Source organism: Syngnathoides biaculeatus, chromosome 23, assembly GCF_019802595.1.
Source record: "Syngnathoides biaculeatus isolate LvHL_M chromosome 23, ASM1980259v1, whole genome shotgun sequence".
NCBI lineage: Eukaryota > Metazoa > Chordata > Actinopteri > Syngnathiformes > Syngnathidae > Syngnathoides > Syngnathoides biaculeatus.
In genome coordinates this window covers 2,051,312-2,123,400 of record NC_084662.1, presented here as the reverse complement: position 1 = coordinate 2,123,400, position 72,089 = coordinate 2,051,312, and the positions used below count along the sequence as shown (strand labels likewise).

At 43.2% G+C, this 72,089-nt stretch overlaps 1 protein-coding gene and 2 long non-coding RNA genes across 7 annotated transcripts in view; 2 read left to right on the top strand and 1 right to left on the bottom strand.

Moving 5' to 3' along the window:
- Nucleotides 1-204, top strand: part of rad51 (RAD51 recombinase) — a 70,502-nt gene extending 70,298 nt beyond the window's left edge. For 4 of the 5 annotated variants that reach the window (XM_061811470.1, XM_061811471.1, XM_061811468.1 and 1 more), the window contains one exon: nucleotides 1-204. This exon is cut by the window's left edge and continues 381 nt beyond it. The gene's annotated coding sequence lies outside the window, so the exon portion shown is untranslated. The other variant, XM_061811467.1, reaches the window with a different exon arrangement.
- A 33,040-nt stretch (nucleotides 205-33,244) lies between these two features.
- Nucleotides 33,245-43,007, bottom strand: LOC133497000 (uncharacterized). The gene is made up of 3 exons (XR_009793911.1): nucleotides 42,025-43,007; nucleotides 37,193-40,263; nucleotides 33,245-36,175 (listed from the first exon to the last, which is right to left on the bottom strand). It is a non-coding gene; the product is annotated as an uncharacterized LOC133497000 (long non-coding RNA).
- Nucleotides 43,008-45,466: 2,459 nt separating this feature from the next.
- LOC133496504 (uncharacterized) lies at nucleotides 45,467-56,846 on the top strand. Its single transcript, XR_009793802.1, has 3 exons — nucleotides 45,467-45,972; nucleotides 47,736-47,878; nucleotides 56,708-56,846. It is a non-coding gene; the product is annotated as an uncharacterized LOC133496504 (long non-coding RNA).
- Nucleotides 56,847-72,089: the final 15,243 nt, after the last annotated feature.

Genomic DNA, 72,089 nt, shown 5'->3' with positions numbered 1-72,089 from the left:
TTTAAGTTGTTATATGAAACAATTGAAATATAAGCATTACTGTCAGTGTTTCAGAAGTATCTTGGGTGTTATGTTTTTGTTGTGATATCAGTGTCAAACTCTACTTTTGATTATTAAATACAGGTAAACATTTTTGTTACCAAGGACCTTGAAAGTAATATGTTTTTCTTGTGAGGAGAATTTCATGAACGCTATAAAAAGGCTACAAAATTCCTTCTCTCCATTTGGTCACTGTGTTATTGGAACCGTATGTGATTTCTTAAAAGTGAGACTTGCCTTTTCGTTTCGGCTTGTCTCGTTTGGAGTCGCTACAGCGCGTCATCTTTTTCACTCTAAGCCTATCTCCTGCATCTTCCTCTCTAACACCAACTGCCCTCATGCCTTCCCTCACAGCGTCCATCAACCCTCTCTTTGGTCTTCCTCTCTGCTCTTTTTCCTGGCAGCTCCATCCTCAGCACCCTGAACATAATGTGGGGCAGTGTGAACTGTGCACTCTTAACTGTTTTAAATGGAAAAATTAACATCTGTGACTCTTTTAAGGAATAGTTCCTATTAATTGAGTGCATCTTGTTCTTTTTTCTTGTTAGTTTGTTTGTTCTCTGTTCTGAATCACGTACCAGGGCTACACTGACTCCCGGAGACAAATTCCTTGTGTGTTTTCACATACTTGGCCATTAAAGATGCAGTCCCACGTCCAGGAAGATGCGCAGAGCTGATTCCTGATGCAGTGCCACCTCTGCCTTAAATTCTTCTGTCACACCTACAGTACACCTCACCACTGTTCTGCATTTGTAACAATTGTAACATGTGTCTCAGCCACAACAGCCTAACGCATGCAGTACCACAGTTCCTCTGTTGGTACTCTGTCATAGGCTTTCTCTAGATCCACAAAGACACAATGTACCTTCCTCTGACCGCCGTACTTTTCCACTCAAGGCAAATGCATCTCTGGTACGCTTCCGAGGCATGAAACCATAATGTTGCTCGCAGATACTTCTGTCCTAAGTCTAGCCTCCACTACCCTATCCCATAACTTCATTGTGTGGCTAATCAACTTTATTCCTCGATAATTCCTACACCACTGCACATTGCCTTTGTTCTTAAAAATGGAAATCAGCACTCTTTTCCACCATTCTTCAGGCATCTTCTTTCCACATGTATGTCATCAGGACCAACTGCTTTTCCATTTTTCATCCCCTTGAGTGCCTTTCTAATTTCCCTCTTAGTAATCATTGCCACTACATGGTCCATCACACTTACCTCTTCTACTCTTCCTTCTCTAATTTTCTTCATTCATCAACTTCTCAAAGTATTCTTTCCATCTATTTAGAACACTACTGGCACCAGTCAACATGTTTCCATCTCTATCCTGAAACACCTCTACATGCTGCTTATCCTTCCCATCTCTATCCCTCTGTATGGCCAACCTGTAGAGATCCTTTTCTCCAGCTTTCGTGTCCAACCTGGTATACACGTCATATGCCTCTTGTTGAGTCTTCCCCACCTCTACCTGAGCCCTACATCGGATCTCAATGTCTTTCTTTCGGCTCTCCTCAGTCCTTTCAGTGTCCCACGTTTTCTCAGCTAACCTCTTTCCTTTTACGACTTCCTATATTTTGGGGTTCCACCACCAAGTCTCCTTCCCTCTTTTCTGACAAGAAGACAAGTAATCTCCTTCCTGTCTCTCTGATCACCTTGGCTGTAGTAATTCAATCTTCCAGGAGCTCCTCCTGTCCATTAAGAGCCTGTCTCCATCTTTCTGAAAACGCAGCACAATATTCCTCTTTTCTCAGCTCCCACCACATGGTTCTCTGCTCTGCCTTTGTCTTCTTAATCTTCCTCCCCACCACCAGAGTCATCTTACTCACCACCATCCTATGCTGTCGAGCTACACTCTCCCCTACCACTACCTTACAGTCAGTTACGTTAGTCGAATTTCAGGAAGACCTCAGCGTCAACAGTACACTAATTTTAGCTGATATATATATATATATATATATATATATATATATATATATATATATATATATATATATATATATATATGTATATTTGGCTTATCACGGAGCCGAGCCGGGCTGCTTCAGGGGGTTGTTCATAGCCGCCGCAGTACGTGATGAACAACACTGTAGAGCGGGGGCGCTTTACTGCATTGTCGTCGCAGGCGACTGAGTGAGGCATTGTCGGCTGCGTTCTTCAGAGCTGCCACCATCTGCGAGCCCGACGTGCAGCCTTCGCTGGCAAAGCGACACAGCAGCCCGACGCCGTCTGACGCGCACATCGACACATTTAGCACGCCAGTCATATGTACGCAGATCTTTTGTTACGTTATGAGAGACCGATGACGTGGTCCGCCCCAAACTATTATTTTTTTAGTAGCTGTATACACACCTAGCTGTCATTTGGAACCCACGAAGCTCTCGTCCTGTGCAGCCGTGCAATCCATTTTTCACGATGAACCGGATCTCTTGCAAACCTATGAAGGGTAAATCCATCCTCCCGAGTGTTCAAGAAATGCAATGAGCCGACATTTTGGCTAACACGAAGGAACAACGAGCTACCTTCCCGGAGGTAAAACTAATGGAAACAAACACTTGAGGGCGGTCCTGTCCTGTACGTCACTTTCTGCTTCTTCTCGAAAACAAAGCCTTCGTGAGGATTTTCATGGCAGGAGTGACAAAAAGCTATATATGTCAAAATCATGTTTTGTGGTTAAAAAAAACGCATGGGTCTATGTCGGCTGCCGTTTTTTCATTAATAACATACTAAAAATCATTTCATGACAGTGGCCCTTTAAGTTTGCCAATGACCATTTGGATGATACAGAGGAGTCATGGGAGAAAGTTTTCTGGTCAGATGCGACCAAAATGGAACTTTTTGGTCATAATTCCACTAACTGTGTTTGGATGAAGACGACTGATACATTCTATCCCAAGAACACCATCCCGACTGTGAAGCATGGGGGTGGTGGCATTATGCTTTGTGGGTGTTTTTCTGGGTCGTTCTACATGACAATGACTTGAAGCACACAGCCAAGAAAACCAGGGAGTGGCTCCGTAAGAAGCATATCAAGGTTCTGGCATGTCCGAGCCAGTCTCCAAACCTCAACCCAATAGAAAATCTTTGGAGGGAGCTGAAATTCCGTGTTTCTCAGCAACACCCCAGAAACATGTCTGATCTAGAGATCTCTGTGGAGGAGTGGGCCAAAATCCCTCCTGCAGTGTGTGCAAACCTGGTGAATAATTACAACAAAAGTTTGACCTCTGTAACTGCAAACAAAGGCTACTGTACCAAATATTAACATTGGTTTTCTCAGGTGTTCAAATACTTATTTGCCGCTTTATCCATCCATCCATTATCTACCGCTTTTCCGGGTCAGGTTGCGGCGGAAGTAGCTCCAGCAGGGATACCCAGACTTCGCTTTCCCCAGCCACTTCTTCCAGCTCTTCCGGAGGGATCCCGAGGCGTTCCCCATCCAGCCGAGAGACATAGTCTCTCCAGCACGTCCTGTTTCACCGAACGGAGAACGTCAACTCTCTTTCTGGTGGGACATGCACGGAACACCTCACCAGCGAAGCATCCAAATCAGATGCCCCAGCCACCTCATCTGGTTCCTCTCAATAGGGAGGATTAGTGGCTCGGCACTGAGTCCCTCCTGGATGACCGAGCTTCTCACCCTATCTCTAAGGGAGAGCCGGGACATGCTGGGGAGGAAACTCGTATCGGCCGCTTGTATCCGGGATCTTGTTCTTTCGGTCATGACCCAAAGCTCGTGCCCATAGGGGAGGATAGGAAAGTAGATAGACACTGGTAAATTGAGCGCTTCGCCTTTCGACTTAGCTCCCTCTTTACCACAATGGACCAATACAAAATCCGGATCACTACAGACGCTGCACTGATCCTTCTGTCGATCTCCCGCTCCGTTCTTCCCTCACTCGTGAACAAGACCCCAAAATACTTGAACTCCTCCACTTGGGGAAGGATCTTATTCCTGATCTGGAGAGGGCACGCCAGCCTTTTCTGACTGAGGACCATAGTCTCGGATTTGGAGGCGGTGATTCTCATCCCAGCCACTTCACACTCTGCTGTGAACCCCTTCAGCGAGAGTTGGAGATCATGGGCTTATGAAGCCAAGAGAACCACATCATCTGCAAAGAGCAGAGATGCGATGCTGAGGCCACCAAAGCGGACACCCTCTACGCCTCGGCTGCACCTAGAAATTCTGTCCATAAAAGTTATGAACAAAACCGGTGATAAAGGGCATCCTTGGCGTAGTCCAACTCTCACCAGAAACGAGTACGACTTATTGCCAACAATGCGGACAAAACTCTTGACAGCTGTCATACAGGGACCGAACTTCTCGTATCAGGGGGTTCGGTACCCCATACTCCTGAAGAGCCCCCCACAGGACTTCCCGAGGGACACGGTTGAATGCATTCTCCAAGTCCACTAAACACATGTAGAATGGTTGGGCAAACTCCCATGCACTCTCAAGGATGCTTCCGAGGGTGTCGAGCTGGTCCACTGTTCCACGGCCAGGACGAAACCACATTTCTCCTCCTGAATTTGAGACTCGACTTCCTTACAGACCCTTCTCTCCAGTACCCATGAGTAGACCTTACCAGGCAGGCTGAGGAGTTTGATCGCTCTATAGTTTGAAGACACCCTCTGGTCAGCCTTCTTGAAAAGGGGGACCACCACCCCAGTCTACCAATCCAGAGGCACTGTCGCCAATGTCCACGCAATGTTGCAGAGGCGTATCAACCAGGCTCGCCCCACAACATCCATAGCCTTTATGAATTTCAGACAAATCTCATCCAGCCCCGGGGCCCGTTTTTTAACCACCTCGGTGACCTCAACCCCAGTGATAGAAGAGCCCGCCTCAGAGCACCCAGACTCAGCTTCATTGTGGAAAGGCGTGTTGGTGGAATTGAGGATGTCTTCGAAGTATTCTCCCCACCGACTCACAAGATTGCGAGTTGAGGTCAGCAGCACCCCGTCTCCACTATACATAGTGTTAACAGTGCACTGCTCCCCCTCCCCCCGAGACTCCTCGAAGCCATCCTGAAGTCGTTCTCCATGGTCTCACTAAACTTCCGGGTTTTTGCCTCAGCGACCACCGAAGCTGCATTCCGCTTGGCCAGCCAGTACTTATCAGCTGCCTAGGGAGTCCCACAGGCCACAAATGCCCAATAGGACTGGAATCTTCCCCCACCATCAGAGCCAACTCACCACCAAGTGGTGATCAGTTGACATCTCTTCCCCTCTCTTCACCCGAGTGTCCAAGACATGCGGTCGCAAGTCCGATAACACAACCACAAAGTCGATCATCGAATGGCAACGTAGGTTGTCCAGGTGCCAGGTGGACATGTGAACACCCTCATGCCTGAACATTGTGTTTATGGAGACTCCATGATGAGCACAGAAGTCCAGTAACAGAACACCACTTGAGTTTTGATTGGGGGGGGGTTCTTCCCAATCATGCCCTTCCAGGTCTCACTGTCATTGCCCACGTGGGCATTGAAGTCCCCCATCAGAATGATGGAGTCGCCAGAGGGGTCGCCTTCCAGGATTCCCTCTCAGGACTCCAAAATGAGTGGGTACTCTGCGCTGCTGTTTTGGCGTACAAACAACAATCAGAACCGTCCCCTACCTGCAGCCAGAGGGAGGCTACCCTGTCCTCCACTGGGGTAAACCCAAACGTACAGGCCCAGAGCCGGGGGGGCAATAAGTCTTCCCCCACACCTGCTTGGCGCCTCTCCCCGTGGGCAACTCCTGAGTGGAGCATAGTCCACCCCCTCTCAAGAGGAGTGGTATTTGAGCCCAAGCGGTGCGTAGAAGCGAGTCTGACTATATCTAGTTGAAACCTCTCGACCTCACGCACCAACTCGGGCTCCTTCCCTGCCAAAAAGGTGAAATTCCATGTCCCAGGAGCTGGTCTCTGTAGCCAGGGATCAGATTGCAAAGGTCCCCACCTTTCGCCACCCCCCAGCTCACATTGCACCCAACCCCTATGGTCCCTCTCACAGTTGGTGAGCCCATGGGAAGGCGGCCCCATGTTACCCTTTCAGGCTGTGCTCGGTCGAGCCCCATGGGTACAGCCCTGGCCACCAGGCGCTCGTCCGTCGAGCTTTACTTCCAGGCCAGGCTCCAGAGGCGGGCCCTGGTGACCCGCATCCGGGCAAGGGAAACCGAGATCCAATTTTTGTAGTCAACATAGGGGTTTTGGAGTCGTACTTTGTCTGGTCCCTCACGTAGGACCTTTTTGCCATGGGTGACCCAACTAGGGGCATGAAGCCTCAGACAATTTAGCTACTCGGATCATCATGACACACAAACCCCATCCACCATGATAAGGTGACGGCAGCTGTATCACACACATAAACCATTAAAAAAAATCATACATTGTGATTTCTGGGTTTTTCTTTTGAGATTTTCTCTCTCACAGTAGACATGCACCTACGATGAACATTTCAGACCCCTCCATGATTTCTAAGTTGGAGAACTTGCAATATAGCAGGGTGTTCAAATACTTATTTTATTCACTTTATATCTGTCATATCTCCATGTCATGTTTTATTTTCAATGAGGCCATCTATTTTATGAAGAGCTCCAGTTCCTGCTGCTGCAAAAAAGTCCCACAACATGATTCTGCCACCTCCATGCTCAACAGTTGGTATGGTGTTCAGGTCAAGAAGTGTCCCCCTTATTCCTCCAGATTTCGCGTCATTTTGGCCGAACAGCTCCACTTTTGTTTTATCAGACCTCAGGACGTGTTCCAGAAGTTGAAGTCTTGTCTTGGTGTCTTTTTGGTGTGGTGTGAGGTGTGGCCTTAAATGCATACCCAGGTACGCTGTCATTTAACTTATGTTGTCAGTTAATCTATCAGGAGCTTCCAAAGCCATGACCTCATTGTCTGGGCTTCCCCATGTTCTTAAGAACTTACTTACTTACTTACTTACTTACTTACTCTTTGTGTATGTAAACTTTTGACCTCAAACAAAATAATATAAAATTCCATCCATCCATTTTCTGACATGCTTATCCTCACACAGGTCAATGAGATTCATGCGATATGCAAAGAGCAAATGAAAAAGCAGCAGTCCTTGCAGGTAACCTGCTCAGGCCCTAATAATGATAATAAATACAATTCTGCAAATACAGTAGGGACCTCGCAGTTCACACACTCTGGCCCTAATTTTGGTGGGATGTTTAAGTCCTGTTAATGTTACATTTAAATGACCGTACGTAGAAGATTTTGTGTTGTGTTTAGGATATGGGTTGAAATCAACTTTGGCGTCATACAGCACTGTATTGGTTGTTAGTGTTTCTGGTCGAATGTGCTGTGAAAAACTGTCGAAGGTTATACTGAGAAAAAGCTGGCCAGACAAAAATTGGGAATGGCCGACAAAAGGCAACAATAACGTTGGTTGAGATCCTGGCAAGTTTGGGTATTGGCATGATGAAGTACGGGCCGTAAATGTACCCTAGGTGGTAGTTTAGACACCATGCTATTTGACAAATGCAAACGTATGGACCATGTTGAGTAAATGTGGGCCACACAAATTTGAAGGATGACCTGCAAATGGCCCCCGGGCACTAGTTTGGACCAATATTCCCTCAAATTTTTTAATTCTGAGCAAACTCACTAAGAACTCTATGAACATCAGACGTGTCATCCATTGACGTCACATGGCATATAAAAAGAATCAAGGATGTGCTGCAAGTAAAGGTGATTAAGGATAGCGATGGAAGTTTGTTGACTGTTGCCAGTAGTGTGCTAAGTAGATGGAAAGAGAACTGTAAGAAGCTAATGAATGGAGAAAATGGGAGAGAAGGTAGAGTAGAAGAGGCAAGCGTTAAATGACCGAGAAGTGGCATTGATAAGTAAGGGAGAAGTTAGAAAGGCATTGAACAGAATGAAAAATAGAAAGACAGTTGGTCCTGATGACATGCCAGTGGAGGTATGGAAGCAATTTGGAAAGATAGCTGTGGAGTTTTTGACCAACTTATTCAATAGAATACTAGCGGAAGAGAGGATGCCTGAAGAATGGAGGAAAAGTGTGCTTGTCCCTATTTTTAAGAACAGAGGCGATTTTCAGAACCGCGGAAACTACAGAGGAATAAAGATGATGACCCACACAATGAAGTTATGGGAAAGAGTAGTGGAGGCTAGACCCAGGACACAAGTAAGTATCTGCGAGCAACAGTGTGGTTTCATGCCGAGAAAGACTACCACAGATGCATTATTTCCCTTGAGGATGCTCGTGGAAAAGTACAGAGAAGGTCAGAAGGAGCTACATTGTGTTTTTGTAGACCTAAAGAAAGTGACAGGGTACCAAGAGACGAACTGTGGTACTGCATGCGCAAGTCTGGTTTGGTGGAGAAATATGTTAGAATAGTACAGAACATGTATGAGGGCACCAGAACAGCGGTGAGATGTGCCGTATGTGTGTCAGAAGAATTTAAGGTGGAGGTGGGACTGCATCAAGGATCTGCGCTGAGCCCCTTCCTATTTGTGGTTGAAATGGATAGGCTAACAGATGAGGTTAGACTGGAATCCCCTTGGAGGTGCAGGTGGAGGAACAATAAGAAAGATGGAGGTATGCACTGGAAAGGAGAGGAATGAAGATTAGCCGAAGTAAAACAGAATATATATGTGTTAATGAGAGGAGCGGAGGAGGAAGAGTGAAACTCCAGAGAGAAGAGATAGCAAGGGTGGATGACTTCAAATATTTGGGGTCAACAATACAGAACATTGGTGAGTGTGGTAAGGAAGTGAAGAAACTGGTCCAAGCGGGATGGAACAGTTGGGGGAAGGTGTCTGGTGTTCTATGTCCCAGAAAATCTCTGCTAGCATGAAGGGCAAAGTTTATTAAACAGTCGTGAGGCTGGCCATGATGTACGGATTAGAGACGGTGGCACTAAAGAAATAACAGGAAACAGAACTAGAGGTAGCAGAAATGAAGATGTTGAGGTTCTTGGTCGGAGTGAGCAGGTTGGATAGGATTAGAAATGAGCTCATTAGAGGGACAGCCAAAGTTTGATGTTTTGGAGACAAGATTCGAGAGTAGACTTAGATGGTTTAGACATGTTCAGAGGCGAGAGAGTGAGTATATTGGTATAAGGGTGTTGAGGATGGAGCTGCAAGGCAAAAGAGCAAGATGAAGACCAAAGAAAAGGTTGATGGATGTTGTGAGGGAGGACATGAGGACAGTGCGTGTCAGAGAAGAGGATGCACGAGATAGGCTTCGATGGAAAAATATGACACGCTGTGGCAGCCCCTAATGGTCGAAAGAAGAATGAAAATCTCAAACTTTTGTTCTTTAAACAACACAAAACAAACATCGCTAACCAAACAAAGACAACAATAAATTTGAAAGCCTGCTTCCAAATTAATTTAATCTATTTCTTTTGATTCACAATCATATCCTTGTCTGTTTTTCTTGGTTTAAAACTGAATTATTGCTTGCACAATATTCTTTTGCAGTTCATGCTGACAGATAAATGATGCTCCCAAACAGTTTGAGTGTGAATGTTATTTTGCTCCCTGTATTTAAAATACAAGAACTAGCTGTTTGTGCACTGTATTCTGTGCTTTCAGCCATTATGAAGGTGTGCGAAGGTGGAACATTAAAAATACGTATCTGAATCAGATGCAGCAACTCACCCCTCATTAAAACACATTGCAAAATGGCACAAACTAAATAGCTGTATCTTATATTGGAATTTCAAGTTGGGTTGTAATTTTATTTATCTAATGTGCAATGCAGAATTTGAGCAGAGACCACATCAGCAGTGCGTAATTGTGGAGTTTAGAGGGAGTAAAGAAAAGCAAATGTATGTGTATAGCGCAATTCATACACAAGGTAACTCAAGTCTTAGCTGCTTATCCTCACAAGGGGAGTGCTGGAGCCTATCCCAGCTGTCAACGGCCAGGAGGCGGGGTACACCCTGAATTGGTTGCCAGCCAATCCCAGGACACCTGAATTTTTTGGGGGGGGTCAAATTTGGGGGTGTGCATTTGTGTTAGGGTTACCTATGTACACATTATACACGAACATGTCACGTGCAGGGGGTGCTTGTGGACCACCCTTGGTTCGTTGTTGTGGAAAGTGTTCTGTCCAATGGAAAAGTAAGTAACAACACAAGGTATTTGTCTCTGGCACTTGGTGCCACCTTGGTAAGACATTTAGTACTGAGACACAAACAATAACAAAGAACAAGACATTCAGTTAATAGGAACTATTCCTTATAAGAGTCATAGTTGTGCAAGATGCAGAATCTTTAAGCATTTAGAGCAATTTAGAGTACGTCAATGCCCCATATTGTTAAGCTTATACAGAGTGCCCTTACCCATTTGTGGTTCACCGTTATAGACCAGTGCAATGACATTTGTACAGTGATGAAAGTCCTCCGGATTCTCCCGGAATTCCGAAATTTCAAGAAAATTCCTCTGGAAAATTGCCTAGAATTAGTTGACGACATTGAACAACACGCATTTGAGTTCATTGTTTTGCTTTCAATTGCGTAGCCATGTTGAGGCACTAACACTAGTAACAGTAACGCCCCTGCCCTCGCATTCGCATGACCTTGCAATATCTTGGACATTTTGAAATTTCGGCGAGAAAGGAAGCCACAAAGGGTGCATGTGTGCACACAAAAGGCAGATTAATCATTGAATGTCGAGTATTTGAATAGCGTTGTGTAAATTAATTAATGCGTGATCGGCGAGGTACGGCCCCAGCACAATGTTCAAACACGTAGACAGCCAAGCTGACATACGTGCAATAGACGCGAATGTTAGGAACACATTCAAGTGGTCATGGCTTGAGGAAAAGAACTTGAATGGAAATTTTTTGTCCGACTACAATAGAAAGGTCGACAAACCTTTTCAGTCAGTTAAAATCATATATATATCAAAATATTAAAGGCAAATCATTATCCTATTAGTATTACTACATCTATATCTAAGATGCGCGTAACAAGTTTGAGACTTAAACCTTAATAGTAATTACTACAGATCAACGTCTTTAACATGTTTTGCTGTACAGTGTAGAAATTCGAGGATATATTTTCGTGTATATTCTATATCTATACTGTAATATGTATAATGTGGAAGAAAGGACAATTTTAGATGTCTTTTTACTGAATAGTTCACTTAATTCATTTGTCTTGAGATAAGATGGCATATTTTAATGACAAATGTGATTTTGTGCTATCCAGTGAAAGGGGAAGGGGGGGCAAAGAAATCTGGGCTTGTCCTTTAGGGAATTTCTCCCCAATTTTTTTTTGGGTCAGGACTTAGAAATTTTACTTTCAATTTTTGCATGAATTTTGTTCTCAGGTAGCGCCAGAATGCACCACGGCCATCCATTTTTTCAAAAATTTTCCAGAGGGGCATGCCCCTAGACCTCTCGAGCAGGACTTTGCACCTTTGGTGCACGCATTTGTATTTTCAGGAATTTTCTGGAAAGTCCACTTTAATCTCTGGTTGTACAAAGGGAGCAGTTTAAAGTGATGAATCGTGCAATCGTCTACAGCATATATTACAGATACAGTTTGGACCAGCAGGATGTGTCCCAACAATGGCGCAAGGCAAAAACTGGTAGATTCGCTGATCAAGAATTTAATCACTTAGTTGCTAGAGGGAAAAAACGGTTTAAATGCCTGCTAGATTCGATTTACATTGATCAGTAGTTCGTAGCCGACGGAAGGAGCTGAGAGAGCTGGTGGCCAGGATAAGGAGAGTCTGAAAGGATCCTGCCCGCTCTGGTCCTATTTCGAGAGGCGTGAAGTCTTCAAGGGTGTGTAGGGTGGTGCCGCCAATCCATTCACCGGTTTTTATTGTTCTCACATAACATCTATATTTAATGTTTCTTTGTTGTTGATATGGATTGGTTTACTTTTCTTATTTTGTATACAATTAGCACTTTGGTCTTTTTTTCTCTCTCTCATCTCTCTAGAAATTCTGTTCTATTCCACTGATTGGCTGATCTTCAGTAAAACTTCAATTAAAATACGAAGAAATCACAAGGGAAGATCTAAACTTGAACTGTAGCAAAGCAGTAGCACTGTTCCAGCATAAAGGGGATGCAGATTGTCCATTCTCCTTGATCTAACAGCCGAACAGGACACGATAAATAAATTAGGGGGTAGAAAAATAGATTGCTGGCTGCCCCCTCCCCTTTGTGGCTGACATTTACTCCTCTCAGTGCCTTGGCAGAGCTGTAAACATTAAGGACACTACACACTGCGGTTCTCATCTGTTTGAGCTCCTGCCATCTGGAAGGTGGTACAGATCTGCTAAAGCAAGGACCAACAGACTGAGGAAGAGTCACCCCCCCCACCCCACCCCGAGAGCCATCGCCACCAGGGTTTGTACGGGTCAAGGAATTTCTGGAATATCATGGGAAGAAACATTGCCTTTCCAGGTCTTGGAAAGTCCATCCATCCATCCATCGATCCATTTTTTTACGCCGCTTATCCTCACGAGGGTCGCGGGGAATGCTGGAGCCTATCCCAGCTGTCAACGGGCAGGAGGCGGGGTACACAATGAACTGGTTGCCATTACATGCAAGGCCAATGCCCTTCTTATCAACAAAACTTTTATACACTTGTAATTCTAGTTTATATTTTTAATAACCATAAATTTCACAGTCATTATGATGCGCCTATTACATTGTTAAGCTTTGTCACTTATTATTTAAGTGTCATCATATAGCTGAAATATTGCTGTCTGCCACAACCAGTCAATCCAATATTAGTCATGGAATTTTGTAGAGTAGCTGGAAAGTAAAGGAAAATTCATGGTATTTTGATTCTCTGCAAGTGTATGAACCCTGTTTTTAGAACGGATTGCTTTGAAGGAAACCTGCCGTTGGAGTAGGAATGAGAGTTGTTGGTAGAAGCATGGAAGATCCAGGAAGCGGCGTGGCTTGGACAGATATCAAGGTAGGTTGCATGGAAGGAACACTAGAGGAGAAGAAAACAAACACCAAAAGGATTAGGAAATTACAATCAACTCCTTCACAGAAGTTTGATATAACAGTGTGTGTACCTTGTAAACCAAGAGTTGATATATTGCTAATTAGAAGTCCACCAGATGATCATATGTTCTCGTCAATTCCTCTTTACTCTCTCTCATTCCATCCACATGTGTCACCTGAAATGGAAGGTAACACATAAGATTTGAAAAATAAATAATTGCAATAATAACACCATTGACCATTAAAGTATATATGCTTATAAATATACAGTAAACATGCAAATAGTAAAGTCAATGGATATACATTTTACCTCTGTTGTTGTAGCAACCTAAACCTACAATAAGCATCAGCTTCACCACATGTCAGGACATCACCAGTGCATTGCTCCAACATTACAGATAAAATCTAAAAGCATCCTGGTTTTGGTAGTAATTTATCCAAAGAAACTTGTGGTCAAATGTTATTAAAGTCAAAGACTCCAGACAAAATACAGATTTTCTTATTTTAAGAAGTAATGCAACAAACGTAACACATTATAATGCATCAAGTAGCAATAATTCAGGGAATTTGGCTGGACAATGTTCTAAATGTATTGATTTGAATTTAAAACATCAGACTATAAATGCCACCTGTTTTGTTTAAATAATGTAAGGCCGTAAAAAAGTGGTTTAAATGCAATCATAGTCATTCATGCCTTTGCTGTAAATTGTGTAACAAATAATTGAAACTCACAAAGTCCCCAAAACACGTTAGCTAATGCAGCCAGTTTCATTTCAATTCACAAAATAAAATACTGTAAATCACAGTCCTCTTCTCTTTCCCTCTAATGGTGGCAGTAGACACAAATGAATAGGCCACAATTGCACATAAGTGTAATAAAAAGGTCTGCAATTAAAACGCAACCTGCTTAAATAATAAACAACAATAAAAGCAGACTTAAGCAACAAAACAGAATACATTATCCCTTTGTGTAACATATACTGACAAAAGAAACCACTTTATAAACAGGCGCTATGTTGCTAAAATACGTGCCTGTGACCGAATTGTATTCTTACATGGTGAATGTCTTCGGATATCAGTGGACAGTGTTGCGACATAAATTTTGAAACTTGACTGCAAGGTCTCATCTGTGTGTTGATTGTGGTATTTGGGTATAATGTACCAGTATTTGATGTTTGAGGATACCTGATTGCACACGTATGTTGATCCAAATTTAGCTAATATAGTACTCCAAATGCATATTTCTTCATGTACCTATAACTGTCAGGAAGAGCGTTCCATGTTTTGAACAAGTTTTCTGGATGTTGCAAGACTTTCAATGTCGCTCTATTCGTGGCTTTGGGCAAGCTGTGCTTTCTGGGGAGTAACTTTTTCACTCCCAACATTGCTACAGATGTAGCATACCTTCCCTGGAAATATCTTTCCACATTATTCTTTTCATGATTGAACAACTTCTCATCACAAAGCAGACATGTAGCTGATCCTTCCATGTTGGCAGTGAAAGCAAATGATTTGGTCTGATAACTTCTGAACTCTGTTCTCCTCAGCCATCTTTCTCTTTTTCCCGTTGCAATCCATAACCCATCACACACCCACTGGTTTACTTGTGACAGGCACCTGCCACGCCAAACTCAAAGAAGCACGTGTCGTAGGCTATGACGCAAATCTTCACGGACTGAAATATTGAATTTTAATATTTGTTCCAGATATTTTTACAGCAATGGAAAACATTAAGAATGTTTGTGTCATGTTTCTCCTTATATGAAAACCTTCTTAAAAACAAAAATATAATGATCTCCTCCATCTTTTTCCATTTTCATACATTTTTGAAAAAGCTCCAGGAAGTCACGAGTGATATCTTCAGAGCTGCATGCGGCTCCGTAGCCGAGGGTTGCCAACCCTTAACGTTTTTAGGGAGATTTGCAGTGCCATTTCTCCTCCAAATGCGGTGTGCATTATGGCATCCAAAAAGTTAGACTTTGGTCTTATCGGACCAGAATAGTTTCTTCTCCCTGTATTTAACTGGCTTGTCTTGTTCAGTAAACTTTGACATGCTTTTCTTTTTCAACAATGGGGTGTTGCTTTATGAGCAGACATACAGGCCATGGCGGGGCTTCCTCAAATCTAAGTTTCAGATTCAAGCCATTGATTGTATTGCAGAAAGTAGAGCTCCACAACATATGGTTGGCTAAATGAGTGTCAAACTCTTTAAAGATCTAATCCAGACGACCTATATTTTATTTTTGTATCACACAAACGTAGCTAATTTTTAATAAAAAATATATTTTTTAGATTCTCAACTCAAGAGCTAAGAAATAAATTAGTGCCAAAGTGCACATTTTTTTTGTAATCCAAATGCCTCCGATGACTGTTTAAAACCGAGGCTCTGTGTAGAAGCTTCTTCCGTGTGACGTCACATCTAGACAACCTCAGTAAAGACAATGGCTTCCTATACAGAAAGTCATACACTCTGTGAGTGGGATCTAGAGGGGATAGACAGCAGTGATTACATTTTTATGGAATGCTCTGTGGAAGAGATAGGAACTAGGACTATTTCCTTCCATCTGCTGCTGGATTAAAGACTTCCTCACAAACCGCCCACAGGCTGTCAGACTTGCCCCACACCTCTTCCTCAATCACCCTCAGTACCGGGTCCCACCAAGGCTGTGTCCTGAGCCCTCTGCTATACTGTCCGTACACATATGACTGCATACCGGCCCATCCCAGCAACTCCATTCTCAAGTTTGCTGATGACACCACCGTGATCGGGCTCATCTCAGAAAGAGATGAGTCTGCCTACACAGACGAGATTAGTATAAATTGTCAAAGTGGTATTCTGCAAACAACCTTACACTGAACACCACAAAGATGAAGGAAATCATCCTGGACTTCCGGAAGTGCGGTGGTGAGCTGGTCCCTTTGTTCATCAATGGGGAGTATGTTGCGAGGGTACACTCCTTCAAATTTCTGGGAGTCTACATCACGGAGAAACTCATTTGGACTGTAAATACCACTGGCGTGGTGGAAAAGGCCCAGCAGCAACTCCACTTCCTGAGAGTGCCCTTGAAGAACAACTTGGGAGCCAAGCTGCTGCAGGCCTTCTACAGAACCACAGTGGAGCGCATCCTCACATACTGCATCACAGTGTGGTATGCTGGATGCACAGCAGCGGACAGGAAAGCTCTGCAAAGAGTGGTCAACAGTGCCTGGGCTGTTCTCTGCCCTCCCAAGAGGACATTGCCAACTCCCGCTATCACACCAGAGCCACTAATATTGTAATGGACTCTTCACAACCTGGTAATCACCTGTTTAGCCTGTTGCCCGCTAACAGGTGGTACAGGTTCCACAAAACACGAAGAACCAGATTCAAGGACAGCTTTTTACCCAGAGCATCAACTCCTTGAACTCAAACCACTGAAATCACAGTACTGTAAAGGAATGTTATGCAACGTCACTTTTGTGCATTTATTTATTCATTTATTTTCGCTGTAAGTGTGCCTTGTTTTATCTGTTTTTTTTACCTAAGATGTTCTTCGATTTTTATTCTATTTTATTGCAGCTTGTGGAGAAGCACTCATTTCGTTGTATGCACAGCATATAATGACATTAAAGGCTTTTGATTTGATGTGTTTTAATTGAACTAAAAAGGAGGAATTTTCTAATTCTTCCCATGTTCGAAAAACATCCCATGCAGGTGTAATTAAACCATATATTTTCGAACCTAAGTTGACGAATGCAACACAAGGACAGGATTCGGCAAGACCTGACGAAGTTGACATGGAACTTCGCACCCAAAACACAGACTGTGAGGTGCCTCAAGAACTCTACGTACACCTTGTTGACGAAATAATCTAATTCAAACACATTCAAACGTCTGATGCTGCTTCCACACAAAAGTGAATCATTTGTTGTTGTACGAGAGACTGAGTAGGCGAGGCGTAAAACAAAAATCAAAACCTTCGATATCGTTCTGGGTTTAAAGATCACGTTTATAGCCCATTCTTTGCGTTATTTACATGCATTTAGCGCGTATTTTACTTAATTTACCTAACACTTAACCGCACACACTGCCGTAGTCGAATTTCACGAAGACCTTAGTGTCAACAGGACACTAACTTTATAATGTCCAAATTTCGTCACCTCGTAAACATCACATGGATATATGGTCCACATTACGCCGTCTTGTGTGTCATGGAGGTCAAAGAACACAGGTGATAGGTGAAATGTGAATTTTTTTTCTATCGTTAATTTATCCCTTGAGGATGCTCGTGGAAAAGTACAGAGAAGGTCAGAACGAGCTACATTGTGTCTTTGTGGATCTAGAGAAAGCCTATGACAGAGTACCAAGAGAGGAACTGTGGTACTGCATGCGTAAGTCTGGTGTGGCAGAGAAGTATGTTAAAATAGTACAGGAATTGTATGATGGCAGCAGAACAATGGTGAGGTGTGCCTTAGGTGTGACAGAGGAATTTAAGGTGGAGGTGGGACTGCATCAGGGATCAGCTCTGAGCCCCTTCCTGTTTGCAGTGGTAATGGATAGGCTGACAGATGAGGTTAGACTGGAATCCCCTTGGACCATGATGTTCGCAGATGATATTGTGATATGCAGTGAAAGCAGGGAGCATGCAGAGGAACAATTAGAAAGATGGAGACATGCACTGGAAAGGAGAGGAATGAAGATTAGGCGAAGTAAAACAGAATATATGTGCGTGAATGAGAAAAGTGGAGGGGGAAGAGTGAGGCTACAGGGAGACGAGATAGCGAGGGTGGACGACTTCAAATACTTGGGGTCAACAATACAGAGCAATGGAGAGTGTGGTCAGGAAGTGAAGAAACGGGTCCAAGCAGGTTGGAACAGCTGGCGAAAGGTGTCTGGTGTGTTATGTGACAGAAGAGTGTCTGCTAGGATGAAGGGCAAAGTTTACAAAACAGTGGTGAGGCCGGCCATGATGTACGGATTAGAGACGGTGGCACTGAAGAAACAACAGGAAGCTGAACTGGAGGTGGCAGAAATGAAGATTTTGAGGTTTTCGCTCGGAGTGACCAGGTTGGATAGGATTAGAAATGAGCTCATTAGAGGGACAGCCAAAGCTGGATGTTTTGGAGACAAGATTCGAGAGAGCAGACTTCGATGGTTTGGACATGTTCAGAGGCGAGAGAGTGAGTATATTGGTAGAAGGATGCTGAGGATGGAGCTCCCAGGCAAAAGAGCGAGAGGAAGACCAAAGAGAAGGTTTATGGATGTGGTGAGGGAAGACATGAGGGCAGTTGGGGTTAGAGAGGAAGATGCAGGAGATAGGCTAAGATGGCAAAAGATGACACGCTGTGGCGACCCCTAACGGGACAAGCCGAAAGGAAAAGAAGAAGAAGAAGGTCTAACTGTGGCGGTGATGTTATTGGAAACCTATCCATTGGGCAAACAAAAATAGTAGCTGACCTGTCTCTAACTCAGTGTTTTTCCACCATTTTTGAGTCAAGGCACACTTTTTTTTATTAAAAAAAAAAAATAATCCCACAACACGCCACTAGCAGAAAACGTAAAAATGAATCTGTCACCTATATGAACAATATACGGTCATTCTCACCAAAGCATAGTGAATAGATATCAAGCACAAACAAAATACATTTACTAATTATCAGAGCTCAGCGACACGGGATGGGGGGACCCAAATGCAGGACTTCCACCCAATGACATAGTAACCAGAGGGCTTTTCAAAAAAGGTCAATACCAGGTAGAGCAGTCCGACAAGGCAGAGGCACAAAATCGCAAGGCTATATTCAGGATCTAAAAACATGAAACAAGGTCCGATGACTAGGGAACAAACTAAGAACTTGACAAGACATGGACAAACTAAAAGGCTACAGACTCACTGTGACAAGAATAGTACTAGATTATAGTTATGCACAATAGTGGAGAATCCAACATGCAGTAAATGCAACGCAACGAACTGCTAAATGCCAGGGACAAAACTTCAACTTAAATGACTGGTCTAATTACAGTCAAATGAACAGCAGCTCTGTGACAGCTGTCAGAGGTGCCGCCCAGAGCTGTGGCCCAGCCACGCAACTCACGGCAGTGGCCAGGACATGCCCATGACACTAATCATATTTTATTCAGTCAATGTGACACCTGGGCCCGTTTTGATGAACATAGATCTGATATTCTGGCAGGATTCGATGAAAGACAAACACAAAGCTCTTCTTCAACAGCTCTCAGACTCTGATTTTACTTTTTATAGTCGGCAGGCTTGTAAAGCTCACCTCATAGAGATATGTTGTGGAAAATGGGAGCCATGTCAAAATAGCTTTGTTTGGCAGAATGGGGTCCTCCTTGGCAGGAAATAGATTCTTCTCCAAGTGTTTTTAAATGTTGTCATTACTTGGTATGACTATTTCAATATTTCCATTTTCCACGTGGTTTCCAGTGTTGCAGCTTTGAGTGGAATCTGTCATGTACGCAACCGATGACAAGAGGAACTTTTGCTTGCGAGGAGAACGTGGGATGTGTCTCTTTCATCATCTCAAACCCTGTTCTTTTCACATCTCCACAACTCCTTTTTATTTATTTTGGCCAGTCGGAAACATGAACAGCAAATATGATAAACAACATAATTGTAAGCAGCTGCGTGACAAACAATACTAACACGAGTCAATGAACAAAGTAACTGAGGAAAATAAAGAGAACGCAAGTCCAGGCACGTCCTCCATTGATGCGCCCAGCACATGGGTCACATTTCAGTAACGTCCACTCTCCGTCTCGGTCTTGTGACGTCATCTTCATCCTGTTCGTGGCGCCTCCGTCTCTACAGTCGAGCGAGCGCTTTCTTGCACATAATGTTTGTAAAGCGTCTTTCTCTGTTGCATCATATTCTTCAAGCTTTCAAGCAAAAAACAAAAGGAAAATGAGAGCTAACTGTACTATTAAGAAAAAGAGCATTAAAAGCACCCGAGAGTAAATATGACAAATTTAATCCATTTCCTTGTTTATGTAATATTTGCTCAAATTCTCATATCACCTAAAATAGTAACTTTGCAAGATTTTCGACTCTCTGATCATCTTTATGCTAAACATTATTGCACTCAGAGGAAAAATGTTTGGTTTATACATCATCATAACAGTCAAGACATGGAAACAGATCAGACAAGTCAGATGGAATACTCTGATCTTCATTGTCATGATTAGTCCCTAGCAAATGATACATCTGCGCCATTTTGTTCTCCATGGGTGAGATTGCTGTAGTAATTATTTTGTTTAGGAGAGACTGCAGACAACAGAATACACAAACATCCACACAAAGTCAAAATTGCTGCAAAAACTGCGAATGATAGCAAAATTGAGGACAACAGGGTTTTGTGTTTTCCGAAGGCATTCATCCAAGAGTCCCACATGGAAGTGTTCCTTCATTTTAACATTAAGGGTTCAGAGTCCCTCTATGGTTTTGGTGAGACTGCCATCCAAAGCTGTGTTTTTGGGAATGAATGTGCAACATTGTTCTCTGAATAAAGCATAGACACCTCCTCTCTCAGCCGACATCATGTCCACAGCTATCCTATTTTGGAATACCATATGTGATCTGGCTGATTACTGTTCATGCACAGCTTCAAACCCGCTCTGTGTCAAATTGCCCAATTTTTGTTGCAATGGATGTAGTTTATTCTGTCTATGCTCTTGCTGATTGTACACTACCAACATAGGAAGGATGAGAATCCAACTTCCAGATGGTCAGCCAATTTATACTCACTTGAAACACCACGGAGAACACCAATTGTGTCGATGTATGTTGGATTGCTTTGTCCTTGCCATTCAGCTGCTCTCTTTTGTCGATGCCAGTGTTCAGGTAAAACTGCCTGTTCAGGTGATGTTAATTCATAAATAGACATACGATGAATATGCAATGGCATTGATAAGGTTATCAAAATTACATGTAACATTTTTGGACAAGGGCGGCATGGTGGCCCAGCTGAAAGTGTTGGCCTCACAGTTATGAGGACCCGTGTTCCATCCCAGCCCTCTATGTGTGGAGTTTGCCTGTTCTCTCATGCCTGCGTTGGTTTTCTCTGGGCACTCCGGTTTCCTCCCACATCCCAAAAACATGCAACATTAATTGGACACTCTAAATTGCCCCTAGGTGTGATTGTGAGTGTGGCTGTTTGTCACAATGTGCCCTGCAATCGACCCCTCCCTACAGGGCACTTAACCACGCCTCCTGAAGTGACGTCACGCCACGTGCGCTGACGTAAGACAAACAGTAAAAATGGCAAATACAATACAATACATTCTGAACTGAGACAGACTCCATGCTTCTGATTTCATTAAAATCAACGATATATTATAGATTCTAAATACAATACATTCTTAACTGAGAGAGACACCATGCTTCTGAGTTAATTCACTCATTCACACGTAGCAATGTTATGCTAGCGGAGAACGTCTCATTCATTTATACGAGACGTGTATTAAAAATCAAATTTAGGGCATATCTTCGTGCAAACACAGTCTGGTTAACTTTCGGCCACGAGCCAGCAAGAAATCAATACGTTTGTGGAGTCCGATCATCGCTAAATATCGCTAAACAAAGAAGTGTGTCAATCGTTCACACGTAGCAATGTTATGCTAGCGGAGAACGTCTCATTCATTTATACGAGACGTGTATTAAAAATCAAATTTAGGGCATATCTTCGTGCAAACACAGTCTGGTTAAGTTTCTGGCCGCGAGCCAGCAAGAAATCAATACGTTTGTGCAGTCCGATCATTGCTAAATATTGCTCAACAAAGAATAAGTGTGTCAATCGTTCACACGTAGCAATGTTATGCTAGCGGAGAACATCTCATTCATTTATACGAGACCTGTATTAAAAATCAAATTTAGGGCATATCTTCGTGCAAACACAGTCTGGTTAACTTTCGGCCGCGAGCCAGCAAGAAATCGATACGTTTGTGCAGTCCGATCATCGCTAAATATCGCTCAACAAAGAATTAAGTGTGTCAATTGTTCACACATAACAATGTTATGCTAGCGGAGAACGTCTCATTCATTTATACAAGACGTGTATTTAAAATCAAATTTAAGGCATATCTTCGTGCAAACACAGTCTGGTTAAGCTTCTGGCCGCGAGCCAGCAAGAAATCAATACGTTTGTGCAGTCCGATCATCGCTAAATATCGCGCAACAAAGAATAAGTGTGTCAATTTTTCACACGCAGCAGTGTTATACTAGCGAAGAACTTCAAATTCATTTATACGAGACATGTATTGAAAATCAAATATAGGGCATACCTTCGTGCAAACATGTGTTCCGGTTGATATTAGATGGATTTAGTTGATGATGCGGTCTTCCACAAAGTTTGACCCATCGAAGGCATTTTTCGTACTGGGTCTTCGGTTTTGGAAAGGGTACGAATCGAACTCCACCAACTAGCCTTTCAGGATACCTGTCGTCACTATTACAAAGTCAGTGACTACACCTCTTAACCATATTTTTTGTTAAATAACCCAAATACGCGATAAAACGCTAACTAAACCTATACTGGACCAAAATGGCAAATACAATACAATACATTCTGAACTGAGACAGACTCCATGCTTCTGATTTCATTCAAATCAACGATATATTATAGATTCTAAATACAATACATTCTTAACTGAGGGAGACACCATGCTTCTGATTTCATTCAATCATTCACACGTAGCAATGTTATGCTAGCGGAGAACGTCTCATTCATTTATACGAGACGTGTATTAAAAATCAAATTCAAAAATCAATACGTTTGTGCAGTCCGATCATCGCTAAATATCGCTCAACAAAGAATAAGTGTGTCAATTGTTCACACGCAGCAGTGTTATGCTAGCGAAGAACTTCGAATTCATTTATACGAGACATGTATTGAAAATCAAATATAGGGCATACCTTCGTGCAAACATGTGTTCCGGTTGATATTAGATGGATTTAGTTGATGATGCGGTCTTCCACAAAGTTTGACCCATCGAAGGCATTTTTCGTACTGGGTCTTCGGTTTTGGAAAGGGTACGAATCGAACTCCACCAACTAGCCTTTCAGGATACCTGTCGTCACTATTACAAAGTCAGTGACTACACCTCTTAACCATATTTTTTGTTAAATAACCCAAATACGCGATAAAACGCTAACTAAACCTATACTGGACCATTCAATGTTGTCAGAGAAAATGGCGGGAGCAAAAACGGGCTTTGGTCTATGCAGTTCTCTGGCCTCTGATTGGTCAGTGACGCGGATTGCGCAATAGCCACAGAGGGGTCAATTAGCTGGCAACCAGTTCAGTTCATTCCTGCAACCCTCATGAGGATAAGCACCTAAGAAAATGGATTGATGGATTCTTGGGCAATTTGTCAAAAGCCGGTTATCCGCACCACCACCTGATGTCACTACGTAACCATGCCTTAAATGAATTGTCTGACAAAATGGTTTTACGCATCATTGCTGATAAATTTGCCAATTTGTTTCAGTTTCCTGTCAAATGGACGCTTGTAAAATTACTCTGTGCTACATCATTAGAAAGCAATGTTTTTTCTTTTTCAAAAAAAGTCAATGGATATGCAGAGTCCCATTTTTTGCATTCATTATCAGATACCATTTTACTCATTACATCCAAGGTGCAATTATCTGGTAATAGTGCTGGTGTAATCTGTAAAAGTGGTCTGGGACACATGCAAACCATGCAATCTTTTGATGAAGCTTTTGGTGCTTGTTCCACCATAAGAAGCCAGTTATTATTCTGTCCTGAAATGCCTGTTGTCACGTGTAGGAATAATTGTGAATGTAATTATCATACATCTGCTTCCAGTAAAGAAATGCTTTGCTCAGCTCTAGATAACGTGGCAGCCGCCTAGCAGGAGATAGCAAGAACAAAAACATCTAATCATCAAAACTGTTAGAACTGCTGCCTGTTAAAGAAATGATGACCACACATGTAATCAGCAATCTTACACACATTTTCACACACACATTAACAAACCAATACACTTAGTTTCCAACTGTTTTGCTTGCCGTCTCCTTTTTTTAACATCCATGTAAACAAGGGGCGTCTTAAAACTAAATAAATAGAGGTGCTGAGGAGAGGATAATCAGAGAGTGCAGTGGTGAATTGTACGAGACAGTTCCTCTCCTCGCGAGACTTGAACTGGTGTCTTTGCTTCCTTTTTGTTCAGTTTAATGAATGTCTAATTGGCAAACCTGACATTTACTTGGTCCTTCGAGCCGGGTCTCAAAATACCTGAGATTTCCAGGGGCTGAGTAGATGTCCAGGCAAACACCGTGGCCACAGCACTTAAGATCCTTTCCGGGACTGGGCTTTGATTTCGCATCTGGAGGCTGAGGGTTGATGAGAAGCCGAAAGAGGTAAAGAGATCTCTGGTGAGTAGGAAACTCACACACTCATGAGGAATGAGTGAATGCGCGTCTGGGTGACTGCGGCAGAACCAAACCTCGAAAATACTAGTCCCTATCAAGTAGATTAATTAGTTTATAAAACTGAGAAAAGGGCAACGTGTGTTCTGTACGTATTTGAGCTCTGTTAAACTTGTGCATGTGTAAAAGTGTGAGTGGAGGTTCGCTACCTCATTTGAACAGGAAATTGAGTGACGACTGTTTGAGGATGCAGAGGTAAGAATTCTCCCCCACTTGTGGTAGAAGCTCGAGAATTACCTCAAACAGAAAGTAATTGTCACCCTAGGTGAACCACTGACTCCAACAGGGGAAAAACAAATCGCAAAATAATTGATTAATACCAAAATAGTTGATACAGAACATCTGAGGAAAAAATGTAATGTGTAAGGACTAGAGGTTTGTAGAAAGCCAATGTCCTAGTAAAATAAAACATAAAATGGCTTTGCTGGCCAGCTCAACACACACGCAAAAAAAATATATATACTTAACCTGCAGGATAAAATAAGAGAGAAACACACACAAAAAAAAAAAAAAAATGGACTCAAGATGATGTGAAAACGGCCATAAAAGGTATCGCATCGCATGAAGTTGATGTAACATAATTCGTCCAGGGAACGGAAGTCTTGAGAAAATCTTACGACTTGAATGGTGTGGAAGAACAACAAATTTGGATGACAGCAAAGTACTTTCTCACAGCAGCAGGAGTTCACGGGTTAATATAGTGCACTTCTGCTAGATTTAGACAAAAAGTATTTTTTTTCTGCCTTTGGAAGAATATAGAATTGGAATGACTGCATAATTTAAAGCAAACAGTGGCATTCCTGAAGCTCACACTCCAGGGAGTGTCTATCAAGAGCAATTAAAAATGCTTTTTATGCGAATTCAAATAATCCTACAAAACAATGGATCGAAAAACATTGGGTTGACAAACCAACTGGGAGCCTGTAACAATACGTTAACCAAGCACTACACGCAGAATGAGTGCTACAAAATAAGAGAAACAAAGTTGATACCTTTCTGTCAGAGGAAGGAGAAATTTATGGAGCTTTATGCGAAACATTTAATAATCGTGGCCGCAGATGTAAAAGATGCAGGGGAAGAGTAATGGGAGGGGATGCAAATTTGATCAAAAAAATTATTTGCTGGTGTTGTGGAGAAAAAGGTCACATTTCACGTGACTGCCCTAAAAATAAAAACACCCACTACCGCATAACTAGAGTAGCCATCTACCCATCAAAAATGTCACAACTAATTCTCCCAAAATTAAACTTTTTAATTTGCCCTATATGTTTGTTGGGAAGAAATGGCTTGCTGAAACTAGGGCTGGGCTTAATTCCCTCTCTGACAGGAAATATCGAAGTAAAAAGACAAAAAAAAAGGAATTACTGGGAGGACAGTTGAATATCTTACAAAATAGGAACCCAGCACTCTATTATTACATCTTAGATATTTCAAACAAACCTCCCACATGAACAGATATCTTGCTGCAAAGAGCTCTAGACATGATTGAACAACCACAAAATGACATAGGAAGTAACTCATTGCATTTGACTATGTAGTATAAGATACTGTAAATTTAAAACAGCCCACACCAGCCAAAATCATGATTGATTATCTTTACTCAGATGGTATATCAGTCGTGGTGGCAGGAACAAGACTGACTGACAAACTAAATGCATTACACAAGGAATGGACACCACCACACACGTCATTGCACAAACAAACTTAACAGGAGTGGAAGAGTTTGGGACAATTTATATTAGTAGCACGAAATGTTCCTGATTGGACAGAAAAAGAACCAGATTTGGATTAGGACGACTGAACTGTTCAGACAATACCTTATTGGACAGTATTAAACAATCTGAGACCAGATGCTGCTGTATTCACAGTGGTATCAAAACTGCGGCACATGCAGAGCTAATACAAAATTTGCTCATAGCAGTTCAATTACCAAAACCAATAGCTATGTAAATGTGCAGTACACACATCAAATCCAGACAAAGTACCATTAGGGTTGGGAAGACTCAGGTTTCAACAGGGGGAATGGTAGCCCTGTGGTACAAAGGCATTACACGACCCATGGATTTAACTTTTATGCAAAAAAAAATTTTGTAGGGCTTGTTTGACCTGTGCTCGACATAATCCACAAGGGAATCTGCATCCAAAACGTGGTCAGTTTCCTCAGACTACAAATCCATCCATCCCTCCATCCATTTTCTTAGCCACTTATTCTCACAAGGGTCATGGGCTGTGCTGTAACCTATCCCAGCTATTAACGGGAAGGAGGCAGGGTATACCCTGAACTGGTTGCCAGCCAATCGCAGGGCACATGGAGACAAACAGCCACACCCACAATCACACCTGCAATTTAGAGTGTCCAATTAATTTTGCATGTTTTTGGGATGTGGGAGGAAATCGGAGTGTCCGGAAAAAATCCACGCAGGCACGGGGACAGCATGCAAACTCCACACAGATGGGGCCGGGATCGAACCCAGGTCCTCAGAACTGTGAGGCCAACGCTTTACCAGTTGATCCACCGTGCCGTCAAGGCTTCACATCAATTTCAGAAAATACGCATGGATTTCATTTAACTAAAGAAAAGTAAGTGAAAACAATAGTTGAGTCATCATCTATGCTCTTTCAAAATGGGTAGAAATATTCCGATGTAAACAACCTGATGCACTAACTGTAGCTGAAACATTATGCGAAGACATCATACGAATGGAACACACTCTGTAAACAAAGTGGTCGGCAAAATGGACTCATGTTCCACATTAACTTGAAACACCACTCTTCTTACCATCCACAAAGTGAGTGAATGAATAATACAATTAAGAATATACTGAAGAAATGCAAGGAAGATACACAATGGATAGTTTTAGTCAAACTATACATACATTACAAGCACGACAGGTCTCATTCCATTCGAAACACTGTTTAGCAGACCATACAGATTTCCAATATTTTCCACACAATGGGAGAGAAACGAATGCAAAAAAAAAAAAAAAAAAAGGTGGGGGATTGTGTGTCTTTTTTATTTTTATTTTTCATGCCGGATGCCTTTCCTGACGCAACGCTTCTGCATTTATTCGGAGAGTGAGCTGGAGCCTATCCCACCTAACTTCAGGGGAAGGCAGACTACACTCCGGGCTGGTCGGCGGCCAATTGCGGTGCAGATGTCGACACTATCACTGAGTGGGAATAGATCCCACGTTGCCTGCACTCAAAACAGCCCTCTGAGGGAAACCTGAACTACAACGTGGCCCGCAAGAGAAATGAGTTTGACACCCCTGCACTACACCATCAAATGGGAAAAAAAAGTAAGTTACTGTGCTTTAATAACTTTATTATTGCCATTTGTCTATTCATCCCATGTCTTTTTATGAATTAACATCTACTGTACGTGGAGTTTTAACCAAACACTGGCATAAACCGAGGAAGAGCTGAATGACGGGCAAAATAGCAGAAAGAAACACGTGGATACACCTTACACACTTTAAAAGGTCATCTCAGCTGAGTCACCCAAATGGAAAGGAGAGCAAAGTCCAGCATAAGGTGGGTCCAGATTTATTATATCTGAAAATACTTGAAGGCTGGTGAAGATTTAAAAGACACCTGACTCATTTAGGGTGACTTGGTCGACATGACTTCAAAATAGTTGAATAATATGAGAGCAAATTGGGCTGCAACATTGACAGCCGTAATGAGATTTTTGTTCATAAGGTACTTTTGGGCACCTGTAAAGCTGACAAAAACACATTACAACAGAACCAATGATTATACTGTCAACTATGCCTACCACAATAAGATAAAGAGGCAAAACCTCATTTCAAATAAGATTGAAAAACGACTATGCGCAAGTCACTGAGGCATGAGGGGAGGATTCCATGTGTAACTCCCAATGAATCAGCTAAGCACTATTTTAATTCCTTGGCCAAGTGTAATTGCTGGGGATTCCATCCATGTGCTTATGCTAAAGGAAACCCCCATTTTCTTCTCACCATTTGCCAATTTACTACTACCTTAAACCTGAAAGCCATACCAAAGAATACATATACTATAGAGGGAGTTGAAGTATTTTAACTGGAAAAGTGTGGGAACATTTTTTTTCATTAACATTTTTTTTTTATAGGAAACAACTGGCTGTTATTGATGTAGGGAAAAAAAAAAGCTATGAAGAAGCAATGAAAAATGCTTAGCTCTGCCTGCAATGAAGAATGCTTTGCTCTGCTCTAGAAAGTAGTAGCAAATGTAGGATAAACAGGGGGGATATGTAGGAATAATTGTGAATATAATTATCATACATCTGCTTCCAGTAAAGAAATGCTTTGCTTTCCTCTAGGTAACGTGGCAGCCGCCTAGCAGGAGATAGCAAGAGCAAAAACATCTAATCATCAGAACTGTTAGAACAGCTGCCTGTTAAAGAAATGATGACCACACATATACTCAGCAATCTTCCACACATATGCACACACACATTAACAAACAAATACACTTCGTTTCCAACTGTTTTGCTTGCCGTCTCCTTTTTTTAACATCCATGTAAACAAGGGGCGTCTTAAAACTAAATAAATAGAGGTGCTGAGGAGAGGATAATCAGAGAGTGCAGTGGTGAATTGTACGAGACAGTTCCTCTCCTCGCGAGACTTGAACTGGTGTCTTTGCTTCCTTTTTCTCCAGTTTAATGAATGTCTATTTGGTAAACCTGACATCACGCGAAACTACTCTTCAACATTTAGCTTTTGGATCACTCTTAGCTTTTTTTTTTCTCTTGCTTCTCATACAGTGTAGACACTTTTTTTTTCTTTGCTCTTGCTCTGCTTGTTTTGCCTCTGAGACTTTTTTTTTCTTGCCGATAAGCTCGTTTTCTTCTAAAATATTTTTTTAGAAGCAGTGACTCCTGGATACTTTTAAATCATCGTTACGTGAACGTGGCCTCCTAATTAGCACAAGCTTGGTGTTAGCAACAAGACCCGACATCAAGATGCCTCCCTTCTCTACTGAGAACTATCATGGACTATGCAGAGGGTGTCAATTCTAGAATCGAAAATCTGCCGTCTTGAAGTTTATGTGGATGTAAATGGAGTCGTGAAAGGAAACCACTCTACAGATGTCTCAAAATGGTGAGCAGAGGTGTGCTAACAGACAGCCACCAAGCTCAACAATAAGGATTGACGTTAACTGTGGAAAGAATAACGGACACCCCAGCAGCTCTTCCTGGAATTTAAAGCCCAAACATATGGGACGTTTCCAAAGGAAGACACAACAGCACCAGGAGATTACCGAAGAATCTGGCTGGCCTGCATTGTGGGCCACCTCAACACCAAGTGAGCCACCATGGACGGTCGTTACAGCGAAGAGCAACAAAAAAGAATGTGAGTCAGTGCGTAATATTGATGTCAGACTTACAAATAGATTTGAGGCACTCTTACAAGACCCAGGCCAAGAATGCTCATCCTTTATTATTATACACACAGAGGCCCTGGATATTCTCAAGCAGCAATCAGAGGTACTGAAGTGAGATTTCTTAGATCTCCTAACAAAAGTGCATGAGATGGATGCTGAAGTTTTTATAAGCGGACCTCTCCCACTTGTACGATTTGGTTTCGTTTCTCGAGGCTCCGTCAATTGAAGAGGTCAGGGTTTGCACCCGGCCCTAAAAGTCCCTAAAAAACCCTAAATTTTCAAAGGTGCATTTAGGGGCTCTAAAAGTCCTTAAAATCCGCGAAAACCGGTCAAGCCCCTAAAAAGGCCTTAAATTAAAAAAAGTCAAAGGGAGGACTTCTACCGCAAAATTCTCTCTAAAAAATTAATTAATCTTTTATTTAAAAAAAATAGCAATCCGTCTGGCGTCCAAATTAGCCGGAAATTGTCAACGGAAGTCACAGTGTTGACAACTAGTGGCCATCTTGTCGATATTCCATTGTTTGTTTCCGTGAGTAGGCATTCACTTCGTCTCCGTTATGACGTAGCGTAGTTCTTTAATCGATCCAACTTGTATCACGGGGAAGTGCATTTTTCAAGAAGCTTGAGTTGAAAGTAAGGAGTTTGGGAACTGGTTTTGTCGAGATCCAAAAGATCAGCACATGTTTTACTGCCATCTGTGCAAGCAGAGTTACCAGCTTGAAAAGATGGGCGTCAAAGCGCTGGAGTCGCACCGGAAAAACAGGAGATAAGCTGATTTGGCGAAGACTCTCTCATCTTCTGTTGGTATGAATCTGTTTCTAAAATATCAAGATAGCGAAGCATCAACTTCACACTAGGGATCGCAAAAAAACGCTTACTTTCATAACCGATTTTAACGGCACAGCTGTAGCAAAAAAAACGGTACCATAGTGGTGTTTACATAATTCACCCGCGGGACCTCGAGTTGGGGTGTGGGGTTCCGCACGGACTGTTTTTGTTGTTGCTCTTCCGGAGTGACGAGTTCCCCCCGTTATGCGAGTAGTGTTTCTGCCAATAAAACAAGTTTACTCCCATACTTTGGAGCGTTTCCTCGATGCCGTGTTTGATGTTTCTTTGATTTAACTGAATGTTCTTTTGAGTCCAACTTTACTCTAACAGCGAAACTTGAAAAAGGTGGAAATGATGTTGAAAAAATAGCGCAATGTGGAGTACCGGAACCGGAAGAAATGATTGGAAATTTTAACCGATTTCGAAAGTCCGATTACGGTTTCGGTTTAAAAAAAAAAAACCGAAAAACGGTTATAACCGGTTATTTGTAACCGGTTGCGATCCCTAATGCACACCTACAGTTGTCCAGCCAGAAGTCAGGCTTTATGAACATAATTCAATACACAAAGACGGACTCGTTAAAGGCAGAGATCACGTGGACTTTAAAAGTGATCTGCAGCCATTACCGTTACAAATCTTGTGAAAATAATTGGAAAGTGATTGCAGTCATGTTCCCAGACAGTGACATTGCTAAAAACTACCACTGTGGGGAAAGGAAGACTTCGTACCTGGCTACATTTGGCATCGCTGCCCACTTTTCATCTCTACTTCCTCAAAGCCAAAAAAGCCAGAATAGAGACTCACATATCAACGCTTATTGAGAAGGCTGACAGGCTGTGTGAGGAGGCAGAAGAAAAGAGGAATCTGAGGTTTATCACCGAGGCCAATGCACTCAGAGGCAAAGCAAAGGACAAGAGAGCCACTTTGGCACCTCTGCAGCAACAAATAGAGGAGGCACTGGGTAGGCTCAAGGAGTTAGAGTAGGGGTGCTGAAACAGACATCAGTAGAAGACATTTGTGTATATAGTTGCAATTGTAGTTAGAATCTGTTTTTCTGTATACTGTTATGTGAAGACGTTGACAATGGTCATATCAATGAGAACTACCACAAGGGGCGACAGGTGATCACTGTCACAGGTACTGAGATACCGGAATATTTGATGAACCAAGAACGGTTGATGGCACCATTGGGTGAGTCTTTTTTCCTTACTCTTGATTTCCCACGATGGCCCTAAAATTTTCCCGTGTCAGCCCTAAATTTTTCGTGTCAGCCCCGAAAAATGCCCCTAAAAAGCCCTTAAATTTTTTTGGTCAGACTGAGTATGAACCCTGGAGGTGGTTAGGCAAGGTGTGCATTGCCTGTGAGTTTCATTGACAATTTCTGCCTTTTTTGGGAGCATAAAAATCTTTATAAAGCAGATGGTTTCTGTCTAAATAGACAAGGGGTTATTAGCTGCCAAAATGTTCTACTGCATGCGTCATTCACCACCCTGTTAAGAAAATGTTTACAAAGACCTAGGACAAAAGGCTCCAGTGACCAAACAATCAGAGGAACAAGAGATAAGGTGAGACAAGGTGCACACAGATGCATTTGCATCATCCAAACAATCTGATGAGCAAATGACAAATGGAATGTGTCAGCACTTTAAATCTCCCACACCTCTTCCTGCCCCATTGAAGCCATCTATACCTCAGAATCTTCCCTCTGACTACAACAGCCACACAATCCACAGGAGATGTGGGCTCCCCCTCTCCCAGCATGAATGCAATGTTGGGTCTGATGGATAGGATTAAGACTATTGTCAATGATGGAGTCCAGCCCATACCACGCCAAGATCTTCCCCCTCCTGAAACCAATGTCCACTTAGCGAAGGGCCCCTCCTCCACCCATGAAGACTGTCTGTAAATCTAACTGATATTTACTGTGTCTATTCCAGAATGACTCAGACCCCTATGGAGATCAGGCGATTTCATCCCTGTAATTACAAGGGATAGAAAGTTGGTCAAAAAGATACAGCACCAAAAAAGTAGAACTTCAAACTTAGTGAAGATAAAATATGAGTCTATCGAACCATTCTCTCCAGCTATCTCTACAAGATTAAGAGTAAGTAAGTTTCTTTCGGAATGTCCCTTTCGGGGTCGCCACACCATGTCATCTCAGATGAACGCGCATATATGTTTGGCACAATTTTTACGCCGGATGCCCTTCCTGACGCAACCCTTCTCAGAGAGTGGAGGCCCCAGTGGGATACGAACCCACAACCCCTGGTTTACCAAACCAGTGCTCTAACCACCCCTGGTTTACCAAACCAGTGCTCTAACCACTGAGCTACGGGGCCTCTTCATCTCTACAAGACTAGCTCTTTTTAATATCAGGTCAAATCAGTGTTGATCAATGACATTATTACAACGTATGGACTGGACTTTTTGTTATTAAATGAAACATGGTTAACAGAAAGTAGCTGTAATGCCATTTTAAATGAGGCAAAACCAGCAGAATTAAATTTTACGAACAAGTGTCGAACAGGGGAAAAAAGGTTGTGGTATTGCTATTATTTTTAAATCATTATTTTCATGTAAAGAAATTATACTGCAGCTCATTCAGAATACTGTAGTTCGCGTTCTGACCAAAACAAAGGGGTCAGAGCATATAACTCCAATCCTAAAGTCCTTGCACTGTCTTACAGTCAGCTATAGAATAGATTTTAAAGTAATGCTACTGGTCAATAAATCTCTAAATGATTTAGGTCCTGAATACATGAAAGAAATATTTACGGAATACAAACCAAGTAGAGCTCTGAGATGGACCGACTCAGGTCAAATAGTGGAGCGCAGAGTCCAAAACAAACATGGTGAAGCAGCATTTAGCTGTTATGATGCATAGAAATGGAAAAAGTTGCTACCAGAGTTGAGGTCAGCCCCAAGTATGAATGTTTTTAAATCCAGGTTGAAAACTCTTTTTTTTTTTCCCCATGCTTTTTAGAATATATCCACTTTTTGATCATATTACTTGTACTCATTAATTGGACACTGAAATTGCCCCGAGGTGTTATTGTGAGTGCGGCCGTTTGTCTCCATGTGCCCTGTGATTGGCTGGCAACCAGTTCAGGTTGTACCCCACCTCCTGACCATTGACAGCCGGGATAGGCTCCAGCACTCCCCGCAAGCACATTGGTTTACCTCGTGTATGAAATGCGCTATACAAATAAATTTGCTTTGCTTTGCTTTTGCGCTTTAATCTAAAGCCTTTAATGTCATTATATACTGTGCATACAATGAAATGATAAGAGCTTCTCCACATGGTGCAAAGAAAGAAAAAGCACCAAACACAATGTTGATTACCGGAAACCAGAGGAAAAAGCCCCAACAGGCATTTGCTCCTTCACAAGAAGGGAGTTTTAAAGGGACTTTGGTAGTGTTCAGAATGATTTGGATGCCTTCACTCGTTTTGTATAACTGTAAAGTGTGTTGCTGGTGTCTAGCGAATTCAGATGTGCCCCAAGATGGTGTCCATTCATCATTTTAATCAGCCACCAGAGTCTCCCATCCCGTGTGCAGCAGATTATTCGTCATATACCACTTAGCTTGACAGTAAGCCCTAACCCCTAACGACTGAATCAAAGTTAACATTTCTGCTATTTTTACAGCTGTGGGAAACAGAATGGTCATCACCAGACCATGTTTGAATTTGTTGTTGTTTTTCAAACATTTTCCCCATGTAATCAGCCAGATTACTTTCTTTGTCTATTTCCCATTGGTTTATAAATTGAGGCAGTTTATATGGTAGCCCAAACAACGTCTCATGCAGTGTTAACCCCTCAGTGCTTGTTATATTAATATATAAGTTAACGAAATCTATACATTGTGTCCACGTCCTCCCTGTCTCATCCATGCACTTCTTCAGTCTGTTTTCAAAGTGTATGGAATATCAATTTTCGAACGCAAGTTATCTTATCTAGATGAAAATATATGTTGAACTGTACCATAAAATGCACATCTTGTTTGTTTTTGCTGAAAAATATAAGTAGTTATGAATTAAATCCGCAAACTTTGACTGAGTTTCCCGGACCTGACAAATGCCCCTTATGGCTTACCACTGACATCACAACTGGGTGACTTGTGTTTGTGTAATGGCTTTATTGCTCGCAGCACTGCTTGTTGATGGAGAAAATAATTTCTCAGTGATTGTAAGCTAAAATCCATCTGTAACAATGGTGAAGTGTGTGGTTCTGTTTTAATGCAATTTGAATTATTCAGGTCACAGTTTACATTATTTTCCCGAAGAGCCAAGCCTCAGAAAACAGTGGGTCAGTTTTGTGCAAACAAGAGCTAATTTTCCCAAACCCAGTCAGCAATCTGTCATATGCAGTAAACATTTCACGCCGGACTCTTTTACTGGTGGACTCATGTCTGAGATGTTTTAAATGTTAAAACCTGGATCATTGCCTACCATAAAGATATTTCCGACACCTGAACGGATCGGTATTGCTAAAGCGACCAAATGCAAACTTGAATCACCTGCTGAACCTGGACACGGTCAGACAAGCTCAGAAGCCCCCTGTGCCCACACAAATGACCAAAACGTTTGTTAAAAGACAAGTTATGTTGATCATCTTTTATTTACTGAAAACTTTGAACACTGTTGACATTGTTGAATGAAAGCAGCATACTGTCGGTCGTTCTTGGTGAAAAATGTTTTATTACAGAAAATCGTTTGGCCATTCTCAACTACAAAAATGGGATAATATTGTACACAAACCTTTTATTATTTAACAATTTAATGACAGAGATGAAAATGAAAACAAAAAATGCCCGTGACTCCACCCCAGAAACAGCATCACAAGGAAGTACTGTATACTGTATCTGGCTATTGACAAGTGTTGGCAAGCTTCTGTTCTGATGTGTGCAGGGTTTTAAATTTTAATTAATTAATTTTAATAAAATACTATGTAGTATTAAAACAAGCAATATTACATACTAGTCACTCTTACTCACAAATTTGATTGTATACATCCTTCCTAGGGAAACTTGGCTGTCGAGTAAGCAACAACTGCGATGGTTACCAGCATCGTGTGGATTTATGTGGGAGAAAACAGTATTTGTAATACTTTGGATTAGATCAGTGAATTAAACTCTTTCCTTTGTTACCACACTGTCAACATATGCTGCTTTAAAACCTCATCTAAAGTATTAAGCAAGGGCTAATGGAAATTAATTGTGCTCTCCAGAAGACCTGTTTTCACTTGATCAAAAATAATTTGAGCACCATGAAATTGATTGAAATAAACATGTCCGGGTCTTATCTAGGTATCTGCCGCACACGAGACGAGTGTTTTCTGGCAGGATAGCCAAAGAAAAAGACAAAAGCTGCCCTGTAACACAAGGTTTTTATATGTATGGGTCCATGGTAAAAGTGGCTGCCCCCCTGCAGTCTGGTCCTGGGCTGGGATGGTAACTTTCCGCTCCTTATAGGGTGTCATTCGTCTCCACAGCAACGCCTGGGAGAGAAGGATGGCGGCAGCCGGTTTTCTGCGTACAAAGATCAAGGACAACCAACAGCTCCACAACACATCCTTGTCTGATTAGCAAATGGGCAATCTGTTGATTAATTGTATCAGCTCATATGTAAGCAAATAATTAAAGTGCAATAAAAGTAAAATAGTTTTCATTCCCTCTCTTGATCTATGAAATGGATCACAAAAACAAACACGAAAATCACAAAAGTAACCCTTAAAATATGGAAAACATGAAACCCTCTCTAATCGTCCAAACATCCCTTTTAACAAGTGCATAGCCTCATGATTCAGAACACCCATTAGCATTAAACCTGCAGGACAGTACTAGACAACTCAAAAACAGCAAAACATTTCTAAAAAAGTAATATCACGCAAAAGGTATCAGTAGAACAGAAGGGCAATGCAATCACGGGGCATGTCAACATCATGACAATCAGGAAGTGGTGGAAATTAGTATCATTTTCAAGGGGAGCGATAGCAACAATAGAATCATCTTGAGGAGTATGTTGGGGCGGGGATCTAATGAGGACATAATTACCGTGGCCATCACTTGGGGCACCAATCGTCTTCTCAATCAGATGGGTTAAAAGAGAACGAATACAGGGAATGCAACAGCATCCACAGAGGGTGAGAATAGAGGTGAAGACAGCCAGAGATGAAGATTGATTAAATGACACCCTTCCATTTACCAAACACATTCATCCAGTTATCCCACATAGACGTTTCAACACCAGTGGTCCTTCATTTTCTTAGCAACGGTTCCAAGTCCATCTACGGCCTTAGTGAGGCGTCCACCGGTTGGGTGTGATTCGGCAAATCCCTCCTTTCTCGGCCAACAGTGCATTTAATGCAATACTATTTTGGAAAGTCATAATAGATGTTGCATATGTACAGCTTCAAGTCCTTCAAGGGTGAAATTGCCCAAACGTTGCACATTATAATGTATGTAATTCATATGGTCGACATTTTCGTTAGGAGCAATGGGGAAAAGAGCGGAAATTACAGGTATATATTCAAAACCGGCAACTACCTGATCAGCCAGTTTATACTCGTCTGGGACACCACGGGGGACGCCAATAGGTTTGGACCTGCGTGAACGGTATAATAGGCCAAGAGATTCCTTGAAGTGTTCAGGAGCAACCACCAAATCATCTAGAGTGACAGGAACAACGGAAATAGGCAAAAGTAAAGTTACTCATGCACATCTGCCTGGACTATTGCGCGGGAGGTGGTCAAAGATACGGTCCCATCCGCACCACCACCACACATCAGCACGGCTGACAGGTTGGAAGAAAGATGCTTTCTGGGTCTCCGCACACTGATCATCAGAGATATTGTCAATTGGGGCAGCATTACCTTTAAGGAAAATAGGTGAAGTTTTTGTGTCTGCGATTAAAGACAGGTTTGTTCTTGGGCTGGTGTTACTGGGTGGCCAGTATCCCAAATTTTGCATTCATTTTTAGTCTGCACATAATTTTTCATAAAATCTGGAACACAGGTGGAGTTGACAGAAGAGGAAACAACAAGAAACAAAGGTCTAGGTCCCATGCATACACACAGTCACTCGGGGTTTTATTCGCAGCTTTTTCTGCCACGAGTAACCAATTATTCTTTACTGCGCTAATGCCTGTCAAAACCCTAAACCACTCATCACCAGATAGGGCTTTGTTTATAATACACCTCTTCTGTGTGATAAATATTTTCCGGGTAGGTTGTGCGAACAACTGGCACTGATGTGGGTCTAGGTATGGGGTATTTTTGAGCGATTTCCCAGATCAAAATACCAGGAACAACAATAACACCAATACTAAGAACACCATAGATTGCTGCTCTCCCTCTCTTGGTCCGAAAAGCAATCGGACCATCTCTAGAAGTCATGGTTAATAAAACAACAACAAACAATAAAATAAAAGTGCAATTAAGAGTCTGTAGCAGGCCAAAGCATAGAATAATGAAATCACTTAGTTCCTTTTTCCTCCAAGCGGACGGCTTTGGAGGTACAAGCAGTCACCTTGTGGGGGCCAGACCAATGAGGTTCTGATCACTTACGGGAGAGTCTTTTAAGGTAGACAGATGACCACTTACGATGATCAAGTGCAGGAGGTGGTGTTGTGTCCTGGATCTATGAAGGAAAATTAGAAGCAAAAGAAGCCAGTTGTGTCCAAAACAGTTTATGAGAAAACTTGGGAGACAGAAAACCATCCTCCAGCGGTTGGAATGAGGAGGAAGGGCCAGGCATCAGATGACCTGTAAGAAGTTCATAAGGAGAGAAACCAGTAGGGCGAGACACAGTTTGTCTCGCCGATATTAGAGCAAGGGGAAGAGCCTGAACCCAATTCATGCCGGAAGAGGTACATATTTTAGCCAGTTTTTCCTTCAATGTGGGATTCATACGTTCAACTGAACCTTGCCTGCCGGGGTGATAAACACAACCAAACTTATGAGTTAACCCAAACCACTTCTCTACAGTAGCTATGTGTGTAGATGTGAAATCTGTACCGTTGTCCGAGTGCGGGGAAACCATACGTTGGAATGCAGTGGTTCACCAAAACTTTCAATACCGACGTGGCGTCTTCGCGAGCGCAGAGGTAGGCTTCAGGCAATCCGGAAAAGATGTCAAAAAAACAAGAATGTAGCGCTTACCTTGAACAGGAGTGATCATGTCTGTGAAATCCATGACCAGTTCAGCACCGGGCCAGGCTGGTGGGTCAAATGAACCTGACAACGGTCTAAGTGTGGGGTAAATATTGTGTAGCTGGCAAATATTACAGTCACAACAGTGGCCATGACACAAGTCGGCCATTTTCGGATGCCACCACATGCGAAGTTTGGTTAGCATGGCTATGGGGACAATATGAGCCATAGAGGTAGTTTTGGTCAAAGGTTTGTGCTGTATTTTAACCAATTCATGATGAGACGGAGGTCAGGCAGGTCAGGAGAGGATTTGTCAGATAATTGGACAAGCATCTGTGGGACATAGCCCGCAGCCTGCTTGGCAGTCAAGTCGGCAGCATCATTGCCAAGGGCTGTGGTTGAAGGGATCTTGACGATAGCCACCGCCAAAGTTTGGGCCAGGGCTTTGTCTAATCGTTGGATCAGTGTCAAATGTGCAAAAGGGGTACATTTGGCTGTTTTAAAGTAATTCCGTTTCTATGCAGACAGGTCCAACACAGCAGCAGAGACAGCATAAGCTGAGTCTGAATAGACAGTGACAGATTGTCCGACCTCCAGTTCCAGTGAGAGACGGAGTGGGTGCACTTCCGCTGCCTGGGCTGAGAGAGCAGATGTTAGTATGGAAGAGGAAACAGTTAAAAATTCACCTGAGGGCTGCTGCTCCACTACGGCAGCTGCCACGGACCAAAGAGCCATTCGGCTTACGGTAACAGCAACAATCAGTGAACAGGACCCTGCCGTTAGTCAGAGGTTGGACAAAGAGATCAGCACGTGGATGAAGAGAATCTGTAGAATAGAAGAACGATGCTCCGAGGACATAGTGGATCCTTCAGAGGACACCACTCTGCCCAAGAAGGTCATCGATTTGCGACAGCACTGAAGTTTCTTTCTGGAAGCTTTAAATCCCAGCTCATGCAAATGAAGCAAAACAAGTTTAGTTTGAGACAAACACAACTCTGGTGTTGGGACTGCCAACAGGAGATCAACATACATCAGGAGTTTACATCCGTCTGGGAGATCTAGACCCTCCAATAATGATTTCAAAAATTGATTAAAATTTCCAGGTGAATTTTTGAAGCCTTGTGGCAACCTGGTGTATTGCAAATTGCATCACTGATATCTGAATGCAAACAAGTGTCTACACTCGAGTGCGAGTGGGACACAGAAGAATGCATTTGCCAAATTAATCGCTGTGAAGTATTTCAAACCAGGTGTGATGGTAGACAACATTCTGTGGGGGTCTGGTACAGGCAACAATGGTGTGGTCATTAACATCATTAACGGCTCTCAAATCATGTGCCATACGCTATGTGTTACCATCTGCTTTTAAAGCTGGCCTGAGTGGTGTACACCACAAGGAGGTGGATGTTTCTAGGACTTCAGAATTCCACAAGCCAGTGACAGTGTCCTCCATCCCCTGGTTCGGAGCTGCGGGTCAAGGATATTGAGGTCTGTAAAAATTAGATCCTAGAAAAACAGTGATTTTAATGTCTGGTGTCTTAGTACAATGTCCAACATCAAAGGGTCCAGAGGACCAAACTGATTTAGGCAGTTTGTTTAACATTGACTCGGCGTCGTCATGGTTAGAGTAGTCACGTCCGTGTTCTCTATTTAGGGTCTCGTATTCTAATATGGTCATGTTATTAGTCGGAGGTGCGCCAGGAACAATGATGCGGTACGCATCTGCTGATTTGGAGATCGGTACATTAGGGAGTGGTGTGTCCTCCCAGTCAGTCATTGAGTCAGTCGTTTCACCATAGGTCCCAGCTGCCGGGCCTCGTGTCCTGGAGACAGAGCGAGTGAAATGTGAGGTACTGACTCTTCTTGCATTTTGAACCATGTCATTTGATCTGGTGTAAGAGAGCAGGATACTGCTACACCCTCTCTTGCTGCGTATGTATGTGTGGATGTAATGTCCTAAGCATCACCTTGTATATATGCAAGGTTTTCCATGTGGACTAGATCATGGTTGAGGTCGTAATATAGTGTGCAATGGTACGGATCTAGTGGAGGAAGATAAGCCCTAAGAGTGTTTAACCAGGGCTTCCACAACAGAAATTGATGTGAGACCAGGTTTGAGCGGTGTTTCTGGTTCAAGTTGGGCCCAATAAATGTCCACAGTTGGAGTTGGTTCACTCTCAGGTGTCATAAGCCATGGTCCAGAGTGGCAGAAGGTGTCAGCTGCCACTGCTGTCTGTGGTGAATGTACAAACGAATGGTAGAAGGTCTGTTCAGCCAAGATTGTCGGTAGGGGTTGAGTCCATTGCAGGGCCTGTTCAGTCCCTGAGAAGCCCATCAATTGCACAGTGTGTTGTGACAATAAAGTGTCCGGGAGCGAGATGTTGAGTGAGGAGTGTGTTGCCCCTGTCTCAACGAGAGTGTTCACATTCGCCCCACAACAGAGATGGGGATCATGACACCTGCATCGCCGGACCCCTGGATTCCGGGGCACCCCTAGTGGTACTGTCCAACCTGCTGCTGTCCATCCTGCTGCCTGGGTGGGCTGCCAAAGCTGTCATATCTGCCTCTGCCTTGGCCCCCTCAATTGTTGGACCAGCCACCACACCCTTGCATTGGAGCTTGAGGTGGAGGAGCTGTAAGACAGTCTTTAATCCAGTGATCGAGAGAACCACAACCAAAACACCCTTGATCATGTTGATGTTGCACTCTCCCCCAGCCCCTCGACGCCTTCCTGCGTATCCACCCCGGCTATTACCCTAGAACCCACCTGCCTGTCTTGGTGGTTGTTCGTGCCAAAAAATTACATCTGGTGTGGTTTTGGACCTTTACGTCTTGTGCTTGTTTTAAGAGTTTTGTAATTTCATTCTCCTCACCCTGTTGTTGCCATGAATAAATTTTGAGGTGATGTGGTAGGTGTTGTCTAAATCTAGGCTCATCTCCGGACAGGAGGCCAGGGTCAGCTTTAAGAGTGGTCTGTACTGGTTCAGGGAGACCTGCTGGGATCGCAGTCCTGAACATAGCCTCCCCCGAACCAGACTGTCCAGGGTGACCTCCAGTCGATTCAGTCCAAAGTTTACTACAGTTAGTCAAATGCTCAAGTGGGTCGTTTAACATAGGGGAAAAAAGTGGGTGCGGCTCTAACAGGAGTGGGGAACCTCTGTCTGATTGCTGCAGCCAGACGCTCTAAGTTTGCTCTCAATATGGTTCCATTGGGTACGTTAAGCATACCTGCAGTTGTCTCGATTTCTCGGTGTTCAATACTAGTGCATGATCTAGATGCTGCTTGTCTCCAGTCTCCAATGCAGAGTGTATACCCCTGTAAAGTTTCCACAAAACTAGACAGCCATGCATTACCACCAGAAGAGAGATGAGACAAGTTAACAGTAAGAAAATCAACATCTTTAAGATTAAACAGCTTTTATATTGGACCTGCCGGAGCTTCTATCATAGGCATCATTGTAAAGCAAAGCAAAGCAAATGATTTGTATAGCGCATTTCATACACGAGGTAACTTTACATGATTAAAGGCATTTGAAAACAAAGAGATAAAACATGTAAAGGGGATAAAAACAATAAAAATGACAAACACAATATTTTTAAAAAGCCTTGATGCCCTCAACGTCACATGCCACCTTACCAGCCGTCTCGGGGAGTTTCCTGGTCGCTTTCCAAAGTCCATCTCCCCCGCATTGGGCAAAAAGAGCGTTGGATACAGAGGCCTGCTTGGCGCCGTTCCGAGAGTAACTGTACCATCTACTTTACTTACTTTGCCTTCGTTTGACTCTCCATTACCCTTTTTTCACTTACTTTACCTTCGTGCGACTTACTGTTACCCTTTGTTCTTCAACGTTGCCGTCACTGTCACCGCCATTAAATGCGCAGTGTGCCTTTCTCTGTTCACCTCTTTAAATTCCATGAGCCTTTATTTAATCTCTTACATCTTTCATAGTCTTTTACGTTTATATTTATATTTACATAGTCTGTGTCAATTTCCTATAACTTTATCGTCTGTTTGTCCCAATCACGAATTTCACCCAAGTTTTGCTTTTGCTTTTTAATGCGCGCTTCCTTTCCTTCTTTTGTTTTTTTGTCAACATTAAGCATCATTTGCTGCTCAATTGCAATGTACATTTCATCTTGAGTTGGATTATATTCAGCACATTCATGATCAATTTCACCATCCATGATTATTTCTTTAATTTAGTGGTCATTCTTCTTCGACTAAACCCAACCGAATTCCTATCGCGCAACAAATTAGCCTATACTATTCGGTTATTTTCGTACGCCACCATGTGACATCCCAGGCTCAAACCGATGGCAAACCCTCTGTTTGTAAGGGATCCCGTGACCCTAAAGTGTAAACAGGTAAACCTCACAGTTCAATTGTACGTCTACAATATACGTCAGCTACGACGGGATATACAACTTCTCTTATTCTCTTTATCTCTTATTCTCAATAACTCATATGGGGCATGAACAATTTGATACCAATGACTTCTCAAATTTAGGGAGTTCAATATGCAGAATTCGAGAGCAAACAGGCATCTGCTTACCTTTGGTGTTTGTCGCGACCTGGAGAAGTCAGAAGTACAGATGACCACCATCGACTTGTCCGTATAACACTCCTGTGTTTCTCATATGTCTCTCTTCATCTCATCTGTCGACGGCCAACGCTCGTCTACCTCCCTCAACTTACGGTCGGGGTCACCAAATTGTATGGATTTGTGAGTTTGGACCCTACGCGTGTTCACGAGTCGAGGAAGATATGACCAATGATTAGAAAAAGTTAACAGCAAATGGATTTATTACAAAGGAATGTGCAGGACAGACGTCCGGGTCTTATCTAGGTATCTGCCGCACACGAGACGTTTGTCTTCTGGCAGGATAGCCAAAGAAGAAGACAAACGCTGCCCAGTAACACAAGGTTTTTATATGTATGGGTCCATGGTAAAAGTGGTTGGCTCCCTGCAGTCTGGTCCTGGGCCGGGGATGGTAACTTTCCGCTCCTTATCGGGTGTCGTTCGTCTCCACAGCAACGCCTGGGAGAGGAGGATGTTGCCAGCCGTTTTTTTGCGTACAAAGATCAAGGGCAACCACTGGCTCCACAGCACATTCTTGTCTTATTAGCAAATGGGCAACACTTTATCTGTTGATTAAATGTATAAGGTCAAATTTAAGCAAATAATGAAAGTGCAATAAAAGTAAAATAGTCTTCATTCTTGTTGACCCCAAGTATTTGAAGTCGTCCACCCTCACCATCTCTTCTCCCTGGAGCTTCAATCTTCTTCCTCCATCCCTCTCATTCACACACACATATTCTGTTTTACTTCAGCTAATCTTCATACCTCTCCTTTCCAGTACGTACCTCCATCTTTCAAAATGTTTGCCGGCCCGCTCCCTGCTTTCAATGCAGATCACAATATCATCTGCGAACATCATGGTCCAAGGATATTCCAGTCTAACTTCATCTGTCACTCTATCCATTACTACCGCAAACATGAAGGGGCTCAACGCGGAACCCTGATGCAGTCCCACCTCGACCTCAAATTCTTCTGACACAGCTACGGCACACCTCACCGCTGTTCTGTTGCCCTCATACGTGTCCTGTACTATTCTAACATATTTCTCCGCCACACCAGACTTGCGCATGCGGTACCACAGTTCCTCTCTTGGTACTCTGTCAGAGGCTTTCTCTAGATCCACAAAAACACAATGTAGCTTCTTCTGACCTTCTCTGTACTTTTCGACTAGCACCCTCAAGGCAAATAATGCAACTGTGATACTCTTTCTAGGCATGAAACCATACTGTTGCTCGAAGATACTTCCGTCCTGAGTCTAGCTTCCACTACTCCTTCCCATAACTTCATTGTGTAGCTCATCGTCTTTATTCCTCTGTAGTTTCCACAGTTCTGAACATCGCCTTTGTTCTAAAAAATGGGGACTAGCACACTTTTCCTCCATTCTTCTGGCATCTTCTCTCCCTCTAGTATTCTATTGAATAAGTTGGTCAAAAACTCCCCGGCCACCTCCGCAAATTGCTTCCATACCTCTCCACGTATGTTATCGGGTCCATTTATATTTCCATTTTTCATTCTGTTCAGTGCCTTTTTAACTTCTCCCTTACTAATCATTGCCACTTACCGGTCATTCACACTTCCCTCTTCTACTCAACCTTCTCTCCCATTTTCTTCATTCATTAACTTCTCAAAGTTCTCTGTCCATCTACTTAGCACACGACTGGCACCAGTCAACATATTTCCATCGCTATCCTTCATCACCTTTACTTGCTGTACATCCTTCCCATCTCTATCCCTCTGTCTGGCCAATCGGTAGAGATCCTTTTCTCCTTCTTTCGTATCCAACGTAGAGTGCATGTCGTCATATGCCACTTGTTTAGCCTTCCTTAGAAGAACATTTATTTGTTCTGTCTGTCTTTATGTTCCACTGCCATAGATAGATGAGCAAAAATATATTATTTGGTGAAAATAAATTGTATTTTGACCAGTTAAGTGAAGTTTCAGAATTTCCAGAGGCACAGCAGAAGACCTCTCAAGCACTATTGTGTCACGGCACACTGATTTGTAATCACTGAGTTAATGAGTTGTTATCTGTTGTCATTTGATCAACGAACCTACTATTTTCTGCCTTGTGCCATTGTTGGGACATACCCTCACACCCTGCTGGTCCAATCAGTATTAGTAATATACTGTATACTGTCGCCAGGGGTGGCTAACCTGCGGCTCTTCACTTCCTTTCATGTGGCTCTCTGAAGGCAGAAAAGCATATGGAATTTCTAATTACATGCATCTCCATGCACACCTGCTTTGCTTGTGTTGATTTCAGTCGTTGCGACCACCAGTTCCTCGAGTTCATTACGGTATTTGGGTGTACACTTTGCTCGAGTTTATTACGGTTGTTATGAGTATTGTGACAACAAGCTGTGTGTGTGGCCACTTTGCGTCGTTCTGCGAGTGAGAGGGTACTGCTCAGGCATGTCCGGCTGGAGAGTGAGAAGAAAAAGAGCAATGGGGACCGGGGAAGGGTGGCTTTATTCTTCCCGTCGTCAAACTCAGCTGTGAAACGAAAGAAGAGAGTTAAATCTGAGGAGGACGACCTCAGCCCCAGAGAAGATGTTTTCCCTGCATTTCCCGACCACAGGTGACTGCAGCAGGAAAGGTTAGTACGGTATTTTCGCAAAACTGGCATGCCCATTGAATGAAAATAGCTTGAAGTTTCCCGGTCAGATGATGTGATCTTTGGAGAAAATAATTTGTCAATTTCGCTCTCAAAATGCCAGGGGAAAATGCTCAGCTAAACAAAAATATGTGGGTGTTTTTACCAGACCAGGAGGGCTAATGTTTTTGTTGTTGTTGTTGAACACAACGGCTAGCCACTCTGCCTTTTGTGTCAGATGTCAATTGTGCATTTCACAGCTTCAAATCTTCACTTCAGCTCACTCCACTCCAACATCAACCTTTAATTTCTAATGGGAATGAAACTTTGCAGTCTCAAGTTAATGACTTTGAAAAATCACACAGAAAAGTAGATGCAGTTTAAAAAAAATAAAGCATCCAGAGACAAACGCTTATATGAAGTGGCTTGGAACATCGCATGATTTGTCACTTTTAACTGCGGTCTTTGCACAATGGTCATTGCACTGGTCTGCAACGGTGAAGTATGGATGGGTATGGGTACATTGTATAATCTTAACATAATGTGGGGGTTTGACGCACTCTAACTGCTCTAAATGCTAGAGCAAATCTTTGCTCTGATGAGAAATAGTGTATTTCTTCAAAACATCGATGTAGACATAATGACTGTGAGCTTACTTACATAATGCATCTAGTTCTACTTCCCGTTTCTTCAGTGCCACCCTCTCTAACCCGTACATCATGGCTGGCCTCACCACTGTTTTATAAACTTTGGCCTTCATCCTAGCAAATACTCTTCCGTCACATTGAACAGCAGACCTTCCGCCAACTCTTCCACCCCGCTTGGACCCGTTTCTTCACTTCCTTACCACACTCTTCATTGCTCTGTATTGTTGACCCCAAGTATTTAAAATCGTCCACCCTCGCTACCTCTTCTCCCTGGAGCTTCACTCCTTCTCCTCCGCCCCTCACATTCATGCACATATATTCTGTTTTACTTCGGCTAATCATCATTCCTCTCCTTCTCCTCCATCATTCTAATTGTTCCTCCACCTGCTCCCTGCTTTCACTACAGATCACAATATCATCTGGTATTCCAGTCTAACCTCATCTGGTGGTTGAAATTAGGTATTACATTTCTATTCGATGCCCCCATCTCATGGTCGGGATTGAGCATTACAATTTTTGTCTTCGGTTATTTTTATGATCTTGCTTTATACGAGAAGTCAATCTAAGAATGACAGGATGATACTTGCACTTGAGTTTCACAGGTGCGTTCTTTCTATATTCCTCACTCCAGCACAAGTCCATCAGTCACCTCTGGTTACAGTGTTTGTTTGTCAAAGGACCTTCAAGATCAATGTTCAAACGATAACCGCAGCCAAAACATTACATTTCCTTTAAACAGAAAAAATAAGATGTGCCTATGGAAACAATTACATGGCTTGCAAAAAAAACTGAAGTTCTTGAAAAGCTGTTTAATGACATTTGAAAGTCATACTATACTTTTTTTTTCAGCACAATTAATCCCAGAGTGATACAACAACATTACAAATAATTTTTTTTCCTCTTGAGCAGGGATCCGCCTACACCCTGTACAATCGATTTTAAGGATTAGCCTCGGCTTAATGATATGTCCAAACCTGGTACATTGGTATGGCTCAGCATCATCAGGTCCGCACTCAGAACCGGTGTGATGATGTTGTGCATCTGTGTCCTCCAGCGTAGAACTGGAGTTGCCATTATTTGTGGTTGCACTGTTGTCCAACAGATGTCGTTGGTTTCCAGGTACCATCTTCCTGCTGGAAACTGATGGTTGCGCCACACCAGTTAGTGTCGACTTCGGCCTAGTGGATCTGTCATCGTGTGGCTTCTGGCGCTGCTGACGGTTCTCCCTCCTTTCACGACACTTGCTTCAGGAGCCACCTGAGGTTCGGCTCATCAAGATCTGAGCTGGTGATTTGAAGCCGTCAACAGGTGTGTTTCTATACTCCAGTAAACAAAGATATGGGTTCTTTCTATATATAGTCTTTGGCCTTGGTGAGGATTGGCTTTGCAGTTGTGACAGTCTTTTCTGCCAACCCATTGTTCTGTGGGTAATGTGGGCTCAAGGTGACATGCTGGAAGCCCCACGACTCTGAAAACTGCTTGAATTCTCTGGACTTGTAACATGGTCCATTGTCGCTGACAACCTGATGGGCGATTCCATGTCTCATAAACACTACTTTTATCTTCTGGATAATGAGAGCTGTGGTGATGTTATGCAGATGCTCTATTTCAAATGACCTGCTGAGGTAATCACAGATAATTATGTTGTTTTCAGAGTTCAATGTTCAGTTGCTACAGTATCCTGTGGGGTCTTTGGGATGGCATGTGGGAGCATAGGTTCCCTTACACTGGAAGTACGGTGTAATTGACATATGTCACACTGTTTCACTGTTTCTTCAGTCTTTTGTCCCATGCCTGGCCAAAACATCACACCTCTTGCCCTGTGTTTGCTTTTCTTGACACCAAGATGTCCTTGTGAATGCATTTTAGCATTTGTGGTCTGAGCTTGTGTTTTATGATTACTTTCTCATACTTTAGCAGGATCCCATCAGCTTCTGTGATCTCATCAAGATGGTTCCTCTGCCCAGCCTGACCAAATGACTTCCTTCAGAGTGGAGGGCTGCTCATGCCAAGTTGTCTGTGTCCTGATGTCATATAACATATAAGCAGTTACTGGGGCTGTGCTGATGACAGTCTGGACTTGTCTCCATAGCCTCGGTTAGAGACTCGTCCTCTTCATCCAGGGATTTTCTCGACAGTGTGTGTTGGCCACCGGGATTGCTTTGTCTGATTTGTGGATGAGTGTTATCCATCCATTATTTACCGCTTTTCTGGGTCGGGTTGCGGGGGGAATAGCTTCAGCAAGGATACCCAGACTTCCCTTTCCCCAGCCAATTCTTCCAACTCTTTCGGAGGGATCCTGAGCCGTTCCCAAGCCAGCCGAGAGACATAGTCTCTCCAGCATGTCCTGCGTCGTCCACGGGGTCTCTTTTCGGTGCGACATGCCTGGAACACTTCACCAGGGAGGCATCCGAATCAGATGCCCCAGCCACCTCATCTGGTTCCTCTCAATGCAGAGGAGCAGAGGCTCGACACTGAGCCCATCCTGGATGACCTTGCTTCTTACCCTATCTCTAAGGGAGAGCCCGGACACCCTGTGAAGGAAACACATTTTCGCTGCTTTTATCTGGGATCTTGTTCTTTCGGTCACGACCCACAGCTCATGCCCGTAGGAGAGAGTAGGAACATAGATCGACTGATAAATTGAGACCTTCACCTTTCAATTTAGCGCCCTCTTCACCACAATGGACCGATACAAAGTCTGCATTACTGCCGACGCTGCACTGATCCGTCTGTCGATCTCCCACTTCATTCTTCCTTCACTCGTGAACAAGACCCCAAGATACTTGAACTCCTCCACTTTGGGCCAGGATTTCATCCTCGACCTCAACAGGGCACGCCACCCTTTTCCGACTGAGGAGTATAGTCTCAAATTTGGAGGTGCTGATTCTCATCCCAGCCGCTTCACACTCAATTCCGAATCGCTCCAGTGAGAGATGGAGATGATGAAGCCAACAGAACCCCATCATCTATAAAGAGCAGAGATGCTATACTGAGGCCACCAAACCAGACAATCCTCTACGCCTCGGCTGCGCCTAGAAATTCTGTTCATAAAAATTATGAACAAAATCAGTGACAAAGGGCAGCCTTGGCGGAGTCCAACTCTCACCGGAAACCAGTCCGACTTATTGCCTGCAATGCGGACCGAACTCTGACAGTGGTCGTACAAGGACTGAACAACTCGTATCAGGGGGTTCGGTACCCTATACTTCTGAAGAACCCCCCACAGGACTTCCCGAGGGACACGGTCGAACGCCTAGACTGGTTGGGCAAACTCCTGTGTGCCCTCAAGGATCCTGCTGAGGGTGTAGCGCATGTCTACTGTTCTACAGCCAAGACGAAAACCGCATTGCTCCTCCCGAATCCAAGATTCGACATCCCGACGAACCCTCCTCTTCAGTACCCCTGAGTCGACCTGACTAGGGAGGCTGAGGAGTGTGATCCCTCTATAGTTGGAATGCACCTTATTGAAAATGGGGGCCAACACCCCAGTCTGCCTATCCAGAGGCACTGTCTCCGATGTTCACACGATGTTGCAGAGGCGTGTCAACCAGGACAGCCCCACAACATCCAGAGCCTTTAGGAAATCTGGGTGAATCTCATCCACCCCCGGGGCCCATCCACCATGCAGTTTTTAACCACCTCGGTGACCTGAACCCCAGAGATAGAAGAGCCCGCCTCAGATCACCCAGACTTAGCTGCCTAATGGGAAGGCGTGTTGATGGAATTTAGGAGGTTTTCGAAGTATTCTCGCCACCGACTCACAACATCCCGTGTTGAGGTCAGCAGTGCCCCGACTCCACTATACACAGTGTTGACGATGCACTGGTTCCCCCCACCTGAGACGCCAGAATTTCCTTGAAGGCATCCTGAAGTTGTTCTCCATGGCCTCACCGAACTCCTCCCACACCCAGGTTTTTGCTTCAGCAACCCCCAAAGCTGCATTCCGCTTGGCCAGCCAGTACCTATCAGCTGCCTCGGGAGTCCCACAGGCCACAAATGCCCAATAGGACTCCTTCTTCAGCTTGACCGCCTCACACACTGTTTCTGTCCACCAATGTGTTTGTGGGTTGCCGCTCCAGTCAGCTGCCTCAGCAATGGAGGCGCAGAACATTGTGCACTTGGACTCAATGTTCCCTGCCTCCTCCGGGATGTGAGCAAAGTTCTTTCGGAGGTGGGAGTTGAAATTCCTTCTGACAGGGGAATCTGCCAGCCTTTCCCAGCAGACCCTCACAATACGTTTGGGCCTGCCATGTCAGACTGGCATCTTACCCCGCCATTGGAGTCAACTCACCACCAGGTGGTGATCAGTTCACAGCTCCGCCCCTCTCTTCACCCGAGTGTCCAAGACATGCAGTCGCAAGTCTGATGACACGACCACAAAGTCGATCATCGAACTGCGACCTAGGGTGTCCTGTGCCAGCTGGACGTGTGAACACCCTAATGCCTGAACATTGTGTTCGTTATGGACAATTCGTGATGAGCATCTGGGAGTTCTTCCCAATCACACCCTTCCTTGTTTCATATGCACTTTCCTCATCATCCCTCTCTGTAGTGACAGTGTCCACAAACGGCTCCGGGTCATTTTCCCCCTCATGTTTTTTAACTTTGTGGATTTCTCTGTGCACTATTTTACCTGGGGTCTGGGACTTGGTTTTGCATACTTTTGCATTGTGGTTGAATTTTCGACACTTCAGGTATTGTAAACCTTTTGCTGGGCATCCTGCTGATTTACTGTGGTATCCTTTGTAATGTTTTGGCTAAGGTTATCGTTTGAACTTTGATCTTGAAGGACCTTTGACAAATGAACACTGTAACCACAGATGATTGATGCACTTGTGTTGGAGTGGGGAATAAAGAAAGAAGCCACATGTGAAACTCAAGAGGAAGTATCGTTCCAACCCTGAGAATGGACTGGGACTTATCCAACTTACCAGATGCGTGGCGGAGATTCAAGCAACACACTGAACTCATGTTCACGGGACCGCTTACATAAAGAGCTGAAGGGGAAAAGTGCAGTTTCTTCCTGCTGTTGATCGGCGATAAATAACAGGATGTCAGCAATACGTGGACACTGACCGGAGATGAAGATAAGTTGCTAAAAATTTATGACAAAAAATCTCTGATTCCCTCATTCCGAAAGTAAACCCCATATTGGCTAGATATAAGTTTCATGAGAAGGCGCCAGGTAACAGTGAGTCATTTGAGCACTTTGTGACAGAACTCAACATGTTGGTTAAAGACTGTAAATAGACGAACAGCGAGACCGCATAGTTTTCGCAATCAACTTACCGAGTGTGCGCGAAACGTTACTCAGGAAAGGGCCGCACCTCACACTCGAAAAAGAGATTGACATAGCCCGCTCCCACGAGTTATCTAAAGTGCAGCTAAAGGCTATGGCCAGTGACAGCCACGAGGGTCACTTTTTTACCACAAATCTGGAAAGCAAAGTTTCACTGCGGGTACTAGTAGGCACATTGACAGCCCAAAGACATCCATAAAGATATGTAACAAGTGTGGAGGAAGCCACAATAAATCAGTAGAATGCCCAGCAAAAGATAACAATGCCTGAAGTGTTGAAAATTCAACCACTATGCAAAAGTACGCAAAACCAAGTCCCACACCCCAGGTAAAATAGTGCACAGAGAAAGCCACACAGTTAAAAAAACATGAGGGGGAAGATGACTCGAATCTGTTTCTGGAAACTGTCACTAAGGAGAGGGATGATGAGGAAAGTACATATGCAACCATTGGTTTGGGGTCACAGAAGAGAAAATTAACTTTTAAGTTAGATACTGGTGCACAAGTAAGCATTATACCAGTAAAAGACTAATGCGTTGATACCTAACACAAAATTGATGACTGCTGACTACAAGTTAACAGGTTATGGCGGACATGCGCTGGAAGTGAATGGCTACTGTGAACTAACAAGCACATACAAAGCAAAGTCAACAACCGAGAGGTTCTACATCATGAACTGCAAAGGTCTGCCAATCCTTGGCTTCAAAGTTTGCAAAGCCCAGGGCCTCATCAAAGTGAAGTATGCTATGTGACTATGGAAAATCAAAGGGCATCCTGAATTAATATTCAGATATGTTCAAGGCATTTGCACATTCCCAGGCGTATGCAGTTTTAGAATTGACCCTAACGTAGCACCAGTTATTTGCCCACCACGAAGGGCACCATTTGCCTTTAAATGGCATCTAAAGACCGAGTTAGACAACATGCAAAGAGATAGAGCCATCAACTTATCGTGGTCGATGGGTTTGTGTATCACGATGATCCTAGTAGCTAAGTTGTCTGGGGCTTCATGTCCCTGAGTAGGCTCACTCATGGCAAAAAGGTCCTAGGTGATGGACCAGACAAAGTATGACTCCGAAACCCCTATGACGAATACAAAAATTGGATCTTGGTTTCCCTTGCCCGGACATGAATCACCGGGGCCCCCCTCTGGAGCCAGGCCTGGTGATGGGGCTCGAAGGCGAGCACCTGGTGGGCACAGCCTGAAAGGGTAACATGGGGGGGACCTTGGCGATCCGTTCCCCAGCTTCATAAACTAGCTCTAGGGACATGGAATGTCACCTCTTTGGCAGGGAAGGAGTCCCAGTTGGTGCGTGAGGTCGAGAAGTTCCGACTAGATATAGTCGGACTTGCCTCTACACACCGCTTGGGCTCTAGTACCACTCCTCTTAGAAGGGTTGGACTCTGTTCCACTCTGGATTTGCCCATGGTGAGAGACACCGAGCAGGTGTGGGGATACTCATTGCGCCCTGACTCGGGGCCTGTACATTGGTGTTTACCCCGGTAGATGAGAGGGTAACCTCCCTCCGCCTTCAGTTAGGGGTATGTGTCCTGACTGTTGTTTGTGCTTATGCAGCAAACAGCAGTTCAGAGTATCCACCCTTTTTGGAGTCCTTGGAGGCAGTGCTGGAGAGCGCCCCCTCAGGGGACTCCATCATTCTGCTGGGGGACTTCAATGCTCACCTGGGCAATGACAGTGAGAAATTGGGGAAAAACGTCCCCCCTGATCAGAACCAGAGTGGTATTCTGTTATTGGAACTCTGTGTTCATCATGGTTTGTCCAGAAGGAATCCTATCGGGTATTTTTAGCCTGCGGGACTCCCAAGGCAGCTGATAGGTACTGGCCGGCCAAGCGGAATGCAGCTTCGGTGGTCACTAAGGCAAAAACCAGGGCATGGGAGGAGTTCAGTGAGGCCACATTGAGTGACTTCAGGACAGCTTTGAGGAAATTCTGGTCCACTCTCCAGCGTCTCAGGAGGGGGAAGCACTGCACAGTCAAAAGAGTGTATTGCTGAGTGTGAAGCGGCTGGGATGATAATCAGCACCTCCAAATAAGAGACCATGGTCATCAGTTGGAAAAGGGTGGCATGCCCTCTCCGGGTTGGGGATGAAATCCTGGCCCAAGTGGAGGAGTTCAAGTATCTTGGGGTCTTGTTCACGAGTGAGGGAAGAATGAAGCGGGATTTCGACAGGGATCAGTGCAGCGTCTGCAGTAATGCAGACTTTGTATCCGTACAATGTGGTGAAGAGGGAGGTAAGTTGAAAGGCGAAGGTCTCAATTTGCCAGTCGATCTACGTTCCTACCCTCATCTATGGGCACGAGCTGTGGGTTGTACCAAAAGAACAAGATCCCAGGTACAAGCGACTGAAATGAGTTTCATCTGCATGGTGTCCGGGCTATCCCTTAGAGATAGGGTGGGAAGCTCGGTCATCCGGGAGGGACTCAATGTCAACCCGCTGCTCCTCCGCATTGAGGGGAGCCAGATGAGGTCGTTGAGGCATCTGATCCGGATGCCTCCCAGACGCCTCCCTGGTGAGGTGTTCCGGGCATGTCCCATCGGAAAGAGACACCAGGGACGTCCCAGAAAACGCTGGAGAGACTATGTCTCTCGGCTGGCTTAGGAACACCATGGGATCCCTCCGAAAGAGCTGGAAGAAGTAGATGGATGGATGGATGGATGGATGGATGGAAAGAGACAGGATGATCTCCAAGGTGACTGAGCCAACCAAGTGGGTTAATGCCCTGGTTGTGTGTGAAAAGCCAAAGACACACAAACTTAGGGTGTGCCTCGACCCAAGATCATTAAACAAAGCCATGAGGCCACACTATTCCCTACCCACATTGAATTATATTGCACCAAAGTTAGCAGGGGCAAAGTATTTCAGCACCTTGGATGCAAGATTAAATGAGGAGTCCTCATTGCTCACGACATTTAACCCAATATATGGAAGATACCGGTTCCTCACTCTGCCCTTTGGCATTGTGTCTGCCCAAAACGAATTCCAGAGGAGGGTGGATGAGATGTATGAAGGCCTGAGAGGAGTCGCTGGCATTGTGGATGATATCGTCATGTTGGGAAAAACAAAGCAGAAGCACAACCCCAACCACCGAGCCATGCTTAACCCCACCAGAAAGAGAGTCATACGCCTGAACCCAGACAAATGCCAGATCTGTGTTTATGAGGAGGATTTCTTTGGCCACAAGCTCACAGCCGACAGTCTGAAACAAAACCCACATAAAGTGAAATCCCCCATAGACGTGCCACCACCAAATAGTGACGCAGGGCTCGAAACTGTGCGTGGCATGGCTTCTTGCTTGCAAGATTTGTACCCAATCTAGCTGATGTGTGCACACCACTCAGACAACTGCTTAGGCAGGAAGCCAAGTTTAAGTGGAACGTGACACATGAAAATGCATTCCAGATGATAAGGGAGATCATCACACCAGAGCCAGGGCCAGTATTAGCCTACTTTGATCCTGAAAAAGAGGTAACACTACAAGTGGATGCATCAAAAAATGGCCTAGGTGCAACCATCATGCAGTAACATATGCATCCAAGATTCTCAACAGCACTGAACAAAACTATGCACACATTGAAAAAGAACCCTATGCAGTCCTGTACTGGTATAATAGGTTCCATGAATATCTCTACTGGTGAAACATCACTGTGGAATCCGATCACAAACCACTGGAGACCATACACAGAAAACCCCTCGATCTTGCTGCACTACGCTTACAACTCATGATCCTTGCATTCCAGAAGTACAGTAACTCTCATCCAAAGATCAGGCAAAGCGATCCTGGTAGCTGACACACTGTCGAGAAAATCCCTGGATGAAGAGGTCTAGTATCTAATCGAGGCTATGGAGACACAAGTCTACACTGTCATCACTGTCAGCACAGCCCCAGCAATAGCTGATAGGCGAGATTACATCAGGACACAGACAGCTCGGAATGATCACCTCTCCACACTGAAGCAAGACATTTGGTCAGGCTGGCCAGAGACCCGAAGACAATGTCACCCATTCATCAGTGAGTACGAGAACCACAGTGATGAGAACACAGAAGCTGATGGGATCCTGCTAAGGGGTGACAAAATAATCATTCCACACAGGCTCAGACCACACATGATAAAATGCATTCACACAGGACATCGTGGTGTCAAGAAAAGCAAACACAGGGTGTGATTTTTTTTGGCCAGGCACGGGACAACAGATTGAAGAAACTGTGAAAGTGTGACATATGTCAATCACATGACAGTTCCAGTATAAGGGAACCTACGCTCCCACATGCCATCCCAGAGACCCCACGGGATACTGTAACAACTAATTTATTTACATTGAACTGTGAAAACAACATAATCTGTGATTACCTCAGCGGGTAGTTTGAAATAGAGCGTCTGGACAACATCACCACAGCTGCTGTTATCCTGAAGATATAAACAGTTTTTGCGAGGCATGGAATCGCCCGACAGGTTGTCAACAACAATGGACTATCTTACAAATCCAGCGAATTCAAGCAATTTGCAGAGTTGTGAGTGTTCCAACATGTCACCTCGAGCCCAGATTACCCGCAGAGCAACGGGTTGGCAGAATAAACTGTCCAAATTGCGACGCAAATTCTCACCTAGCCCAAAGAGGATAAGAAAGACCTATATCTCTGTTTTAGAAACATCTGTATAGAAACACCTGTCGACGGCTTACAATCGCCAGCTCATTTTTTTCATTTTTTTGCAGTTAATGATGTAGAACCACTCTGTTGTTGACATTGGTTTGTATGTGCTTGTTAGTTCACAGGAGCCATTCACTTCCTGCGCATGTCTGCCATAATCTGATAACTTGTGGTCAGCTGTCATCAATTTTGTATTAGGCATCAATGCATTAAAGTCTTTTAGTGGTATAATGCTTACTTGTGCACCAGTATCTAACTTAAAAGTTAATTTTCTCTTCTGTGACCCCAAACCAATGGTTGCATATGTACTTTCCTCATCATCCCTCTCCTTAGTGACAGTGTCCACAAAGCCCTTCGGGTCATCTTCCCCCTCATGTTTTTTCACTGTGTGGATTTCTCTCTGCACTAATGTAACTGGGGTGTGGACTTGGTTTTGCATACTTTTGCATAGTGGTTGAATTTTCAACACTTCAGGCATTGTTTACCTTTTTGCTGGATATTCTGCTGACTTACTGTGGTATCCTCCACACTTGTTACATACTCTATCTTTACGGCGGTCTTTTGGCTGTCAATGTGCCTACTAGCACCTTCAGTGAAATTTTGCTTTCAGATTCGTGGTGGATAACATGAACCCTGTGGCTGTCGCTAGCTATAGCCTTTAGCTGCAATTTTGATAACTTGTGGGAGTGGGCTATGTCGATCGCTTTTTCGAGCGTGAGCTCCTGCGCCTGGCTGAGTAAACTTTCGCGCACACTCTGTAACTAGATAGCAAAAACTATGGGGTCTCTGACCCTCTCATTGCTGTTTGTGGAGGTACAGTCTTTAACCAACAGCTTGAGTTCAGTCACAAAGTGCTCAAATGACTCACTGTTACCTGGCGCCTTCTCGTGAAACTTACATCTAACCAATATGGGGTTTGTTTCCAGAGTGAGGTAATCAGAGAATTTTTCAGAATACGTTTTTAGCAACTTAGCTTCGTCTCCGGTCAATGTCCATGTATTGCTGACATCCCATCCTTTATCGCCAATCCACAACTCTGTTTTTAAGCGGTCCTGTGAACATGAGTTTAGCATGTTGCTTGAATCTCCGTCACGCATCTGGTAAGTTGGATGAGTCCCACTCCATCCTCGGGGTTGGAACACGGAACGCCTCCATTGTGGACAATTCCTCGTCGTATTTTTTGGTATTTAGGTATTACATTTCTATTCGATGCCCCCATCTCGTGGTCGGGACTGAGCATTACAATTTTTGTCTTTGGTTATTTTTATGATCTTGCTATATACGAGAAATACTATTGCTCTATCTAAAAATAATGGGACAATACTTGCTCTTGAGTTTCAGATGTGGCTTCTTTCTTGATTCCTCACTTCAGCAGAGCATTAATCACCTCTGGTTACAGTGTTTGTAAAGACCTTCAAGATCAAAGTTCACACGATAACCAGTGCCAAAACATTAGTTATTTGACAGAGCATGTTTTAAGTTAATTGCTCATCACAACCATTGCCGGTCTCAAAACATACATCCGATTAATAATCAACTCAAGTCTTTGGTGTTGTCTGGTTTCATCCATCTTCATTCTCCAATCCATCTGGACACACAGGATGAAGGCCTCCTCAACAACAGAAATCCTCTTTTATATGTAACAAAAAATAATTATCTCAGTTTTGTTGTGGTTTAGTTTAAGAACATTTTGGCTCATCCATTTATCTGCTTTCGACACAACACCTCAATTGATCTATAGTCATCTGGTGACACTGCTAAATATAATTGTCCTCTAGATAGCTGTTTTAGTCAATACTAAAGTTCTGTAACGTTTTAGCCAAGGGTAGCATAAACAGGTTGAACAGGAGAAGTCTATAAACTGACCCTTCAGTGACAGCATAGGTCCACACACTGTGGCATGTGGGTATTGCTGTACTGACAATTTTTGGTTCTACCTATACATATGAGAAGTCTCTCACATTAAAAAAAAATATTAAGACCAACCTACGTTCACGAATTTCGACTGGAAGTCTCAACGGCTGCATGAAGTTTCATCTAATGATGTTATGATACAAACTACAAAGTCATCAGCAAAACCATGCAGCACCAGAACTCGCATTAATGGTAAGAAGTACTTTGGTCATCAAAGGTTTCCGACTCCTGATCTACCATATAAAAAGCCACACTGAGATCCAACAAGACCAAAATTGACACCTTTCCTGAGTCAGTATTCAACCTTGTATCATTTAGCACTTTGATAAGAGCAGATTCTGTACTGTGATGTATTCAGACACCTGATATAAATTTGTCAAAAAGTCAATTTAAATTCGAGAAATTACTGGGCTGATTAAAAAATAACTTTCTCTACAATCTTGGAGATGAAATGGAGATTCAAGATGGGTCTATAGCTTGCTAACATAGAAGCATCCAGTGCCCTGTTTTTTAGGAGAGGCTTAACAGCACCAACTTTAAGGGCTTCCAGAAACCCATCAGACTGAAATGAGCAATTAATTATTTGCTGCAGATCAGCTAGCACTGACTTCACAACAATTTTGAAAAATCAGATGGTATTGAGTCAAGACAGCTCATTGATGGTGTGAAATGCTGAACATTTTCTCTCCAGTTTTTTTTGGTAAGCCATGACATTCTAACACAGTAATTGCGTTTTCACCTGGTGGCTTCCGATGTCATATCATTTAATCATTTTGCTGATTTGTGCTTATATTTTATGTAATGGATTATATTTTTCCACTAAAATAACAGGCGAACCCATTGTATTTATCAGCCGTTACGAGTTCTGGAGCTATTTGATTGGGGTGCATGGGGGCTTACTCTAAAGAAAGAGTGGCCAGGAGTGGTGCCCTGACCCATACTCTAGAGCAGGGAGGTCTTCATTACAAGCCACTTTGAAGTCGTCATGGCTTTTAGGCGGTCATTATAACTGTGCTTCATGAAACTACATCACCGTATAATCACCTGGGATTTGCCTTTACCCAGAAAAATAACAGTTCTGTTCTAGTTCACATGTTCTGGTTCACATTGTGTCCACTGTGAGAACAAAATGCAAATCAAACAGGAACAGATTCAGTGATTGTCACAGTGTGTATTTTATTGATCATTTGGTCTCAAAATAACTCTTTCTAATTTACTTTTCTTAATTTTGTTTTGGCTTGTTTTCCTGTGTCACCCTTTGTTTCTGGTGTTCCTCAACCGTATGGCGGCAGGCTTATCAGGCTGATGCAGGTGTAGTTCTGGCTCCGCATAGTTGAAGACCCTGGTAGCCCCGCAGTGGATGTTTGGGGACCCCATATTGCCTCCAAAGCAGCTCAAGGCCCCGGTTTGATCCAGTGGTGTGGGTGGGGGTTGTCATTATTCCTTTAGGGCCTGTGGTGTTTTTTGTATTTGATTAATTACAGTACGATATATTATTTATGCTTCTACTCTGTACCTTTATTTTCCTTTGTTTGTAATACAATTCAGTAAATACTTCCCAATTTCGCTTCTGCGCCTGCCTTCCTTGGCCGTCACTTGGGTGTCTGTGCATTTTTGCTTCCACCCCACCACAACGAACATTCTGTGACAATGACATTTGAAATTAAGCATTAGCATTTTAATTTTTCCTCTTAGTGAAGTGCAATTTTTGTTTTTCATTTTCCTGATAAAATATTCTCTTTTCATACATTATTCCATAGTTTTCTGTCATTTTATAACCTTCTTACTTTGTTAGCGACCTTTAAGCGCAAGTAGTCAGTAAATTAAATTACTTTTTCACGGTAACTGACAATATTCCACATTTGATATTCTGGCAAAATGATGTAAATTTTTAATTTAGCCAACATTTTTGCAACAACAACAAAAGGCGTTCAAGGGACTTCATCACCACAAATGTCAAGGCCACACGCCTGTATTCAATTCAACCCAAGATAGTCGGTTTCTTGGGGATCGGGATGATGGTGGAGCCTTTGAAGCAGGTTGGTACTTCACACCCTTCATATACCTGTTGAAGGTCCTTGAGAAGACTGGAGCAAGTTGGTCTGCATTTGAAGATCCACCTCATGTCCTGTTGATGGATTGTCAACGGAGGAGTCGGAGTTGTTGAAGTGGTCGGTGATGCGACTTGGTGGGTGTGACTCAACATGTCCTTTTCAAATCTGGGACGGGAGGGGTCGTTGGTTGTAATTAGTTAGCAATGGTAACCCGTGCCAGATTGATTTGGAGTTGTTAGCACCAAACATTTTTTTCCATCTCTGCTGCATAATCACTCTCTGCAATGTTAATTCTTTAGTCAGCTGGTGTCTCGTGCAATTGTACAGGGGCCTATCCCCGCTATGATATGTATTCTCTTCAGCCTGGAGGAGGAGCTTAACTCTGGGTGTAAACCACGGCTTGTTGCTATTGAATGTGCGAAATGTTTTTGTTGGCACACGCTGCTCACAGAAACTAACATATGCTGTGACACTATCAGTGTAGTCATCTCGGCTGTCCGCTGAATTTTCAAAGGCACTCCAGTCTGTGCAGTTGAAACAGCTTTGAAGTTCTAACTTTGCCTCATTGGTCCACTTTTTCACAGATTTTGCCAAAAGCTTCAAGCATTTAAGTACTTGCCTGTATATAGCTATTAAGTCGATTAAGCAGTGGTTAGCCTAGGGTAGCATGGGAAATTGCACAAAACACATTTTTTGTTTTTTAATTGTGGTGTAGTAGTGATCCTCCAAGGGTAATGAAGGGTGAGTCTGGGTGTTTTTTCTCAATCTTGTTTACTTGTTCGGCGAATGTGAGTAGTGCTTCGTTCATCCTACCTTGGGACAGAATATAGACATTGACAAGGATGAAAGAGGTGAACTCATGTGGTGAATAAGATGGGTTACAGTTCAAGAACAGTGACTCTAAAAGTGGGCTGCAGTGTCTGCTGAGTTGTGTGATGTCCGTGCAGCATTTCTCACTGATATATTAGCATATCCCTGCCAGTTACGTGTTGCGATCTGCCTGGTGACGATGAAAGTCAGATGGTGTTATGGCTCCGTCAGGAACACATCCACAAAGCCAAGTCTCCATGAAGCACAGTGCGCCAGAATATCCAAAGTCTTTCCAGGTCTTTATCAGAAGATGAAGTTCATCCATTTTGTCGGGAAGTGTGGGTCAATCTGTGTCCTCTCCTGCTGGGTTTCAATTGGATTCCGTCTCGTGTCCCCCTACGGGGTCTTTGCCTCCACCCCCCATTGAGTCTCCCGATGAGTAACTAGGGGCAAAGACTCAGGGAATTGGCCAGAGTTGTCGAAAAAAGGTCCAGGAAAGATTGATGGTTACAAAGTCATATCTTGTGTACTTGAAATGCAGCCCAATGGGGGGCACAAACCAGTGCAATCTGTAGGCCGGTCCCAAGCCCGGATAAATGCAGAGAGTTGCGTCAGGAAGGGCATCCGGCGTAAAAACTGTGCCAAACAAATATGAGCGTTCATCTAAAGAATCCCATACCGAATCGGTCGTGGCCCGGGTTAACACGCCCGCCCGCGGCACTGCTAACCTGCACGGCGTCGGTGGAAATTTAGCGACTGTGGGTCGAAGAAAAAGAAGAGGAGGAAACCGGCTCCATCGTCAGAAGAAAAAGAGGAATGCACAGAGCCTACAACTGAGTGTAGGGACTTTGAATGTTGGGACTATGACAGGTAAAGCTCAGGAGTTGGTTGACATGATGATTAGAAGAAAGGTTGATATTCTGTGCATCCAAGAGAGCAGGTGGAAAGGTAGTAAGGCTAGAAGTTTAGGAGCAGGGTTTAAATTATTCTACCACGGAGTAGATGGGAAGAGAAATGGAGTAGGGGTTATTTTAAAGGAAGAGCTGGCTAAGAATGTCTTGGAGGTGAAAATAGTATCAGATCGAGTGATGAGAGTAAAATTTGAAATTGATGGTGTTATGTATAATGTGGTTAGCGGCTATGCCCCACAGGTAGGATGTGACCTAGAGTTGAAAGAGAAATTCTGGAAGGAACTAGATGAAGTAGTTCTGAGCATCCCAGACAGGGAGAGAGTTGTGATTGGTGCAGATTGTAATGGACATATTGGAAAAGGAAACAGGGGCGATGAAGAAGTGATGGGTAAGTATGGCATCCAGGAAAGGAACTTTGAGGGACAGATGGTGGTGGACTTTGCAAAAAGGATGGAGATGGCTGTAGTGAACACTTACTTCGAGAAGAGGGAGGAACATATAGTGACCTACAAGAGCGGAGGTAGAAGCATGCAGGTCGATTATATTTTGTGCAGACGATGTAATCTGAAGAAGGTTACTGACTGTAAAGTAGTGGTAGGGGAGAGTGTAGCTCGACAGCATAGGATGGTAGTGTGTAGGATGACTCTGGTGGTGGGTAGGAAGATTAAGAAGACAAAGGTAGAGCAGAGAACCATGTGGTGGAAGCTGAGAAAGGAAGAATGTTGTGCGGCCTTTCGGAAACAGGTGAGACAGGCTCTCGATGAACAGCAGAAGCTCCCGGAAGACTGGACTACGACAGCCAAGGTAATCAGAGAGACAGGCAGGAGAGTATTTGGTGTGTCTTTTGGTAGGAAAGGGGAGAAGGAGATTTGGTGGTGCAACCCCATAATACAGGGAGTCATACAAGGAAAGAGATTAGCGAAGAAGAAGTGTGATACTGAGAGGACTGAGGAGAGGCGAAAGGAGTACATCGAGATGCGACGTCGGGCAAAGGTAGAGGTAGCAAAGGCTAAACAAGAGGCATATGAAGACATGTACACCAGGTTGGACACGAAAGAAGGAGAAAAGGATCTCTACAGGTTGGCCAGACGGATAGAGATGGGAAGGATGTGCAGAAGGTTAGGGTGATTAAGGATAGAGATGGAAATGTGTTGACTGGTGCCGGTAGTGTGCTAAATAGATGGAAAGATTACTTTGAGAAGTTGATGAATGAAGAAAATGAGAGAGAAGGAAGAGTTGAAGAGGCAAGAGTGATGGACCAGGAAGTGGAAATGATTACTAAGGGGGAAGTCAGAAAGGCACTACAAAGGATGAAAAATGGAAAGGCAGTTGGTCCTGATGACATACCGGTAGAGGTATGGAAGCAATTTGGAGAGATGGCTGTGGAGTTTTTGACCAACTTATTCAACAGAATACTAGCGGGCGAAAAGATGCCTGAAGAATGGAGGAAAAGTGTTCTAGTTCCCATTTTTAAGAACAAAGGGGATGTTCAGAGCTGTGGGAACTATAGAGGAATAAAGTTGATGAGCCACACAATGAAGTTATGGGAAAGAGTAGTGGAGGCTAGACTCAGGACAGAAGTAAGTATCTGCGAGCAACAGTATGGTTTCATGCCTAGAAAGAGTACCACAGATGCATTATTTGCCTTGAGGATGCTCGTGGAAAAGTACAGAGAAGGTCAGAAGGAGCTACATTGTGTCTTTGTGGATCTAGAGAAAGCCTATGACAGAGTAGCAAGAGAGGAACTGTGGTACTGCATGCGTAAGTCTGGTGTGGCAGAGAAGTATGTTAAAATAGTACAGGACATGTATGATGACAGCAGAACAATGGTGAGGTGTGCCTTAGGTGTGACAGAGGAATTTAAGGTGGAGGTGGGACTGCACCAGGGATCAGCTCTGAGCCCCTTCCTGTTTGCAGTGATAATGGATAGGCTGACAGATGAGGTTAGACTGGAATCCCCTTGGACCATGATGTTCGCAGATGATATTGTGATATGCAATGAAAGCAGGGGCATGCAGAGGAACAATTAGAAAGATGGAGACATGCACTGGAAAGGAGAGGAATGAAGATTAGCCGAAGTAAAACAGAATATATGTGCGTGAATGAGAAAAGTAGAGGGGGAAGAGTGAGGCTACAGGGAGAAGAGATAGCGAGGGTGGACGACTTCAAATACTTGGGGTCAACAATACAGAGCAATGGAGAGTGTGGTCAGGAAGTGAAGAAACGGGTCCAAGCAGGTTGGAACAGCTGGCGAAAGGTGTCTGGTGTGTTATGTGACAGAAGAGTGTCTGCTAGGATGAAGGGCAAAGTTTACAAAACAGTGGTGAGGCCGGCCATGATGTACGGATTAGAGACGGTGGCACTGAAGAAACAACAGGAAGCTGAACTGGAGGTGGCAGAAATGAAGATGTTGAGGTTCTCGCTCGGAGTGAGGAGGTTGGATAGGATTTGAAATGAGCTCATGAGAGGGACAGCCAAAGTTGGATGTTTTGCTGACAAGGTTTGAGAGAGCAGACTTCGATGGTTTGGACATGTTCAGAGGCGAGAGAGTGAGTATATTGGTGGTAAGGTGCTAAGGATGGAGCTGCCAGGCAAAAGGGCGAGAGGAAGACCAAAGAGAAGGTTTATGGATGTGGTGAGGGAAGACATGAGGGCAGTTGGGTTAGAGAGGAAGACGCAGGAGATAGGCTGAGATGGCAAAAGATGACACGCTGTGGCGACCCCTAACGGGACAAGCCGAAAGGAAAAGAAGAAGATCTTGTGTAGTTCAGTCCAGAGACTACAAAAAAAAACACGGAAACGTAAGCAATACTTGGGAGCACATACTGAAGGCAGCTGCCCAACGCGGTGCCGTGGATGGATAGATGGATGGATGGATTGATGGGGGAGCTGAAATCTGCCATTGGGAAAAAGAACCTTGCATGTGTTCATGTGGTTGAACAAAATGTAAAGGAATGGTGGTAGAAAATACCACCTGAGAGGTGCAAAAAGCTCATAAGGTGTGCAACAAAATTTAGAAGCGTGCCAATATTGCTGCACATGCTGTTTTTTTACTCTATCTGTCTGTCTGTCTGTCTATCTGTCTGTCTTTATTTTTCTATTGCACATTTATTTTCTTTGATAAATTACTTTGGACCTCCATTTGAAAGATCCTGATGAAAAAAATACTACATTTCTATTTATATCTGAAGACATTATACATCTTATATTAAAAAAAAAAAAAGAAAGAAAGCGGCTCCAAAAACGGTGACCATTGTAACGGCAGCGTTTTGAGTAGTGATTTGCAGAGAAATTCTGTATTTGCAATGCATAAACTACAAAAAAACTCTTGGTATTTCCACTGTTTATTACAATAATATCTTGTGATATTGTTATTAAAAGTGCGCATTTAGGTTGGTTTACATAATTTGTGCTAGTGTTATGAAAGAAGGAAGGTATAATGGTCCTTGATGGTTCATGGACAGGACAAGGTTTGGAGAGACAGGCTGTTGTGAAATGGACAGCTCAGGCAAGGCCACATGGGCTGGAGGTTAGGCTCTGTTTCATTACCTAGGAATTCACACAAATGCTCCACAACAAATGGCCTTCAAGCTGTTAATCTAAAACGTGAACTAGGGCCTGTCTATTTTGGCTGATGGATGTTAAATAAAACACTCAAATAAATATTTGGACACTCTTATTTCCTTCATTCTGATCAGTGATGAAGATAAGATTTGGACACAAAAAAACCCGATATTGTATCCTGCTCCCAGACTACATTCTGGATGTACTGTACTGTACATAATAATCATGATTTTGCTCTCCAATTATTTAACTTGAAAAAATGAATAACAAAACTATATCGTATTCCTTACACAAAGACAGCCTGACTTTTGCTATAGTTATCGCTGTGAAAAAATAGGGAAATTATTAGCTGTTTCCATTGTTTGGGACTGACTGATGATGTGTAATAGGATTAATTACACAATTTATATAATTGTAATCCATTACATTAATGTGAGAAAATTTGAAATTAAACTAAGATTTCTTTTGGAAATCTCCATGATTACAATTTGAGTCAATTTGAAATGTAGTTGCAAAACTTCAGATTCTTTTTTATATCACTCCTTAAAGCCAGCGCTTGTGAGTGTCTCACAATTGCCATTCTGCTGTAGTCTCAAACATGACATCCATTCATCCATCCATCCATTTTCTGAACCGCTTATCCTGACAAGGGTCACGGAAGTGCCGGAGCTTATCACAGCTGTCATCAGGCAGGAGGCAGGGTACATAGAGACAGACAACAGTTGCACTCAGATTCAACCCTAGGGGCAATATGCAGCTAACGACCTCACACAGGTGCATCTGATTCAGGATAATACATGGAGTGTAGGTGGACTTTTAGAGGTGGGCCAACAGGTCTTTGAGAGTCAGAATTCTAGCTGATAGACAGGTGTTCAAATACTTATTTGCAGCTGTATCACACAAATAAATAGTTAAAAAACATACATTGTGATTTCTGGATTTTTCTTTTTAGATTATCTCTCTCACAGTGGACATCCATATACGATGAAAATTTCAGACCGCTCCATCGAAATGGGAGAACTCGCAATATGGCAGGGGGTGCAAATACTTATTTTCTTCACTGTATCTCTTCTCACTGCAGCTTCAATCGTCCCCCTCCAGCAATCCAATCAGGCATATATATATTCTGTCTTACTATGGCTAATCATCATTCATTCCTCTATTTTCCAGTGCAGCTCCACCTATTAAACACTTCCACACGATCTCTGCTTTGACAGCAGATCACAATATCATCTGCAAACATCATGGTCCAGGGCAGAAAGAAGAGCAGAAATTTTGGCATTAACAGCAGCTCTCTAGGTGTCAAAAAATCAATCAGTTAACATTTACACAGATTTGGCGTATGTACACATGACAGTTCATGTTACATTAAAAGAATGTCAGTGAAACGATTTCCATACTGCAACCGGTACACCCATTAAACATCAGGACAACATTCTCGTATTTCGAGAGGCTTTAATGCTCCAGACAGCGGTCGCAGTACTTAAATGCAAAGGTCACTCTCGAACTAATGATTTTGTATCAGCAGGAAATGAATCAGCAGATCGAGCAGCAAAATAGGTTGCGGGGTACCGACCAACACTTCTGCTAACTGTAAGTGAATCTGAATGTGACAATTAACAGGAGGTGACAGTAGAAACAGTTAAGCTGTGGTAGGAAAAAGTGAGTGAAGAAGAAAAGAGTGTGTGGAAGTCGAAAGGGGGTGTCAAAGATGAGGATGGCATATGGCAAAAAGAGGGTAAGTGCATTCCATCTCAGACACAATTGAAAAATTCAATTTCTAAAGCCCATGGAACATGCCATGTAGGTGTGAATGAAACACTGTGACGACTCCACGCCTGGTGGCATCCTTTCATGGTTACCGGTATTTGCTAGTCATAGTAGTTTCCGTTTTTTTGAATGGCCAGACCCACATCCCTGCAAATATGAAACAGCAAGCAACCAGACGCTCCCCTCGAAATTTATACTTGTGAATCTGTGTGGTTAAAAATAAGTAAACAGAAATGGTCTGAACCTAGGTGTGCAGGTCCCTTGCAGGTCACGGACCAGATGGCCACTGCAGTACGTCCTGCAGGAAAGGGGCACACGTGACTCCACATCTCAACAATCCCTCCACCTGACGACAACCGGATAACCACATCTTCCCCAGTGCCGGCTGGCACCCTTTGATGACATCATTCGACAAGGAAGCCAACTGTGACCCAGCTCGACTCATCCCAGAGGAAAAGGCCCCATGCCCGATGCACCACCCACTCCTGACGATGACGACGCTGGCAACTTTCTGTAATTTTGTTCATTTCACGTGTCAAACTCTTTTGAGTCCGAAAGGGGGATTGAAGTATGTCTTATTTTTATTATATTTTAGTCGTGACTGCATAATTTCTTCATGTCCTCAGTGGGGCTCTGCTCTGTAGCCAGATGTGTCCTTGAAGAAAATGGATAGATGGATGGATGGATGGATGAATGCTTGCAGAATATCTTTAGCAATGCATGCTGAAAGCTGAATGATGCTCCCAAACAGTTTTAAGGTTGTTATGTTGCCTCCTATATTTAAAATACAGAATTAGCTATTTATGCACTGCATTGTCTGTACTTTCATCCTCGATCAGGCTGTGCCAAGGTGGAATTTTATACACCATCTCATCCTCTACTTTCTACTGTGGCTTCAGACCAGACCTTTTTTTAATATATATATAGATAGATAGATAGTGCACAATGAACCTTAGTATTGTACGCTTCAGAAAAACACAAAATAATGACTGTATTTCCAGTTTAAGTATGCCAATCCCTCATCACCATCCATTGTGTTCGCGCCGCTAGCTGGTTGGTCACACGTGAGTTTTGTATGTTTGCCAAATGTGCAACACGTCATGTGACCTCATTGGCCCAGACATTTTCTTTGATAAATATTTGGTCCTTTTTCTCATATTGTAGTTAGTTGTGTGCATTTTTGTCTTTGATAGTTAAGAATATAGTGTTTTGTCCGTTTTATTAAACATTAGTAAAACAAAGGCTGAAAATTAGTCTACACTTACAGGTATGGCATGAACTGTGACTAAATCAAGTGTCTTCATTATTGACCTGCCTCATGTTCCCAAGCAGTTTATTAATGATAAATATAATTTACAAAGTAAAAATTGCATATTTTAATATTCAGAGAATATTTAGGTCTGCTTCTCAAGATCAATAAAAGCAACTTTTGGCAAATAAATCAAAATGAGTCTAATTTGAATAGTGTAATAAAAACAGGAAAGGGTTAGATTACATCCGATCTCACCAGACATTTTTGGAGTTATGTGTTACTTTATCATATCTTACTGGCATCACTGTTTTGAGGTGACTCCGGTTGTACACAGAAGCTCAGAAACTGCTGAGAAAATTATTAACAGGTTTAACTGTTTTTTTTTTTTTTTTAAATAAAGGCTGCCCTAATATTTCGCTGAAACGTTCTGCATTTCATTAACAGGAAAAATGAATTGAGAAGTCTTTGTAGTACATTACTATGTGGAATAAAATATTTACACATGTTTTTTTTTCAGAAAAAAATTACCTATTATTTATGTAATTTAGGACTGGCCTCCTCCAGGCACATTTCTTAGATAGGTTCAGGCTTGTATCTAGTTGTGTACTGCTGTAACTTTTTGTGAGTGTGAATCAACTCCTGCGATTAAGCATCCTTAACTGAAGAAATAGTGCGTTGGCAGTTAAAGCCAATGTTAGTATAGTAGACATTAAAGAAAAGGATCCAGCGGAAGCTTGGATGGAAATTCATAGAGCATCATCTTCAAAGTATGTATGCTGACTAGAGATGAAATGCATTACAAAAAAAAAATTGTACTGTAGCTCATACAAATAGGTGTCTTTTTTTTTTCAAGCTACTTAATGTTAAAAAGTGAAAAAAAAAACTTTTTATTGGTTTCATGTCGATACAACACTGAAAAAAATGTATTTTGCTGAAATTATAAGGGCTTAACAGATGTTCGAGCCTCCTCCGTTACTTTTTTTTTTTAATAAAATCTGCATGAAGCAGGTCATCAGCCTGGTTTGTGATTAACTCATTTCTCTGAGGCAGCGTGTTACCAAAAATAGATCAATCACATGGGAAGATAGAATAAGCATGCACGCACATATCCACAACATAGTGTACTTTTTCTGACCGCCATGCATTGTGCCAAATCCTGAAGTTTTTGTGATGGAAAACGCTCATCACATCTCACTGCCATCAGGAGAAGACATTAATTAATTCATGTTGATTGTTTCAATCCAATGAAAAAAATATGATTAGGCACCAGAGTAATGTGGAATTTTTTTTCTTTTGCTTTATATAATTTTTTAATGTTTAGAAAAGTGTTGTGTACATTTGATGTATTATTATTATTATTAATATAAATATAGAAAAACATTTTCAGCAGCAGTATAGGGTTTACTCAGGCCTGTGACCAGTATTACACTGGGTGTCCCAAACTACTGGCCTACTTCACCTGAAAAACAATGAGATTGAGCTGTAAATCCCATAATCCACACATGCTCCTGGCTGCTGTGTGATTAAAGGGGCCAGACAAAATTATACACTTTGATTTAAACAATATGATCTCAAATATGCCTAACAGTCTCTCCATAGAAAGACTTAAACGCATAAACCAAGGACAAAATGTGTACGAGGGAAATTCCACCAAAAGCTACATCTATAAATTTACAACTAAATTTAAATAATTCGGGTCTTAATCAAAAGATTACATACTTCGTTACATGAGTCAATAATTGTACATTTGACTTCATCCATCCATCCACCCATCTCCTACCGCTTTTCCGGTTTGGGTTTGCGGGGGGTAGCAGCTTTAGCAGGGATGCCCAAACTTTCATCAGCCACTTCATCCAGCTCTTTCAGGGGTTCCCGAGGTGTTCCCAGGCCAGCCAAGAGACGTAGTCTCTCCAGCATGTCCTGAGCTGCAGCTCCAGTCGGCCACATGAACAATGGAGACACGGAACATAGTCCACTCGAACTCAATGCCCCCTTCCTCCCCCGGAATATGAGCAAAGTTCTATCAGAGGTGGGAGTTGAAACTCCTTCTGACAGAGAAATCTGCCAGTAGACCCTCACATTATGTTTGGGCTTGCCACATTGGACCGGCATCTTCCCCCAGCATCGGAGCCAACTCACCACCACACATGATGATTAGTTGACAGCTCCGCTCCTCTCTTCACCTGAGTGTCCAGGATATGCGGCCCCAACTCCGATGACACGACCAAAAGGTCGATCATCGAACTGTGACCAAGGTTGTCCTGGTGCCAAAATTCCATCTAATTTTTTGTGTCTCAGCAAACACACTAAGCCCATGAGCAATCCCTTTGATCACTATGAGCAACATCAGACGTGTAATTCATTCAAGGTACATGCCTTAATAAATTAATCAGACTACAGCATTTACATTCCTATCAGTGCTTTTAAAGGGTGTGGAATGTCTATTTTCTAAACCAAATTATTTTATCTAGATGAAAATATATGTTCAACTCTACCATAAAATGCATATCTTATTCGATGTTTTTACCGAAAATAGCATGGAGCCTCGCTGGTTTACACTGAAGAAAACCCCATTCGTTTCAAGGATTCCTCAGTGATTGTAAACTAAAACCAATCCGTAAAAATTCTGAACATTTGTTTGGTTCAGGTTTGTAGCAATTCGAATCAGTGTTTCTAAAGGGAACAAGCGCAAACTTGGATCAGCCGCTGAACCTGGACATGGTTCGATAAGGTAATCAAGGTAAAGAAGAACCCCAAGATCACTGTGGCTGAGATCGAGAGATGCAGTTGGAAAGAAAGGTTCTAGAAAGTCAACCATCACTGTTGCCCTCCACGAATCGGGGCCTCATGCCAGAGTGTGCCGACAGTTATTCGGTCAGGGAGTGCACAGATGGCCTGAGCTGTAGAAGGTTTTTTTTAAAAAAAAAAAAAAACAAAGCATATGGGGTTCGTCAATCCCCTGCGAAGTGTTCGACTCGGGTGCTCATTGTCGGACACACGTGTATGCAGCAGCCGGCCGAGGCATCAGAGGTTGGAAAATATCCAACTCCGATGGCCTCCAGGTTGGAGACCGGCCTTCCCTGGCCACTTATCTGACTTGGGACTCTCATTCGTCAGCCACCTCACAGGGAACCTCTCGCTGTTAGCCCTGGAGGTAACAAGTGTATATGCCCATTTTAACTTGAAAATCACTGCAAGGTACATTGCAATTCTTTGGGAAATCTC